Consider the following 57,859-nt stretch of genomic DNA (forward strand, 5'->3'; position numbering starts at 1 on the left):
AGGGGTCATGCAAACTTGTATCAACCTTTCTGCGTGCCACTACAGTAGTGCAGTGTTCAAATCACATAACATCCGATTTGTTCGTTTTCAGGATTTTCCCTCAAAATAGCAAAAGGGGATATGGAGAGAACGTAACTTTTACTACATGTTTTGACCAATAAAGTACAGGTAAATTAAACGATATAAAAATGTGTAATTTAGACATCCGACCATGCATCATCTCAACCTCAATGTTTTTTTAATCAATTAGAAAACAACACAGACCTCGAAACATTGTTTCTTAAATCATCTCACAGTGGAGTTTTTGTCATTGTTAGGTATGTTATCGTTCATATCTGATTGACCATGTACCTGGAGACTCACCTGTCAAGATGTTAGCTATTGGTCAGATTTTTATTAACACACTCACTGATGTCCCCATCTCAGAATCCGGAGGAAGAAGTTTGACTTTCTGGTCACACCATTGTGTTTTAATTGAAAACTCCACCCACAAAATGTATCTTTTTGTAGTTGTTTCATTAGTCCATTGATAATGTAGTCACAAAATATGTCAGCAATGAAGTTTTCAAGATGTACATAAATAATACAGCCAGTATGAACCATTTTGCATCATACCGGCTGTATTTATGTATTTGGATATTTATACATCTTAACTTGATTGCTGACATGCAAAATGTTTTGGGACTACATCAATAATGAAACAAATACCAAAATGGAGACATTTAGTAAAAGGTCATTAACTCATTACGATTGTGAGGGGCTGCAAAAAATACGGGGAAACTACCGTGAGATTGAATTACCCAACAATGCCTTGCTCAAGTGCATTTTCTGTACAATATTGATATTTATTTTCAACGATATTATTGGCTCAACATTCTGAGTTATGACTTGAAATGTCATATTTGACATATGACCGCCTCACCCTGAGTGTAGAATGTGTGATTTGAGGCTAAATGCTTATGTGACTAAAGATGCCTATAAGTCTCACTGTGGGACAGTTTAACAGGCACAGATTCAGCCTAAACCTGTACTTAAAAGCATTTTCAATTGAGATTCTCCATTGAGTTTGTTTTATAGTCCAGCATTAGGCTTGATTTGTGTCTGAGAAACCACCCGTGTGTGTTTTATTAAGTACTGAGATGCATGGACAGACAGATACAAATAAAAACTTGTATATACAGTACTTGCTACATTAGGCCAAAGAAATTTGAATGAAAAGTGTGGCTGAATGATTGACTTATAGTCACCTAAAAGCATTTCTTACCAACTGAAATGTTGATACACCTATAGCTTCTCGGCATTATAGTGAATTAACATTAACGGGTGACTTTTCAAAACGACCTGTATTTGGAGAACTTTCAGAGGTGGCCTTGATATAATGACATGATAACTGTTTGTTTTTGAATGAGGCTGGAGTTGTGTTTGGTCAATCAGAGTTTATCCTCTACAGAACCTCACTTTCTACTGTTCTGTTAACTGTTCGGAACGGTTCAATTAACATTTAACTGTTCAGTTCTGTTAGCTAACTGTTTGTGGGACTTTTCTTAACAAGTCACAGTGAATATCTGGGTGTGTGTTATTGAATGGGGAAAATGCAGCCAATTTTTGAGAATCACTGATGTTAAATTGAATAACATGTTATTGTTCTCTTGGTCAGGGAAATGTGTATATATGCAGTTAGATTTGGACATATGGATGTCTACTTATGAGTGTTCTGAGTGCACTTTGTTGAGTTGGCCCACTATTTACCAGTCTGTACACAACACTCCTACCAAACTGTTGTTTTGGTCAACAACAAAAAAACAAGTTACCAATTTCCTCAATTATTAATAAAACGTTTAAAGTTAGGGTTGGTTGTTAGTATGTCTTCATCTACACTTTGGTGTGTGTGTGTTGTGGGGGTGTGTGTGTGTTGTGGGGGTGTGTGTGTGTTGTGGGGGTGTGTGTGGATGAATGATGAGACTTTCCAGAAACATTTCTGCCATCAAAATGTGTCGAGGCGTTGTTAGCTTTTTTCCTTCTGGTCATATACAGAGAGATGATATGTATCCTACTGTAGTAGGCCCAGAGCAGACTGGTGTCTGAGTGTTGTAGATAGACACAACAGGCTATAAGTACAGCCGATGTGGGTGTTATCAGAGACGCAGCAGAGAGAACGAGACGGGCAGCCTCACAGCTTAACTTGACTTCCTCCTTAATCACTCAACTGTGGTTGGGGTCCATGTACACTACCAGTCAAAAGTTTGGACACACCTACTCATTCAAGGGTTTTTCTTCATTTTTTTACTATTTTCTACATTGTAGAATAATAGTGGAGACATCAAAACTATGAAATAACACATATGGAATCATGTAACCAAAAAAAAGTGTTAAACAAATCAAAATATATTTTATGTTTGAGATTCTTAAAAGGAGCCACCCTTTGCCTTGACAGCTTTGCACACTCTTGGCATTCTCTCAACCAGCTTCACCTGGAATGCTTTTCCACCAGTTTTGAAAGAGTTCCCACATATGGTGAGCACTTGTTGGCTGCTTTTCCTTCACTCTGCGGTCCGACTCATCCCGAACCATCTCAATTGGATTGAGATCGGGTGATTGTGGAGGCCAGGTCATCTGATGCAGCGCCATCACTCTCCTTCTTGGACAAATACCCCTTACACAGCTTGGAGGTGTGTTAGGTCACACAAATGATAGTCCCACTAAGGCCAAACTCACAAAGACACAGCAGTTGAACCAAAAATCGCAAATTTGGACTCATCAGACCAAAGAACAGATTTCCACCGGTCTAATGTCCATTGCTCGTTTCTTGGCCCAAGAAAGTCTCTTCTTCTTATTGGTGTCCTTTAGTATGTGTTTTATATTTTATAAATTTGCAAACATTTCTAAAAACCTGTTTTTGTTTTGTCATCGGGTATTGTGTATAGCTTGATGAGGGAAAAAACGATTTAATCAATTTTAGAATAAGGCTGTAAAGTAACAAAATATTGAAAAAGTCAAGGGGTCTGAATACTTCCCGAAGGCACTGTATACACACACTGTATGCTTCCCTTTCCTCTATCACTCAAGTGTGGTTGGGGTCCTATACAGTGGTGGAGAAAGTGCTCAATTGTCATACTTGAGTAAAGGTTAAGATACCTTAATTGAAATGACTCGAGTGACATTAATTTACTCCAATTAGGGAAGGAGTGGTTAGGGGAAAATAATGAAGGGGAAAAATAAAATTCTACTTGAGTAAAAGTAGAAATGTATCTGGTTTTAAATGTACTTAAGTACAGTGGCAGAAAAAAATACAAAATTGTCATACTTGAGTGAAAGTAAATACTATACATCAAATTCCTTGTATTAAGCAAACCAGACAGTTCCCACATAAACTGAGCACTTGTTGGCTGCTTTTCCTTCACTCGGCGGTCCGACTCATCCCAAACCATCTCAATTGGGTTGAGGTCGGTGATTGTGGAGGCCAGATCATCTGATGCAGCACTCCATTACTCTCCTTCTTGGTCAAATAGCCCTTAAACAGCCTGGAGGTGTGTTGGGTCATTGTCCTGTGGAAAAACAAATGATAGTCTCACTAAGCCCAAACCAGATGGGATGGCGTATTCCTGCAGAATGCTGTGGTAGCCATGCTGGTTAAGTGTTCTAAATAAATAAATCACTGACAGTGTCACCAGCAAAGCAACCCCACACCATAACACCTCCTCCTCCATGCTTCACTATGGGAAATATACATGCGGAGATTATCCGTTCACCCACACTGCTTCTCACAAAGACACAGCGGTTAGAACCAAAAATCTCCAATTTGGACTCCAGACCAAAGGACAGATTTCCACCGGTCTAATGTCCATTGCTCGTGTTTCTTGGCCCAAGCAAGTCTCTTCTTATTATTGGTGTCCTTTAGTAGTGGTTTCTTTGCAGCAATTCGACCAATTCGACCTGACTCACGCAGTCTCCTCTGAACAGTTGATGTTGAGATGTGTCTGTTACTTGAACTCTGTGAAGCATTTATTTGGGCAGCAATATGAGGTACTGTTAACTCTAATGAACGTATCCTCTGCAGCAGAGGTAACTCTGGGTCTTCCTTTCCTGTGGCGGTCCTCATAAGAGCTAGTTTCATCATAGCGCTTCATGGTTTTTGCGACTGCACTTGAAGAAACTTTCAAAGTTCTTGAAATTTTACGTATTGACTGACCTTCATGTCTTAAAGTAATGATGGACTGTCGTTTCTCTTTGCTTATTTGAGCTGTTCTTGCCATAATATGGACTTGGTCTTTTACCAAATAGGGCTATCTTCTGTATACCCCCCACCTTGTCATAACACAACCGATTGGCTCAAATGTATTAAGAAGGAAATAAATTCCACAAATTCAATTTTAAGAAGGCACACCTAATAATTGAAATGCTTTTCAGGTGACTACCTCATGAAGCTGGTTGAGAGAATGCCAAGAGTGTGCAAAGCTGTCATCAAGGCAAAGGATGGCTATTTAAAGAATCTCAAATATAACATATATTATTTATTTGTTTAACACTTTTTTGGTTACTACATGATTCCACATGTGTCATTTCATAGTTCTGATGTCTTCACTATTATTCTACAATGTGGAAAATAGTAAAAAAATAAAGAAAAACCCTTGAATGAGTAGGTGTTCTAAAACTTTTGACCAGTAGTGTGTATATATATATATATCTCCCATTCCTCCTTGATCACTCAACTGTGGTTGGGGTACCATATATATATATCCGATTCCTCCTTCCTTTGCAAACTGTTGGAGTGAAGGCGCTGTGCACACTCTACAGCCAAACAATAACTTCTCTGAAAGAGGTTTAAAACTTTTATAAAGTAAGAAATGATTACAATTTATTAAAGAGACTGTACAAAACTAGTTATATCCATTTAGGGGACCGTTTAGGCTTGAGAGCATCCCCAGAGTCAAATGCGCTGTACATATCATACTTGATCAAGCATCATACTTGTTCAGCACATCAACATTCAATCGTACTGTGTTAAATACAAATGAAATGAAAGTCAAAAAGATATTACAGGGTACATGCTGTGACCTGGTGGTTTGGGTGTCACCCTGACAGCAGTGACATCAGATTCCCTCTGCAGTATAAAACCCTGGTGAGGAGGCAGTGTCATGTCAGACGCCCTTGTGTGTTAGCAGTCTTTAGCTCGCTCATCATGCGTGAAATTGTACATCTACAGATTGGACAGTGTGGAAATCAGATAGGCTCTAAGGTAAATGTACTGTTTACTATTCAAATTAGTTAAAAGTATTTTTTTATTCACTGAAGGGTTGATAAATTAACAGTTTTATATTCAAAGGGGTTAAATGTATTTTTTATTCAGCGAAGGTTTGATAAATTAAATGTTGTATATTCAAAGGGGTTAAATGTGTTTTTTACTCACTGAAGGGTTGATAAATGAACTGTTTTATATTCAGATGGATTAAATGTGTTTTTTAAACACTATACATGCTTTAGCTCTATGCTTATCTTGATTCCAATCACAGTATATATACTTCTACTGCAAATACAATATATATATATATATACTTCCACTGCAAATGCAGTATATATAATTCCACTAGAAATAAAATATATATACTTCCACTGCAAATACAGTATATATACTTCCACTAGAAATAAAATATATATACTTCCACTGCAAATACAATATATATATATACTTTATTTACATGCAATGAGACTTGGAAACTGGTACAGTAGGGTATGTTACTTGATGATAATGTTGATGCCTTTCATATACTAATCACAGAGTAGTAAAGCACAACATACCTATACATGTCAATCAATTGGCCTTCTCTTGAGTGTAATATATATATTTTTTAATGTTTGAAACAGTGTATATTGAACAAGTTATTGGGTGCTGGCACGTTGCCTGCCGTGGTGGTTGTTGAGTGAGTGACAGGGAGGTCCCCAAGGGGCACTCTGCTCAGAGATAAGGAGGAAGTAGCAGAAGGCAGCACATTGAAGGGTGGGACATTTTTATCATGGCTGCTGCTGAGGACAAGCAAGAGCAACTGTATGATGCGTTAGATTTTAGCTACAGTTCACCACTATGGATGGCTCACACGTCATCATAATGTGTGTATTGGGGCATCTGTTGGGGTCTGGGGGAGTTATCATTAGGGCCTGAGTTTTTCCTGGTTCTGTGTTTTTCTTGGGCAGGTCACGCTCAAAATATACAACGCGGATATATAGCTTTACTGTGTATCAATGTCTTTACAGTTTTGGGAGGTGATCAGCGAGGAGCATGGAATCAGTCCTACAGGAATGTATGAGGGGGATGATCCTCTTCAGCTGGAGAGGCTCAACGTCTACTTCAACGAGGCAAACGGTAAGAGAAATGGATACATTATTGAAAAATGAAGAGAGTTCTTCAGTCCACAAGACTATCAAGATATATTATCTTGGACCAACTGCAAATCATTTATGACATGTTCATTTGTTCTTCCAGGTGGTAAATATGTTCCCCGGGGCCTGCTCCTTGACCTAGAACCAGGGACCATGGACAGTGTCAGGGGTAGCCGCATAGGAGCTCTCTTCAGGCCAGATAACTTTATACACGGTGAGAGTAACTGTACATCTAATCAAAGTTATTGATGACAGAAACGGTAGATCTAATCAAAGTTATTGATGACAGAAACTGTACATCTAATCAAAGTTATTGATGACAGAAACTGTACATCTAATCAAAGTTATTGATGACAGAAACTGTACATCTAATCAAAGTTATTGATGACAGAAACGGTAGATCTAATCAAAGTTATTGATGATGATGGAAACTCAATAATGATACTCTTTTGACACTATTGTAATATGCATACTGTATCTTAAAGGGATATTTCACTTTTTTACGTTTAAAGTGGCACTCCAGTCTCCTTTTCAACTCATTTAACACACGATTTACTTCACAAAAGGCACATCTCAATAGGTGGTCCAGGTCAGTGTAGGTTCCTTTATTGTTCCTCAAGGGGGGAGGCTGATGACATCACGGATTCCTGTCAGACCAAGTCCTTGAATGCACTACACCTTGAAGGTTGCAGTTGTGCATATTTTACTGTATTTATATTTGGGATATCGCAGTAAATGTTCAGAAATCGCTGGAGAACTTCTTATTTACAATGTAAGTTAGTTGCACTAACATGATGGGCACAATTCTCTTTCTGCCGGTTTCTATGGAATAGGAAACTCTGGTGCTGGGAACAACTGGGCCAAGGGTCACTATACAGAGGGAGCAGAGCTTGTGGACACCGTGATTGACAGGGTGCGTCAGGAGAGCGAGGGATGCGACTGCCTTCAGGGCTTCCAGTTCGTCCACTCCCTAGGTGGCGGGACGGGGTCCGGCATGGGCACCCTCATCATCAACAAGATCCGCGAGGAGTACCCCGATCGCATCATGACCAGCTTCAGTGTCCTGCCCTCGCCAAAGGTGTCAGACGTCGTAGTGGAGCCCTACAATGCCACGCTGTCCATCCACCAGCTCCTAGAGAACACGGATGAGACCTTCTGCATTGACAATGAGGCTCTCTATGACATCTGCTTCCGTACGTTGAAGCTCACCAACCCGACCTACGGTGACCTGAACCACCTGGTGTGCATGACCATGAGCGGGGTCACGACCTCCCTGAGGTTCCCAGGCCAGCTCAACGCCGATCTGAGGAAGTTAGCTGTCAACATGGTGCCCTTTCCCCGCCTCCACTTTTTCATGTCGGGCTTTGCACCTCTCACAGCTCGCGGCAGCCAGAAGTACCGCACCCTCTCCGTGCCCGAGCTCACCCAGCAGATGTTTGATGCCCGTAATATGATGACCGCCTGCGATCCCCGAAGAGGGCGCTATCTGACCGTGGCTGGGATGTTCCGTGGCAAGATGTCCACCAAGGAAGTGGACGAACAGATGCTGATGATGCAACAGAGGAACAGCAACTACTTTGTGGACTGGATCCCTCACAACTGTAAAGTATCCGTATGTGACATCCCACCTCGGGGGCTCACAATGGCCTCCACCTTCATTGGCAACAACACGGCCATTCAGGAGATATTCCGTCGTGTAGGAGACCAGTTCTCACTCATGTTCAGGCGCAAGGCCTTCCTGCACTGGTACACTGGCGAGGGCATGGACGAGATGGAGTTCACAGAGGCAGAGAACAATCTGAATGACCTGGTGTCCGAGTACCAGCAGTACCAGGATGCCACGGCTGACGAGGGTTGGGGGCCCGAGGAGGTGGCTGGGGAAAAGTCGGCTTCACCGGCTGCAACGAGAGTTCAGAGTACGGAAGTTACGACGATGGAGACTGTGACAGAGACTATTGAAACCATTGAGACTATAGCTGAGTAGATGTGGCATCATATGTTGTGTGGAAGAATCATGTCGTCACTGTCTTCTCGGTTCTGAGCAGCAAGGCTGTGTCTGGAAGCTTCAACAAGAGTTTTTCCTGATAGTTTATAACAAGGGCCCAGGGTTTTTCCAGGTCAGGTCATGAGGTCAGGAAGAACTTCTGGCCCTACTCTAGTATTTGCGTCATAGTGTCCAAAGGAGATATCAGGATAATTGCCTGTTTAATGAAATGTACAGTGTGGTAATAGAGAGCTGTAATGCAGTGTCAATTGTCTGCATTTGTATACTGATGTAGGCCTATTTCATGTTTTTTTTAATGAAACTGAATAGATCAGGAAAGAATCTCTGACAAATATAGATAACAAATTCTGTCAATGTTGTAATGTAGACTACCAGATTTCCCAAACTTGATTGAGATCATATGCAAATTAAAAAAGCTGTATTTAAAAAGGGGAGTATAATGTTCTATTTGCTAATTATTTTGTGCCTCAGCAATTTTATCAATGTATTCAGTGTGATATTGTGAACCATTTGTATTATATTATTAAAATTCTCCATTATAACAATAGTTCTCTGTGTGCTTATTTTGTGTGGTTCTTCCAAGTTCAAACATTATTGTCAATGAACAATATCCTACGTCTGGTTTTAAAGCCCAGTAACGCTACAACAACATACAGTAGCTAGAACTCAGTCAGTGGGTACATTTGGCACAGAATTCCCTCCCACTCCTCCCATCTGACAGAGAGAGATTACTTGTGACTGTCTCTGTCCAGTTTGATAAGACCATTTGACAAGGCAGCGGAATCCCCCCTTTTGTACAGTCATAATATGCTCAGATCAGGCTGAAAGACCCATGAACTGTGCCACCTGAAGACAGAGACTATTCTATGGACTAAAGGCCATGTAGCCTCAGTGGAGGTTGCTGAGGGGAGGACGGCCCATAATAATGGCTGGAATGGAGCAAATGGAATGGCATCAAACACCTGGAAACCATGGGTTTGATGTATTTGATACCATTCCAACTATTCCGCTCCAGCCATTACCACGAGCCCGTTCTCCCCAATTAAGGTGCCACCAACCAACCTCTTGTGATGGGAATGTAGGTTAGAAGGAAATTATATAATCCATACCAGAGGATAATGACCAAGCATTCAGTCATCTCTGCAGTAGCTCTATACTCAGAGGAAATGTTTAACCAATCAAAAGGTTGGGCAATGACCACATCCAAGACCATGTTTATTCAGGATCAAGGTTGGACCCACACTGAGTGAGGAGTTATGTAACCTCACTGAAGGGGATACATGGAAACATTGTCCAGTTGTTTTTACTATACTGTGATCCTATGTGGAAAGTGGAATAGTCTAGAGGACGTGTCAAACACATCCCACGGTGGGCCGAGTGGCTGCAGTGTTTTCGCTGCGCCCTTGTACTTGATCAATGAATTAAGGTCCCTAATGAGTAAATAACTCCACTCACTGGTTGTCTAGGTCTTAATTGAAAGGTAAAAACAAAAACCTGCAGACACTAGGTCCTCCATGGAAGGAGTTTGACACCCCTGAGCTAGAGGATAGAGATCCTATTTAGGAGAGAAAGCAAATAATCGTTGAAAAACATTACTGTTAATATATGTTTTATTTATTCAATGAATAAAAATGGGTTTAACAGTAAGTCTACCTCATAGGTAGTTATTCAAATTTGGATTTGATATAACGAACATGCACACGCCAACATGCCAAAACTTGTGCCTGCCAGAAGAACGTCCTGTCTAGTAGGCGCGTGCGTTTTTTCCCTCCACTTTGTCTGTGCGTTGTCGACCGCTGTCAATCAACGCCGGGGAATGCGGCGGAAGTGCGCCATCACAAACACATGTCCCATGACTGCGCGTCGTATGTAGGGGGTGGGGGTTTGCGCTGGGTCTTTTCTAAACGTGGGCGGTTTTCCCAACAGTGTGACTGCAATCACCGGCTGATTCACTCCTAAGCTCCCCATCTCACCGACAATGAAGATCTGGACATCGGAACACATTTTCAAGTGAGTAGCCAGATTTCTATCTAGTCATTGATTTGTTCGTGTTGTTTCGTTTAGTATCGCTTTTGTCTTGAATTAACTGACTGAAGAACTCAACTTCACGATTTGTAACTTGTATCCCATGTGGATTTGAGTTAAGTCAGCAAACGCTAGCTAGCTAGTTATTGTTTTTTCTTTTCTTTCAATGACTGTGAGAATCCTGACCCATGCAGTTTGTATTGTTGAACAGCATCTGATATTTTAAATCGACAGCTTCTAGCGGTCAGTGTCAGGTTGCAGTGGAATTGCGTAACCAGTTAGCTCGTCGTAGTAGCAACCGCAACCTTTCGCCTAGTTCTTGACGCGCCTCCGAGATGCGTCACGCCGCAAACACATGGCTTCGGTCTCCATGACAACCTAGATGAAAGAATCAATCCGTGGATACATTTAGGCTATTTTACAAGTCAAATCACCGGTTAAAAAAAAAGGTTGACACTCAGCTACTATGTAGACGGAGCTGAATTAAACCAGTGAGGTTTTAGACTTACATATCTGTTCTCAGAGCATGTTGCCCTGTCCTGCTCACTGCATCGAGGAATAATAATCAACTCGTAGAGGCTGTGGCACATAAATAGATGAATGTTCATAGCTCTAAACGGCACCTGTTTCATCCACACAAGTGTTTAAATAAATATACATATTGTCATGAATTGTACTTGTGATTTCAACTTCAATGTTAAAGAAAGTGTGTGTGTGTGTGTGGTTTTTCCATGGATTTCAGTGTCTGACTGCCATGTGGATATCAGTAAAAACGTGCATAAATTGAATGGTGATAAACTCTTCTCCCCTCTACAGCCATCCTTGGGAGACAGTCACCAAGGCTGCCATGCAGAAGTACCCCAACCCCATGAACCCCAGTGTGTTTGGGGTGGATGTGTTGGACCGTAGTGTGGACACACGGGGACGCCTGCACAGCAACAGACTGCTGAGCGCTGAGTGGGGCCTGCCCTCCATCGTCAAGTCGGTAAGTATTTTTTGTTGTTATTTTTATAGAAATTCAAACACGTAGAGCTATACAGGCTCTAGATAGATCCTGTCTTTCATTCTGATCTATCACAGTAGATTCTACTTTAGCAACATAATAGTAAGCAGGCTGAGTGTCATACTAGCCTTTTCGTTCAGCATTTTCTCTGCAATAGCCCTAGAAATAGAAAATTAAATGTTTATCGCGCAAATACGTCAAGCTCCATAAAATGAAAGTACAGCAAGACGGTATCTTTTGACTGGACAACAAACCTGCTGTTTCAAACCTTTCAACTGCTGCGTGGGGTGTCACAAAAATTGTGGGGTGTCATGGGTTGAGACTCCTCCTGGTAGACTGCTCCTAGTACCCCCAGCCTCAGTGTTACTCGAGGTCATAGCCTAGCTTCACAGCCATATGTGAAGTTACACATTCTCAGTTACACATTCTCACACACACTCTGCGTCAGGCCAGGCAATGCCTCCTCCATTATGCAGTAGTTGACCTTGGCCCCCAATACTCCCAGCCGTAGGGTGCTATTCCTGGACATAGGGGATTGGGGGGGTAAGAGTAGCAGGCTCGCTGCCCACCGCTACCCGTGGCACGAGACTGCATTGCTCTATGTCTGGCACATGCTGTCCTGAACAAGCTGGTGCCATTTCTGTTCCTAGTATCCTGTCCTGGCAGTACAGAGCTACCCCTATAAAACATAATCCTGTCTGCTCAGTACAGAGCTACCCCTATAAAACATAATCCTGTCTGCTCAGTACAGAACTGTCCCTATAAAACATAATCCTGTCTGCTCAGTACAGAGCTACCCCTATAAAACATAATCCTGTCTGCTCAGTACAGAGCTACCCCTATAAAACATAATCCTGTCTGCTCAGTACAGAGCTACCCCTATAAAACATAATCCTGTCTGCTCAGTACAGAGCTACCCCTATAAAACATAATCCTGTCTGCTCAGTACAGAGCTACCCCTATAAAACACAACCCTCTTATCAGTGATGTAACAGGCAGACCTCTACCTATGCTGCCAGGGGCCTGCTGTAACAGGTGGAGGGAGGGGCCTGCTGTAACAGGTGGAGGGAGGGGCCTGCTGTAACAGGTGGTGGGAGGGGCCTACTCAGGGCTGCTTTGAATGGTTTCCAGTCTCATCACCATGTTCTTGTCTGGTGTAGCTATTAAACACTGTCCATAATTAGTTTGCTGTTTGCTGCATATGCAAATTGCCACAAGATTACAGTTATGACTATTATGACTATGAAGGCATTGTAAAAGATTAGGTGATTAATTGAATCTTCATTTATTGACCAGGTAGACTATAACTTCAGTTTTAAAATGACAGTTCATACACATCATATTCTTCAGTTTTTTGGGGGCAAATATTCCTATTATTTTTCCATTGATATGAGGTCATCTCCAGAGCTCTGATCTGACCCATAGTCTAGTACTATGGAAGCATTAACCGCTGTGCTCCTCCCTTGCCTGGTCCTTTAATCTTAGCCCCCAGAAACTGGTGCTGTGACGAGACTACTCAACTCTGGTTTGTATCCTGGGAAGGAAGGTCGGCAGAGTCCTTTGACAGTCTTGCTCCTGCACCGGCCAAATCATTGACAGGACACTGTCTCCTGGGCTTCAATGCAAAAAGCCTCTCATAGTAGGAGTGCTGATCTAGGATCAGGTTCCCCATGTCCATATACATCAAGCAATCAAATGCATTTATAAAGCCCTTCTTACATCAGCTGATGTCACAAAATTCTGTAGAGATACCAGCCTAAAACCCCAAACAGCAAGCAATGCAGGTGTAGAAGCACGGTGGCTAGGAAAAACTCCCTAGAAAGGCCAGAACCTAGGAAGAAACCTAGAGAGGAACCAGGCAATGAGGGGTGACCAGTCCTCTTCTGGTTGTGTCGGGTGGAGATTATAATAGAACATGGCCAAGATGTTAAAATGTTCATAGATGACCAGCAGGGTCAAATAATAATAATCACAGTGGTTGTAGAGGGTGCAACAGGTCAGCACCTCAGGAGTAAATGTCAGTTGGCTTTTCATAGCCGATCATTCAGAGTAGCTCTACTGCTCTTGCTGTCTCTAGAGAGTTGATAACAGCAGGTCTGGGACAGGTAGCACGTCCGGTGAACAGATCAGGGTTCCATAGAACAGTTGAAACTGGAGCAGCAGCACGACCAGGTGGACTGGGGACAGCAAGGAGTCATCAGGCCAGGTAGTCCTGAGGCATGGTCCTAGGGCTCAGGTCCTCCGAGAGAGAGAATTAGAGAGCATACTTAAATTCACACAGGACACAGGATAAGACAGGAGAAATACTCCAGATATAACAGACTGACCCTAGCCCCCCGACACATAAACTACTGCAGCATAAATACTGGAGGCTGAGACAAGAGGGGTCAGGAGACACTGTGGCCCTGTCCGATGATACCCCCGGACAGGGACAAACAGGCAGGACATCTAATTTATTATGATCTGAAAGGTAAAAGTGATCCTAGATCAGCACTACTACCCAGACTTTGTGTAGATTGGGGCACGTGGTCACAAAAGGTCTGGGTAGCAGTGATATTAATAGCAATTGTGTAGATTGGGCCACGTGGTCACAAAATTGCTATTAATATCCCTGTTAAGTCCTTTTAAAAAAAAAAAGTCTAGCACATAAACCGGCCAAAATCACTCACAGGGCATTGACGTCGTCGGGGAATCTCTGAGACTGCTAATTAACTGAGACAGAAAATATGACCGACTTTTAGAAAAGAACAATATTATAAATGAGTGGACTGTTGAGTGGAGGCCAAGTGTACAGTAGATTACTGAGAAACCAGATTAACCAATCTGTTAGATCCAGCATTATCTGACTTGTCCATAGACATGTCCTATATGTCTAGCTAGTGCACAAAGGAAACCGTCTGATACATGTGTTACTACTGGCTAGGCCGTTGAGATCAGTGCAGGATGGAAACTGTGCTCTGTCAGGACATTTGAATGACACTAAACAGGGCCGGGTCTGGTGCTTTGATCATTTGGGTTCTGATCAATTTGTTGTCTCTCTCATTCCAGATCATTGGCAGAACACAGACGTGCACCTACATCCAGGAACATTCTGTAGTGGACCCCGTTGAAAAGACATTCGAGCTTCAATCTTCAAATGTGAGTTCTGAAACTTTTTCTGATTTCAGCATACTGTTGTATATAATACTTGTTGACATAGTGTATGTCTCAGAGTGTAGTAAACATTAGGAACACCTGCTCTTTCCATGACACAGACTGACCAGGTGAAAGCTATGATCCTTTATTGATGTCACTTGTTAAATCCATTTCAATCCGTGTAGATGAAGGGGAGGAGACAGGTTAAATAATGATTTTAAAACCTTGAGACAATTGAGACATGGATTGTGTATGTGTGCCATTCAGATAGTGAATGGGCAAGACAAAATATTTAAGTGTCTTTGAACGGGTATGGTAGTAGGTGCCAGGCGCACCGGTTTGTGTCAAGAACTGCAACGCTGCTGGGTTTTTCACACAACAGTTTCCCATGTGTATCAAGAATAGTCCACCACCCAAAGGACATCCTTTGGGGGGGGGGGTGCAACTCAGTATTACCACGGTGTTTTTAAAGTTTTGTACACTCAGTGTATATCTGTTTCGTAGGTGGCATGTTGTAGACCTATAGCCTGGCTGTTGCATTAGAGTTTGTTACAAGACCAGACCTGTAACCATTTACAAAACATGCTGTGTTGAAGAACCTGAAACTCTGGAAGCTGTCCTGGTCTCATTTCCAATAGCAGATGAGTATGTCTGAAAACTGAGGAACCCTGAATGCAATGAGTCAAATGGTGTAATATTTATGGAAGGTCTACCTTGTTCTATACTGAACAAAAATATAAACGCAACATGCAACAATTTCTATGATTTTACTGAGTTACAGTTCATATAAGGAAATTAGTCAATTGAAATAAATTCATTAGGCCCTAATCTATGGATTTCACATAACTGGGCAGGGGAGGCAGGCCCGCCCACTGGGGAGGCAGGCCCGCCCACTGGGGAGGCAGGCCCAACCAATCAGAAACAGTTCCCCACCAAAGGGCTTTATTACAGACAGAAATGCTGTTCTGACGATCCCGCAGGTGAAGAAGACTGATTCGGAGGTCCTTGGCTGGCGTGGTTACACGTGGTCTGCAGTTCTGAGGCCAGTTGGACGTACTGCCAAATTCTCTAAAACAAGGTTGGAGGCGGTTTATGGTAGAGAAATTAACATTAAATTCTCTGGCAACAGCTCTGGTGGACATTCCTGCAGTCAGCATGACAATTGCATGCTCCCTCAAAATATCTGTGGCATTGTGTTGTATGACAAAACTGCACATTTTAGAGTGGCCTTTTATTAGCACAGGGTGCACCTGTGTAATGATCATGCTGTTTAATCAGCTTCTTGATATGCCACATCTGTCAAGTGGATGGATTATCTTGGCAAAGAAGAAATGCTCTCTAACAGGGAGGTAAACAAATTTGTGCACTAAAATAAGAGCGATAAGGTTTGTGCGTATGGAACATTTCTGAGATATTTTATTTCAGCTCATGAAACATGGGACCAACACTTTACATGTTGCTTTTATAGTTTTTTTTTCAGTATAGTTCACAGTAATTTAGAGTGAATGTGTATATTACATTAAACCCCAAACATGTCTAATGCTGTCTGCCTCTATGATTCTCTCTCTCTCTCTCTCTCTCTCTCTCTCTGCAGATCACATTCACTAACCTGGTGTCAGTGGATGAGAAGCTTACATACAGACCACATCCTGATGACGCAGAGAAGTAAGTACAGTTAAACCAAGTAAGACTTTGTGCCATGCTTACAGTGTATCAGGGGCTACTTGAAATGGGAGACTCCAATGTGACTTCCCTGGTTAAATTAAGGATAAATGCATTACATGAATATATATATATATTTTTTTAGACAAATTCTCCACTCTTGTCTGTGCAGGACGATATTGACTCAAGAAGCTCTCATCTCAGTCAAAGGGGTTAGTCTGAGTAGCTACCTGGAGGGAGTTATGGCTAGCACCATCTCTGCAAACGCAGGCAAGGTACGTGATCTCTGTCTTCACCTCACCTACTCAGGTGACTGGTTAGAGAAACACTTATGTTTTCATGTAGTTTGAAAAAACTCATGTCCATGATAGCTTGGTCTCAGATCTCTTCGTGCTGTATAGCCTACACCTATGCTCATGTTTGGCATGACAACTTCCATCGGAGCTATACAACACAACCAGATCTGGGACCAGGCTATGTCCTTTTGAAATCTGAGATCATTTATATCGTTTAAAAAAATAAATAATTCAACTTCCAATTTGTCTCCTCTTCCTCCATCAGGGTCGTGAGGCGATGGAGTGGGTGATCAGGAAGCTAAATGCAGAGATCGAGGAGCTGGCAGCCGCCGCCCGCGGCACCATAAGGACTCCCATGGCTGCTGCTATGACTTCAGAGAAATGATACCTCTACGTTCCCAGCTTCCAGCCTGGGGACATTGTTCTTCTCCTGCGTCAGAACAGACTCCACCTCCCTTTTAGACTGCTCTGATTCTCATCAACTGGTCTGAAGTCTAAGCCAGCCAGGAATCAGATCTACAAGTTTGATTACAATTCAAGTACTGTATTTATTGTTGTTATTTAAGTACTAACTGAAATGAAGGGAACAACGGTTATCCTAATATATATTTTAAAACATTTTATAGGCGAGGACCATATCAAATGCTGTGTCTGTTGGAGTAGAATCTAAATATGCTCTGTACCCAAGTTTGAGACTAGAGCAGGTCATGTTATCAGCATGCACTAGCACTAAGTAATAGCCTCGGGGACGGTGTCAAATATAGAGGACGGTTCAGCGAGTAACAACTTGGTTCTGTACTGATCTTGTTGGACCGTACTAGCCTGGTGCCAGAGTTGGCAAGAGAGCACAAACAGATCTGGGACCAGGCTAAGACCATATCAGAGGTAATTGAATAAATCCTGGGGATGCAATCACCTGTCCCTTTAACAGACCGAACAAGAACAGTTTCAACATGCTGCATTTGATACCGTTTTCCCTGCGGAAAGCTGCACCTAAATTAAGAATGGTAAGGCGTGGTTGGGGTTTTTCATACTTGACATTGACACATTTATTGAGTGAAATCACTGACAAGGCGGAGTCAAATGTGACTGGAAAGAATGAACAGATAAGAAACGAATGGTTGCATGGGTCCTCACTGAATGTTACTAATGGATTGTTCTTCGATGCCTCAGAAGTCTGACCCTCTGCCAGCACAAAATGTCTGTTCTCGGAGTGTAATGACCCCAACAATGAATGCATTTTGTAACGCACATACTGTACAGAAGAGAGGGGTCGTGCAGAAGAGAGGGGTCGTGCAGAAGAGAGGGGTCGTGCAGAAGAGAGGGGTCGTGCTCCGGGCACTCCAGTAATGTTCTGCATTCTCTCCCAAGAGTCAAACTAAGTATTTAAATAATATAAAATCACTGTTTTGGTTAAATGTTATGTACTGCTATAGCATCCAGTATGTTATGGAAATGTCTGCTATGTTTGACGTATGGAGAGAATATATTATTTATTTTATATATATATATATAAAGAGAGATGAATGTGTTTTTAATTTGGTTGTAAACAATGGTACTTGTTGTCTGTGGTACTTACTGCCTGGGATGTCCAGTATATATATTGTAGATCATAACAACGCTGAGGAGATCAAATGCCTCTGCTACCAACTGTCTAAGGGCCGGTTTCCCGTACACAGATCAAGCTTAGCACTGGACTATTGCTATGGTGTTTAAAATCCAGGACTAGGTGTAATCTGTGCAAACCGGACCTGAATGTTATGTCTTTGGGTCTATGGTGAAAACTTGTGTTGTCGAGGGCGATACGGCAAGGAAAGAAAGATGCTACAGTCAGTAGGTGTGATGTATGCATTCCAAAAACCATGCCGGTTTGCATTCTCAATACAAATGTGTTATGTTGCCAGTCAGTTCTAATATGCTTTAAAGTGGTAATGTCAAATATTCTAGGTTTGTTATTTGTCAATGAATGTTCTGTTCTGACATGACCTGATGTTAGAACAAAGGGACATGTTGATCGTTCTAATCTTCAGACATATTATGTGTAAGGAGTCATTTATGGGTGTTTTTTATTTATTTTACCCATAGTTAGAATAAAATATCTTAACTCTACACCTACACAACAATACAACTTAGTTGGTGCTGAAGTCATAATGGATTAAAATGCTTCTGTAAACTCCCAAGTTCCAAACGGTCAAACAGAAATGTAGACCAGGCATGTTGGTTTACATGAAAAAAATAAAGTCCTCTGAAATATGTGTTTGCTTTTACATTGTTGTTTGAGCTCAGATATGCAATTTAAATGTCTGATTGTAGCTACATACATTTATTGCTCTACTTTGACAAAGATTTGTGGACTAGGGTTTTATGGCAAAGCTGTCTGCACTTTTCCTAGACCTGTGTATTTTGAGCAGCCAATATGCCTGCATTTCCATTTTTATTCTTAGGGGGGAAAAGAGGTTGAGATGGCGGCAGAAGATGCCCTAGGATCAGATTACCCAACGCCCAAATCCTAACCTTGAGTTAATTGATGTACTTTTCCTTTCCAAGGCTGCAAACCGCCAAGTCTAAGGGTAGAGCTCGAAAATTCAAGCCCCTTGGGTGCTGCCATAGTTACATTAGAAGTGCCCATCCAAGAAGGCTCAAGGTCATTGGCCACAGATAAAATGACATCAAATCACGTTATATCTACAGTAGCTTTGATTGGACTGATCATGTCAACATCATACTTTCAAAATCTTAGCTAGCAGTCATGAATCAAGGTGACATTCTACTGGCAAATCCTTTTTAATCCTTGTGATATGAAGAGAAATTATAGATCAAATGTATCGGTGCTCATCGGCCATTGGACATGAACATTACACAAGTTGGAAATCGAAAATTCAACAATGAGTGGTTTGGAAGGAATCCGTGGCTAACTGCAAGCATTGCAAAACAATCATTAGCCTGCTATTCAGTGGAGTGGCTTTGTGGTCTCAAGTCTTTGATTAAGGGTCTCTTCCTAGTTTATAATGATAAACAGTCAACATTGGCCATGCTGTCAATGAAGCATGATTTGTGCCAAGCTCAAAACAACTTAACTCGGAACTGCAAAATCAGACTTTAGTAAGTTCAAGACTGGGAACTTGGGGAAAAACGAGCTATGACTGGGAAAATATGTTTTGAAAGTTCATCCAACTCGGAATTGTAAATCGGGAACACGGGCCTCTTTCTAGAGCTACGACCTGAAGATCACTGATGTCATGATTCAAGCTTTTTTTCCCCGGGTTCCCAGTTGTCTTGAAAGCACCATAAATCCAGAGAATGCCAGACTTTGATGAAAGTTTTATGACAAAATTTGCCCATGAAGGACCGCCGCGCCACCTTCCTGTTCAAGTGAATACAGTACATGATGGTGAGTCCAGAAATGTATTGTATGCTGCTGCATAAATGATGTAATATGCCAGGGAGATATTTATACTGTAGCTAATAAAGTAACACTAAGTGTATGTTGTGTAGTAATCTGTTACCAGCCCATGTGCCTCACCCTAATAATTTGGTCTATTTTCACCTCTTAATTTCGCCTACTGTTCTGACTTGGTGGTGCACATGTGGCCTGTAACCTGTTTTAGAGAAATGTAAAAAACACATTTTGTAAGAGCTTTCATTGTCTTTTTATATGCCCCCTTCATTTATCCTACGGTTCTGACTTGGTGTACAGGGAGAACACTAAGTACAGCCCATGTTCTGAATTCTGTAGCTGTACATTTCAAAAGTGCTGAACAAATAGGTATATTGACTAGATCTGTCCTAGCTCGCTCATTAATGTCTTAATTGAAATTACTGATTGCCTCTTATCCGCTTGTCATCCCCTTATGCCATAGTTAGTACATCTCAATTGTCAGTAGAAACCACATTTGTCAGCCATATGTTTTTTTTAAGGCAGTAAATCAGGCTGAATGAACTGTTTTGCTGCCAGACAAGGCTCCTCTGATAGCCAGGTGTAGCAGGGTTAAGGTGTTGGGACTCTGCTGTTGGGACATATTTATGTAGGCCCTAACAGTTTGTGTGCACCGTTATAGTGCAATTAATGTATTGTTTAGTGTTGTGTTGTGTAGTGGCTATGCTGGCATGCATCCCATATTATTTTTTGCAAAAAAACGGTTTATCAGCTTAGAGTGCGGCGCATCATCCCATGGTATCCGTGAAGGCTACGCACATCAGAAATATCAATGAAATATTATAGTTCCTACACATCACTTTCTATATTCCCAAAAAATAGTCATTTTATAGGCTGTGTTGCTTACCATGTTGTTGTCATGTTGTGTTGCTACCATACTGTGTTGTCGCGTGTTGCTGCCTTGCTATGTTGTTGTATTCGGTCTCTTTTTATGTAATGTAGTGTTGTGTTGTCTCTTGTCGTGATGTGTGTTTTGTCCGGTATTTATGTTATTTATTTTAATCCCAGCCTCCGTCCCCACAGGATGTCTTTTGCGTTTGGTAGGCCGTCATTGTAAATAAGACTTTGTTCTTAACTGACTTGCCTAGTTAAATAAAGGTTAAATAAATTAAAGTAAATAAATAGGCATCAAGCTCATTTCGGTCCTCTAGAACGCAGTCGTAATCTTCCTAGTACGACTCCACAATAATGAGGTGGTGTGTATGTGGGTGCACATCCGTTTCAGCGTGTTTTGGGAGTCGAGCAAGAGTCGACTCGTACGACTCCAACCACAGGAGTCGGAGTCGACTCCAAAAATCCTGGAGTCGTGCACAACTAGTGGTAACAAGTGGAAATCCATCTCGTTATTGCCATTGCCACTGAAATTCCCAGATTGCATTTCGAGTACCACGTTATGACCAAACCTGTGTTAGCCAATGGTTATTTGGAAGAGGGTCGCCCGTCAACCAATCACAGGCCTTAGCGTTTTTAAAGGCATTTAAAAGAGGGATGTTTGAAATTAAACAAGACGCAGTTAGCGAGTCAGTGTGTGATTGACTAGAGTGCAATGTGCATTTTAGTTACACGCTAGTTATCCAGATGAAATATTAATATAGCTACCAAACTCGTGGGCTGATAGCAAATATCGAAATACTATCGAGCTAACGTTTGCGAAACGAGGTTTCTTTCGCTTGGAATCGAAATATCTGGTTTGGCTGACTTGCTAGCTAACGTTAACGAGTTGGCTAACCCGTGCATCAGTTTGCAGAACTGAGAGTCGGCTTGCTAGATTGGGGTTTGGTGTCCAATATTCATCAATACACGACGTAAGAGAAGTCACTGCTGGTTTTTGAACCGTCGTAGCTAAGATTTCGGTAAGTTTAGACCCCATAATCAAGTATGAAATATGGATGTTAACGTTAGGCATACTGAAGCTAGCTAGCTAACGTTAGCTATCAATGTTAGCTAGCTTGCTACTTTTCTTTTGGCTAAATGCGCTAACCACATTTAAATATTTCTACAGAATATGGATGCTGCTAGACTCAAGTTGGCAAAGGACTCGAAGCATCAAAGGCCTGTGTCTGAACACAAGGTCAGTTCTGCATTCTAGTTAACACTGTTCCAACTTTTTGTCATGGAAATACACAGGATGTAACGTTAGCTAGCTATGAAGACAATCCTAACCCCGTTGTTCGTATCACATGATTCAACTAACTAATAATGGTCAGTGTTGGGTAAGCTACCTTTTGAAAATAACTAACTACAATTTACCAAGAAAGTACCAATTAACTAATTCCAGTGAAGTAAGATGCACTAAATTTACCAGTAAGAAAAATCGATGTAACTTAGCTAACGAAAGTTACTTTATACATTATGTAAACATGAATGTGTTAACTGACTTTTCTAGTTGAATAAAATGTAAGTTGCTAGTTCACTATCTGACGTCACATCCAAACTACTTCGTGAGAATTTGTTACAAATATGAAGTGTCATAGACTACAAATTGAAGTAACAGGTCACTTTGGACTCATATTTTAAGTGTAATTTGGCCTATTAAACTAAATGTTTCAAGTGAGAATTAGGCAGGTTTGACGAAATATGAAGGTGATTATTGCCAACTGCACTTTTTTGTTGCCTTGAAGTAGTGTAGATCCAGTAAGCAACACTGCTATATGGCAAAGTATTTAGCGTAGGTACGTGTACCAGTAAAGGGGGTTACATAGTCAATTGTACGACTGAAATGGGTCTTCTGCATTTAACCCAACCTCTCTGAATTGGAGCCAATCAAAGTTTAGACATTTCTGATTTATACAGCCCAAATTTGAAAGAAATAACTTAATCTCATGTGAAGTTACTACTTTACTTACAACCATATGTTTGGTAAAATGAGTACTCAGGGCTGGGCTAAAAGGATACCGACTGTATTGTTAAAGCCTGTGGGTGTTCCAAAAAGCCCATGTCCATAAATACATTTAAATGTCCAAATGTTGTAGACACATTTCTTATCCAAGATTAACTTCTAAAATGATTAAATTACTGTTCGTTGTGTGAAGTTACTAATAACATGGGTGTCTAATTTTATCCATAGACTTGATTAGTTGATTCTGGTGTTACTGCTTGGTTTGTTCGTAACCCTGCACCCTCACTATCCCTCTGTGGCTAAGACACCATGCACAAATTATTTTTGAACGCGGGTTCACACTTGCAGTACTGTTAAATGTGTCTTAAGCCTGCTGTTGTATTGCAAAGGTAGTTGGACCAAAAAACAGAATCACCTGGATGAATGAAGGACAATGTCCTAACCACATGAGTAGTCCAATAGTCAACTTGTCCCTCAATTCCAACTTGTCATCTACTTGTAGGTGTTCTATCCCTGAAATCCTTCAACCGTAATCTTAAAGGCATAACTGCAGCTTGAGTATCTTACTTATATTAAATCTAAAGAAAATGCATGATTACTTAGCTTCATTGCATATTAGTGATGTCAACACATGATCCCAATGTGTTTCAATGCAAACCGGACTTAATGGGAGCATACTGGGCAACAATGGATTTATAGAAGAAAAGGTAAAAATCTGTGGTTATGCCCCTGAGCAAGGCAGTTAACCCACTGTTCCCTGGGTGCTGATGTTGCTTAAGGCAGCCCCCTGCACCTCTTCAGAGGGGTTGTGTTAATGTGGAAGAAACATTTAAAATGTTCACCATATGCCACTGGTTATGGCTCATTAAAAAGATTCTCTGGTACTTTTGTATATTTTGTTGCAACTAGTTCTGAAAGTGGCGCTCACGAGGAGTGACACAATTTCACCTGGTTAATATTGCCTGCTAACCTGGATTTCTTTTAGCTAAATATGCAGGTTTAAAAATATACTAATGTGTATTGATCATAAAGGCCTTGATGTTTATGGTTAGGTACACGTTAGAGCAACGACAGTCCTTTTTCACGAATGCGCACTGCATCGATTATATGCAACGCAGGACACGCTAGATAAACTAGTAATATCATCAACCATGTGTAGTTATAACTAGTGATTATGATTGATTGTTTATTATAATAAGTTTAATGCTAGCTAGCAACTTACCTTGGCTTCTTACTGCATTCGCGTAACAGGCGGGCTCCTCGTGAGGCAGGTGGTTAGAGCGTTGGACTTGTTAAACGTAAGGTTGCAAGATTGAATCCCTGAGCTGACAAGGTAAAAATCTGTCGTTCTACCCCTGAACAAGGCAGTTAACCCACCGTTCCTAGGCGTTCATTGTAAAAAGAATTTGTTCTTAACTTCTCTGGGATATGTGGGATGCTGATGTCCCACTTGGCCAAAAGCCAGTAAAAATGCAGAGCGCCAAATTCAAATATATTACTATAAAAATCGAACTTTCATTAAATCACACATGAAAGATACCAAATTAAAGCTACACATGTCTGATTTCAAAAAGGATTTACCGCGAAAGCACACCAAACGATTGTTAGGTCAGTACTAGAGGTCGACCGATTAATCGGAATGGCCGATTTCAAGTTTTCATAACAATCGTAAATCGGTATTTTTGGGCTTTTTTTTTTTTACACCTTTAATCTTTATTTAACTTGGCAAGTCAGTTAACACATTCTTATTTTCAATGATAGCCTAGGAACGAGGCAGAACGACAGATTTTTAACCTTGTCAGCTCGGGGGATCCAATCTTGCAACCTTACAGTTAACTAGTCCAATGCTCTAACACCTGATTACATTGCACTCCATGAGGAGCCTGCCTGTTAGCGAATGCAGTAATTTGCTAGCTAGCATTAAACTTATCTTATAAAAAAACAATCAATCAATGACTGTCATTGCTCCAATGTGTACTTAACCATAAACATCAATGCCTTTCTTGAAATCAATACACAAGTATATATTTTTAAACCTGCATATTTAGCTAAAAGAAATCCAGGTTAGCAGGCAATATTAACCAGGTGAAATTGTGTCATTTCTCTTGCGTTTATTGCACGCAGAGTCAGGGTATATGCAACAGTTTGGGCCGCCTGGCTCTTTGAGAACTAATTTGTCCGAATTTTACGTAATTATGACAACATTGAAGGTTGTGCAATGTAACAGTAATATTTAGACTCATGGATGCCACCCGTTAGATAAAATACAGAACGGAATAAACGTTTTTGTTTGAGGTGATAGTTTCCGGATTAGTCAAAGGTATATGGTTTAGAGAAATAGTCGACGCGTTATAATTCCTGTAATAACTTGCGGCTGAATTTGAAAGGGGTTCCTTCGTTATTTTACCGTTCATGTCTTCCATAGAGAATGTCTTGATCTACTTCAAATGAGGTCTGTTTCGTGCAGGCTTAAACCGCCTCGACGTTTTGATACCCGTGTAAATCTCACTAGGATAAGGTAACGTTTGTCAACATATCTTCATAAATCCGCTCTACAAAAAAAATGTATCTTCGCTTATATTTAGCGAATATTGATCAGAGTTACCTTGTCCTATGGATATCTACACAGGTGATGTAAACCTACACGAAACACAGACCTTTAAGTGAATCTAAAAATATTTTGTGGGATAAGTGAAGGAACCGCTTTTCAGATTTTGCTAGGTGTCATGGGAATTATGACTCGCACTTTGGTTGTCAATTCTTACCATGCCCATTATTAAAATAGCATTTCCTGCATATAGAAATTAAAGTTTTTGTTTTCAACATTCATCACAGGTAACTTAAACTCTCTTTTTATTCAAACCGTTGAGAGTATTTGTCTCCTAAGCAGACTCTTCAGTATCATTGTCACTTCAGAGCTGTGTGTTAAAATATATATATATATATATATATTTTAAATAAATCGGCCAATTAATCGATCGGCTTTTTTTGTCCTCCAATAATCGGCATCAGCATTGAAAAATCATAATCGGTCGACCTCTAGTCAGTACATAGCCACAGAAACACAGCCATTTTCCCAGTAAAAGATAGTAGTCACAAAAAGCAGAAATTTAGATAAAATTAATCACTAACCTTTTATCTTCAGCAGATGACACTCATAGGACATCAAGTTACACAATACATGTATGTTTAGTTCGATAATGTGCATATTTATATCCAAGAATCTCAGTTTACAATGGCGCCATGTTCAGAAATGCCTCAAAAATATCCGGAGAAATTGCAGAGTGCCACATCAAATAACAGATACTCATCATAAACTTTGAAAGATACATGTTTTACATAGAATTAAAGATACACTTGTTCTTAATGCAACCACTGTCAGATTTCAAAAACTTTACGGAAAAAGCAAACCATGCAATCTGAGACGGCGCTCAGATAGAAACAACATTTCTCCGTCAACAGTCAACAAATACGAAATTACGTCATAAATATTCCCTTACCTTTGATCTTCATCAGAATGCACTCCCAGGAATCCTAATTCCACATTGTTTTGTTCGATAATGTTCATTATTTATGTCCAACTAGCACGTATAGTACACATCCAAATGCTCGCGCAGATCCAGTCGGACAAACTTCAAAATTATATTACAGGTCGAATAAAATTGTCAAACTAAGTAGAGAATCAATCTTTAGGATGTTATCATAAATATTCAATAGCGTTCCAACCGGAGAATTCCTTTGTCTATAGAAGTAATGGAACGCAAGTCGATATCATGTGGAATGTGCGTGACCAGGAACTGGCACTCTGCCAGACCGCTGACTAAACCAGCTTCCATCCGGCCCCACATCACAGTAGAAGCTTCATTCAATGTTCTACAGACTGTTGACATCTAGTGAAAGCCGTATGAAGTGCAAACAGAACCATATCCCACTGGGATTTCAATAGGCGATGGGTTAAATCGACCAGCCTCAGAATTCTCACTTCCTGTTTGGGTTTTCTCCGGTTTTTGCCTGCCAGGAGTTCTGTTATCCAATAGTAATAATAATATGCATATATTAGCATCTGGGAAAGAGTAGGAGGCAGTTCACTTTGGGCACGCTATTCATATAATGTGAAAATGCTGCCCCCTATCCTAGTGAAGTTAACGGACTTGCCTAGTTAAATAAAAAATAAATATGCAACATGTAGTTGAAATGCATTTAGTTCACTACTCAGTTCAACTTGCTACGTGCTGTGGATGGCCTTGTATAAAAGCCTGCATGTCCTGTGGGACTCAATGGCCAGGCTACATTAACACTGCTGTAACTAAAGAAACAGGAAACTGTCATCCTCCTAAATAGGACGAGTCATGGCTTGACCAAAACATTGACTGCAATATCTAGCATGCAACTAACTATTTGGTTGCATAAAGCAGTGTGCTGATATCTTTCTGTGTCTTGCCTTAATAGTACTCGTGACTTCCCTCCCCATATGTTTAGCTTACAAGTGATGGGCCGAAGCGTGTTCCCGTGTCCCAGTCGTCCAGTGGTCACAAACCTGTGGCCTACGCCACACCAGCCCAGCGCGTTCTAGGGCCGTCAAATGGGCCGCAGCGTATCCAGCGATCCATGACCCAGAAGCCGGAGACCACAGTCCCACACACCAAGACCACACAACAGCAAGCTGGTTATCAGAATGTGAATCCTGTTCAACCCCAGCCTAAATCGCAGTCTCAAATACAGAGCCTCAAATCTGTTAAAGGGCAACCTCAAACCCAGACCCCCAAACCTGTCCAGACCCCCAGCCAGTCAAAGGTTCCGACCCTAACCCAGAGCCAGCCAAAGACCCACACCAATGCTTCAACTCCTGCAAGTTCTGAGCCAGCCAGAGCCACTGAACAATCCAAGCAGGAAAAGCCACAAAGTAAGACCCAAAACGTTTTGTAATGGTCAGATTGGATGGTTGGTATTCCTTGGTCCACTCTTACAATTGTTTTGTTTGTTCAGATAAACCTACCAAGAGTGAATCCTCAACTGCTTCTTCAAAGTAAGTGCAGGTGGTTGACTGAACGTTGAATCAGACCAGATGCTGTGATTCTGTTCCAATGTCACTGCCGTAGAATGGTTACAATACACTTCTGCCTCGTTACTGTGACGGTAATGGTTTCTATGGTGTAACTGACTTGGCTGATCTTCCTATTGTAGGAAACGCTGGGCCCTGGAGAACTTTGACATCGGTCGTCCCTTAGGGAAGGGTAAGTTTGGCAACGTGTACCTGGCCAGGGAGCGCCAGACCATGTTCATCCTGGCCCTCAAGGTGCTCTTCAAGAAGCAGCTGGAGAAGGCCGGGGTGGAGCACCAGCTACGGCGGGAAGTGGAGATCCAGTCACACCTCAGGTGGGTGCTGATCATGCCGTCCTAGCTGACATTCAGATGGACTGACTGGTGGTTGTCACGTCTGTTTAGTGCATTGGTCAACTTCTGTTGGGGCATAACAAGGAACAGTCAAATTAATAACCCTCTTCAACAATTGAGTTGTACAGTAATCAGTCCTACATACACAAGGCACTGAGTGGTTGGCTAGTAGGATCAAATATTTTCTGTCTACCAGGCTAGTCCTAGTATCATCCCCTGTGGATGAGTAACACATCAGCCTTAATGTTAAACATGACATTAATGCACCGATTAATTCAGCTTTTCTCTCACAGGCACCCCAATATCCTGCGTCTTTATGGTTACTTTCATGACACGGCTCGTGTTTACCTCATCCTGGAGTTTGCTCCTAAAGGGGAACTGTACAGTGAGCTGCAACGATGCGGAAGCTTTGATGAACAAAGGAGTGCCACGGTAAGAGGAATTTGTATACTTTTAAAAAAGAATTTACTTTGAGAGTAGTTTAACATGGCCCGTGACTATCGTTTGTGGAATTATTTGAAGTGTGGCCTGCGATAGGCATAACGGCAACCACAAACATGGCACCAGTAATGCCATAACTGAACTATGACCTTTGAACGGTTTAGGCTAGACATGGGCAGTTTCCTGCACAATGATTCTGCCGTTAAGATCTGCAGCCACAGCTGGTCTGTTTGTCTGTAGGACACTCGGACTGAGTTGCAGCGTTCTAAATATCAAGATGAACTTAAGTGTCTCTGCTTTCCTGAGCATTCCACTACCGTGACACTTTTTAATCACTTCAAAGCCTACAATCATTTGAATTCAAATTAGTCAGGACTGGATTTGCCAGGTCTTTGTAGTCCTAAATGCCCTTAAAATATTTTTCTGATTATATTATCAAAAATAAGTTATATGAAACATCTTAAATCACGTGCTGAGGCTGCCGTTCCTAAATCTTCCTCATGCGGCTCAGATGTTTGGACACCCTCGGCCTAAATGGAAACCATTCTGTTTCTCCAGTACATCATGGAGCTGGCGGATGCCCTGAACTACTGCCACTCTAAGAAAGTCATCCACCGGGACATCAAGCCTGAGAACCTGCTGCTGGGGGCCAACGGGGAGCTGAAGATAGCAGACTTTGGCTGGTCGGTGCATACGCCCTCCTCAAGGTAACCCCTCCATCCATCACCTTTGTTGGAAGTTTATTCGCAACTTGAGATTGTGCGTCGACATTGATGTGAGGTTAGTTTGCTTTCTGCAGCCGGAAGCATTGTCATGTGGAATAGGGAAGTTGTTACTTTTCCATCTGCTACATTCCTGATGTTTCACCTCACTGAATATACCCTTGATGCTCTTCCACCCTCTGTCCAGGAGGTCGACTCTGTGTGGCACTCTGGACTACCTGCCTCCAGAGATGATTGAGGGCAGAACCCATGATGAGAAGGTGGATCTGTGGAGCCTGGGGGTGCTCTGCTATGAGTTCCTTGTGGGACGCCCTCCATTTGAGACCAAGAACAATGAGGACACTTATCGCAAGATCTCACGGGTCAGAACTGACTAAAGTTATTTTATGTGGAGCTGTTGGTGTTGCTTTACAATTGGGATAGAAAACAATATTTAACGGCAGCAAGACACGTTGATTCAGCTTTGCGCCTATTGGTTTACGTCTAGGTCAAATTGTATTTGTCACATGCTTTGTAAACAACCGGTGTAGACTTATGGTGAAATGCATACTTTAAACCATGCTTAGATAACGTCATCTGGTGCTCAGTTGGTAAGAGCTTAGAGCTTGCTGTGAATTGGTCTCTTATTTAGCTGTTTGGTATTGGTTGACAGGAAAGTCCATTTATTAATGCCTTCACTATCGATTCAACTTGAATAGTTTTATAAAAACGTGGAATGTTCTTTCACCCAGTTTAAAACGCGGTGCTGGTAACACCACGGTAGTGTTTATTTCCTGCACGGATCATGTCGACTATGTATTGGTAGATGTTTAGGATTAAACTGAACAGGTTTATGTTATATACCTGGAACACAACTCTGAATCCACCTCTCCTTCTTGCAGGTGGAGTTCACTTACCCGGTTCACGTTGGCGCCGGCAGCAGAGACCTAATAGACAAACTGCTGAAGCACAACCCTCTCCACAGGCTCCCTATCCAGGGTGTCCTGACCCATCCCTGGGTGGTGGAGAAATCTACCAAGACGCCCACTGCCATGTCTCACAGCCCAGAGCAAAACAAATGAGGACCGTTGCATGGTGTTTCAGAAATCCTGGTTGGAAGTTTCCCACCACCTACACAGTACTGTGGTCACGGTCGTGTTCATTAAGGCGTGTAACAAAAGTCATCATTCTTGGACTGCTTCAGTCGTTAGTTTGCTGTCTAATGAACATGACACATGCTTGACTATACTAAAACTTGACTTCACTGCTATGGATAACTTGGCTTTCTTCTTCTCTATGAATGTATTGTCATCTGGCGTCTTGATGCCCTTCTGTAAGTTCTGCTGCCTTTTCTATGGCATTTTATCTTTGTAAATATTTTACTGTTTTGTTAGTAAAATTATGAGAATTTTGTGGTATTCACTGTCATTACTTGAATAAATATATTGGCTTGACATGTTGTTGCAGTGTTCATGAGGGATAGGAGGTTACAATGCCAAACTTGCAATGGAGCATCATTCAAATCTGTTTTTAATTTTTTACTTTGAGGTAGCCTAATATATCTAATGCACATGTTATATGGAGAACTACAGTACATTTAAGTTTACTTTGTTCAAATCATTCAGGTACAGTAGCCAGAACCCTTTTCACTGGTAATGGCAACGCCCTTGAGTGCCACTAGATGGCGTACCACTCATTCTCATGAAGCAGCCATATATCAACATTTTGACTGATCCGGAGAAATAAAGAATTTGCTCTAAATTTTCTTGTGACTACTTGGTCTGTACGTTACATTCACTTCCAATATCATTTGAATATACTATGTAACGCAACCCTCTGTTTAATCACAAAGGCGTGATTCCATAGTTGGCTATATTCTAATTATAGCTCGATGGTAAGCGACGCAATTAATCATTCCCTGTGCCTCGTCGCTGTACTATACCTCTACGTTCAGGTGTCAGTGTCGTTAAACGCAAGTGCTGAATGAGCAGCCATTTTAACACTCCAGTTGGTTGAGCGTTTGCGTCACGAATTTAGTTTGGCACTGGTCCGATACTCCCATCAGTTATGCCGTTAATGATTTGATTTCCTTGTACCTGGGGACGATCAACCATACCGCCACTGATGTGATTTTGAAAAGGCAACTAAGCGAAGTCTAAATGTAACTAAATTGCTATAGTAATTTCTGTGAATAAAATATCGACTCTCAGCTCAAATACTTTCATATTAGTGTGTACACCCCTTTCAAATGAGTGGAATCAGCAATTTTGGCTACAGCCATCGCTGACAATGTATTTTATTTATTTAACCTTTAACTAGGCATGTCGGTTAAGAATAAATTAATTTCAATGACGGCCTAGGAACAGTGGGTTAACTGCCTTGTTCAGGGGAAGAACAGATTTTTACCTTGTCAGCTCAGGGATTTGATCTTGTAACTTTTCGGTTACTAGTCCAGCTCTCTAACCACTAGGCTACCCTGCCGCCCCAAAGTCAAGCACACAGCCATGCAATCTCCATAGACAAACATTGGCAGTAGAATGGCCTTGCAGAAGAGCTGTGACTTTCAACATGGCACCATCATTGGATGCCACCTTTGCAACAAGTCAGTTGGTCAGATTTCTGCTCAGCTAGCGCTCCCCCGGTCAACTGTAAGTGCTGTTAATGTGAAGTGGAAACCTCTAGACGCAACAAAGGCTCAGCCATGAAGTGGTAGGCCACACTAGCTCACAGAATGGCACCACTGAGTGCTATAGCGTGTAAAAATTGTCTGTCCTCGGTTGCAACACTTGAGTTTCAAACTGCCTCTGGAAGCAACATCACAAGAACTGTTTGTCGGGAGCTTCATAGAATGGGTTTCCATGGCCGAGGAGCCGCACGCACACAAGCCAAAGATCACAATGCCAAGTGTCAGCTGGAGTGGTGTAAAGCTCGCTGCCATTGGACTCTGGAGCAGTAGAAACGCGTCCTGAGTGATGAATCACGCTTCACCATCTGGCAGTCTGATGGACGAATCTGGGTTTGACTGATGCCAGGAGAACTCTACCTGCCTGAATGCATAGTGCCAACAAGTTTGGTGGATGAGGAATAATGGTCTAGGGCTGTGGATCAGGCCCCTTAGTTCCAGTGAAGGGAAATCTTAAGGCTACAGCATACAATGAGAACTAGATGATTCTGTGCTTCCAACTTTGTGGCAACAGTTTGGGGAAGGCCCTTTCCTGTTTCAGCATGCCAATGTCCCCAAGCACTAAGTGAGGTCCATACAGAAATGGTTAGTTGAGATTGGTGTGGAAGAACTTGACTGGCCTGTACATAGCCCTGACCTGAACCCCATCTAATGCCTTTGGGATGAATTAGGACGTCGACTGCGGGCCTAATCGCCCAACATCAGTGCCCGACCTCACTAATGCTCTTGTGGCTGAATGGAAGAAAGTCCCTGCAGCAATGTTCCAACATCTAGCGGAAAGCCTTCCCAGAAGAGTGGAGGCTGTTATAGCAGGAAAGGGAGAATAACTCCATATTAATGCCCATGATATTAGAATGAGATGTTCGATGAGCAGGTGTCCACATACTTTTGGTCGTGTAGTGTAGTCAGACAGCAACGCCTCTTTTCGTCTCATCTTTTCCATGTTCTAATCTCATCCTCTTTAGTAGCCTACTTTCAGCTGTAGAGCGTGCAGATTGGGCTGAGGTAGACAGAGCTACTGTAAACCTCTGTCAATGCCCATGTATGCATTTACATCAACAGATTGTAAACCTTATGGAGATGGACTGTGTACGATGTGCAGGTCCTCCCAAATAGGCCTGCGGTCCAGATGCAATTTTTTTTTTTAACACGCAATCCACATGTTCGATGAACAGGCAGGCCTATCTGCTTGTGCCCCACAGCAAAAATCTGGAAAATAGCATACCGTCTGTTATAACTTCATTCCGCTAAATTTATACAAGCATGATGAACCAAAGTGGACTAGGCCTATAAACTGCACATAACCTTAAACTATTAACCTTTAGGCTACCGTTTTCTTTATTCTATATAGCGTTGTAGATATACAGGGCTAGGCTATTCCAAGCAATAGCAAAAGCTACTGTCATTATAGACAATTACTGGCTAAAATGTACCATTAATCGAAGCAAACCGTAACAATTATGACACGTGACTTGTGCACCTGCATTCACTGTTGGCAGTGCTCACTTGGACCTCTTTCTCTCTCTCGCGCGCGCGCTTAAAAACAACACATATTTAATTAACTGAAACATTACCTTTTTGGTCTTGAATGTAATTACATACTTCCTGTAATTCAGAGTGGCTATTACACAGGAATAACACTCATAAAATGTTAATCATTAAACAAAACCATGCATGTATTTTTTATTATTAATCGTATATATGAAAAAAAATCTCAAAGTATTCTTCAACATTTTTTTTACATATTTTATTCTATTTATAGAGAAAAAAAATACATGTTTCTAACGGTTTTCGTTTTCATCACATAAAACCACACACATGTATACAATATAATTTCACTTATTTCTTTATTCTTTAATATTCATTTTCACGATATATGATAACGATTTATGAGATATAGGCTACATTCCATCTTTTTGAAACCACAATAACACTACACATACGGTTTGATAACATTTCCACATGACCCGTTGGATTGCACAGAATGAAAAATGTCTTTATGCACATGTTCTTCTTTGTATGATGTCTTCATATTTGTATGATTCAGACACTTGATTCCGGACCTCGAATTATTCAAATTAATATCGCATGAATAGTTTACAATTAAAATGCATAATGTGAAACAGGGGATAACTTCAAATTGAGAGTGACATAATTCCATGTGGGTTGGCTGTTCTTACTGACGCGACAGTATTTTCCTCTGTCTAGGGCGAATATGGGTCAAATGACTGGAACTTGTGGTCCTAAAACGCCGTCCTCCGAACGCTAACGACATAGTTTTTTACTTCAAGGGCATTTGCCGTTTTTTTTCTCACAATTTCATGTGCGACAGGTAAGTGTAAGCCTAACGATATGTTGTAGGCTAATGGTTATTCATTCAAATATCCAAAACACGTCTTTCCTTATTCTGGTTATAACCGATTTCTTTTCCACCTTCCAATTCCAGAATGATTTTCTTATCTGTCTCAATATCATACATTCAATGCATAGTTAAAGTAGCTGTGTATGTAATTAGACCACTATAATCATACTGTTTCCATTATAGCGCTTGGAGAGAACAATTACTTCTCAATAAAGATATTTGGGATATTCCTAGTATTCAGTAACACATTATATGGGCATCATCCATGATATGTATAGGTGTAGGCCGTCATTGTAAATAAGAGTTTGTTCTTAACTGGCTTGCCTTGTTAAATAAAGGTTAAATAAATGTAAAAAATGTATTCTATTTATTCTGTCTTGGTGATATACTTTATTGCCATTATATTAGTTGTCATCATGATAGGTCCACATTACAATATTTGAAATATTGCAAATAATTTAGAAGAAGAAAATGGCATCATATCAAAACGCACAACTTCGTTTATACCATTTAGTCACATTATGCCGTTGATTTGTCAAAGTCTACAACCACACGCACTCCTATAATAAAAGCTCCTGGAAAGAACCAACAAGGGTTGGTTGGCACCCCTAAAGGTTCTATATAGCACCCTTTTGTGGGGTTCTTTGATCAGAACCCCCGGGGGTTCTTCTCCACTGAACCAAACGTTTTTCAATATAGAACCCTTGGGTTCCATATAGGGTTCTAGACCAACGTTGGTTCTATATAGAACCTTAAGTTGTGCCATACATGAAGCAAGCATAGAACCCTTTTTGGTTCTCTCCAGAAGCTTTTTTTCTAAGAATGTAAACTTGAATGTCAAATGAAATGGCTCTCCAGGTGGCACGTGACCTCCATAGAGACATGAAAAGACGCATTGCTCATTTAGCAATTTTGTTTAGGTCGATTGAACTATTGTAAACCTTCACTCCACTGAAACATATGGATATTCATTTAGTCATATTTAGGCTATACATTACAAGTTGAATTGTCCATATCGTGTGTCATGTTTTGTGACTTTTGTGTCTCTCACTCTCCGCAAGCGCACGCGTGTGTGTCAATGCAAGGGTGTAATGAGCACGCGCAAATGTGTGCGTGCACTGCATTTTGTGCGCGCATTTATTTCGCATGAATTGTGTAAGCATGGGCTGACTGCGCTCAGTGGTGATTTCAGTTATTCACTTTAAGATGTATGTGCAGTAACATCTATATCCAGCAGACTGTGGCTTGGCTAATCTTCTATGCCATATTTATAAGCTTCTATGAGTCCTTCCATTGAGTGGATGAAACCGGAGATAGCGCATATGCCTCCTATTACAAATATAGCGACATCAAAGAATACGTGGTGCCATAGCAGCTTTCTCCATAGCAGCTTGAGGTGGAAGAGGCTGGGGAGCAGAAAGCACAGCCCTGCGCCCGTCAGGCTGCCGGTAAGACCCATGAGAAGGGCAAAATGCGGTACATAAATGGCCATGAGCAACGTGAACACCACAAGACTGCATCTGAGAGAGAGGCCCCACGCTTTCAGGCGTCCATCGCCCCCGTAGCAATTTGGGAACCACGTGCGTTCTTGTTCATTAAAAAATGATTTCTCCAAAACCTCGACTGCAGCGAAGAATGGCAATGGGTATGACAGTAAGGCTTTGGACACTAAGAATAGGTTTACGACAGCCCGGATGGTTGACGGCAGGTTGTCGGTGATGACCTCCTTGGTGGCATCCGCCCAAGTCAGGTAGGCCACGAGGGCGAACAGGCCTTTGAGGACACACGCGGCGATGTGGGTCCAGTTCATCATGCAGTGGAACTCGCTGGGCTTCTGCATGTTCCCCTCGAGGGACGGAAGGAAAATCTGAGAGGTGTAACTGAACACAATGATTCCAATAGAAATTGGGAACTTCTTTACATCGATGTAGAATTTGACTTTGTCCCAGGCCCAGTCACGCGCCCTGGAGAGGCAGTAGGCAATTACCAGGATGTTGATGACGAAGTGCGCGATAGTGCACAGCAAGCTGAATTTTGAGACGGATTTGAGGTTCTTGAGGAAGGCGCAGGGTAGCAGGGCGACGGTGGCCACTATGGCCCAGGACTTCTGAGAGATAGGAAGCGTGGGAAAGCTGTTGTACATCAGGTTACCGCTCACAACTACGTACAGGATACACGTCATTACCAGCTCAATGATCTGGGCTACATTCACGATATGACCACCTAAAGATGGAAACCTCGGCTGACAACACGCGTTGGCTATGTCCACGTATGTGTCCCTCACACGCACCAGTTGACCGTCTTCGTCCTCCTCATACAGGCAGGCGATGAGGATTTTCCCCGTGTAGCAACATACCACGGCGGCGAAAATAATGAGAAACAGTCCGAGGTAGCCCCCGTGGAGAATGGCGTATGGTAAACCCAGAACGAACATCCCCTGAAAACACAAAAATACACAATATGGAGATGGATTGGCCTATGGGAACAACGCATAACCAGTCCACAATATAGGAAATCCAATACAATAGGCTATATAAAATGTGGGTTTTGCTTGGTAATAACTAATGCGTTGTAATAAAGCCTAAACATATGCTATATATACATGACAGTATAGCTTAAAGCTACGTGTTTGTAGCATTCAATGGTTGACATGGGTATGGACATAATAAACACAAAATGGGTTGGCCAATTCCAGATTATAATATATATTTGTGTAGTATTTGTTGATCATAACGTCATGCATTATAAGTATTATAATATATTCTATGTGTAACATGATTCAATGGTGGATATAATGCATGTGTTCTGGTGGGGATTCCATTTCGCTGTGAGCGTGCCCATTCCAGCTAATTGTGTTAACGTCATTAAGGGGTTCTAAAGGAGACACGTCTTGACGTAACGGTGACTGCCATGATGATGACTATAGCCGGAATAACGTATGATGGGACGGCGCTTGGCTTGGGGACTTTTTTTGCCTCATTTTAGAATTTAATAGGATCAACCATAAGCTCTTTATGGGATCTAAACAGGAACAAAGCAACACATCATACGAAATACACTGTCGAGTAAATGTTAACATTTAAACGGTCACCATATATTAATTACATGGTTGTAGGTGATGGACACGCGTAATGTAATGGTGAAGTGCGTTATAAAATGGCTATAACGTATCGGAAAGACTATCGAGAAAAGCACAGAGCCGCATAGATTAGGCTATATCTTAATGACCTTGATGAGATGGTTATCTAGAAGGTCACCTGTCGATCTGAAGGGGAGATCCTTTTAAATAGTAGAGCTGCTACTTGAATGCACGCCGGATCGAGAGAGCCAAGCTCGTGCGTAAAACCGCATCAATGGATCCAGTACGTCATTTTCTTTTGTCAAATGAAAGTCTATGGGTCTCCTCCATGGAATTAGACTATTTCAGTATATTTCATCATTATTCTCTAGGCTATGTGTATGGCTTCATATAATGAAATACAACAAAACATTACGTTTCACGCCCAGCGGTTATCTTCTTATTCTAACACCCCCGCTCATTATGATCCTATCCAAATCACATAAATGATCGATGTGTTCAAATAGCCCAATTCATCTCTAAATCCTACATCAAAACGAAATATCCTGTCAGATGGGCTCGTTCTTCTTCTTTATTTTTCATAAGGAACCCTTGGTAGTCTAATTGGTTGTCTATATCGACTGCCGTAACCCATCTCCATGTGCCGTTTTCAAGTATTCATTTCATGGTTGCAATCTGTTTGAAGGAAAAGCTATGTATATTTCTTTACTTTTGGCTGTGGCAGGTAACACGACAAAATGAATGAATGAAGGAGTGAATGAGGGGAAGAGGACACTAGCAAAACCTATGAAGTTTCATCTGGTTATCTGAATGCGTGTTTACCTGAATTGCATTGGTGACGTTCCAGCCCGCTTCCCAAGCGGTGATTTTTGGTGATTTTTCTTCTTCGCCCAGACCTGAGGCTTTAGAACCGGAGGGCGGGGGTCCGGTGCCATCTCTCTGGTAGTGGCTGTCCCCGGTCGCCATTCCGTCTTCTCCTACAGCCATCCCACCCTCTCCACTCCCTTCTCCAGCGTCTCCACCACTCATTTCATCCGATTTCATGATGTCCATCTGCAGTCCTTGCCGGTGATCGTAATCCAAATCATCGCATGCGGCGAAGCCCAGTCCCTCCTCGTCTGTGGCGGCCTGGAAGCCCATCCTGGCCATCATCCCGCTCACCTTCGCAGTGGATTTATTCGACATGGAAGTTGCCGCATTTGACAGTTTATTTTGAAACTTGCTTCGAATTAAATGTGCCATTGTGTCTTCCTCTGTCTGGTTTACCTAGTCGGTGACGTTTTTTCCCCTAATTCAAATACAATAAATTGTCAACAACTTTAGTTTGCAGGTATGATTCTGTACATTAATAAAACGAGGCTATGGTACAAACGGTGGTTTTATAAAGCCCTGATGGATGTTCAGTTGCTATCTCCACTTCTTGATCATCCCCAGGTTCATGTCACCTTCAGACGTCGGCGCTCCGTCTCTGCATCTTGTTAACGCACTCTCTTCTTTAGCTCGACGAAAACGTCCGATCGTGATACACAATTTTTCTGAATGAAACCAATTTATTACGCAGAGGATTACTCTAAATTGCGCGTTGCAATTTCTACTATTTAGTTGGTTTATTGATAATAACGGTTGCAGCAGCGCTTCCACAGTTGGTTTTCCTTGGTCGTTACCGATGCCAATGCGGTACGCTTGAGCCTGGGGGTGGTAAAGAGGAGGCACGTGTCATCATCAGCCTGCCAATGCAAGGACTCTGCTTCGTGAAACACGTCTCCAGCCCCCAGCGGGCGCAGCCACCCCATAGAAGAAAACGGGAGCTATTTGCTGCATTTCTAGGGGAGGTGCTTACGGTACCCCGACCCATCCCTACCCCCATATTCTACAAAACTTAATTCTAACGTCCAATGGCATTCTGGGGACTTCGACTAAATAACTTTACGTGTGGCCTATAAAAGGAGCTAGGCGGGAACTGAAGGGAGAAACCATCCACTCTTTGGACCTAGTTATGTAACTTTCAGACTAGAATTTGACCACCTTTTGTTATGACCATTGAGTTTCATTTTGAACGACAAGAGGACGTGCGTGTCATTAGTGGCAAAGATAGTTGGATGTGCCTACTGGAATTAAATGGATCGAATTTCAAATGTTTTTTCGTTTATTCGTGAAGAAAATGCTTATTTTCTTGTTTCGTCAATCAAAATAGGCTGTCGATGGTAAGGTGAACGTTAATTCCATGTAGCCAATAGAGAAAGAAAAACGTTTTTTTGCTGCTGATTTAAAGGCTGCTTTATTTCTAAGGCTTGCATTTTATGCACCAGAACATCTTATTTGTTAGAACACTCTTTTTTAATAACCCGACCTTATATCTAAATAGAAAAATAATATATCCTTGGTTTTGTTTCTAAAACGCAGCCAGTAATACATTTCGAAATGAGGATAAAAATGCTGTATTTTCAGGTTAAATGCACTGGCCATAGCACGTTTTATTGTGTCTGCAACGAACCTTCTCGAGATAATATTTTGGATGAAGCTTTCACCTTAATGTGTTTTTTAATTCAACCATTGATTGAGAGAACTATAGCTTTTAATAGCAAACTATTTTTGGAGATCGATATGAGTTGTGAGTTTAAAACAAGAGGCCCAGATATGGGATCATCTCCAGAAAATGTTTATTGCTATGCGTGGATATGGATTTTCATTTTCACTATAAGTACTAAATACAAATATTTACTCTTGCATGCAGCACGAGTCCAAAACGTTTTGATTGTTTTACTAAAACAATTGAATTCTCAAATAGCCTAACACAACTATTTAATTATAATAAATACCAATAGGAAGGCCTAGTTTGTAATAATAATAACGTATCATTAACTATCAATAAATAATAATTGTTCGAAGTTAATTTAAAAGTTGACAAATAATAATAAGCTCTTCTGCCCGTGCTAACCCATGCAGTGTGCAAAGGACGCAGCAGAAGCCTCAAAATAGGAGCGAGCTAGAAGTTTACATTTTTTACTACAGCAAGTCACCCCAACAGCTTTTTCTTCCTCATGTCACTGATCGTTTGCGTGTGCCGCTTTCCAGTGTTTCGCCAGGCAAAAATAAAGACTTCATGTAAGAGCGCGACACTAATGCCTCGGATGAGTTATATATTTCTAAGCCTAATACTATTATTCATTCAACCTATTTGGTGCTGAATTAAATGTACAATTTGATTCGAAAAAATGCTTTACAATTTAGGTGAATTGTATTTTTCTTTTTGGACAGCTCTTTTAGGCGTTCTGCAGTGGGAACATAGGATGCGGCTATAAGCCTATTTTTTAAATCCTTAGACATGTTTTATTTTCAACCGAGTGACTATTGATATTTTGATGTTTCTAAACTCATATTATTCTGGGCATGGGGAGCGACAAAACAACCCGCCGTCGCTGCTTGGCTTGTTTGAGTGCTGAAGAAAAGCATGGGTTTGATCCTATTTTTGTTGTCGGTCTGTTGGACTAGGCTATATCAAGTGCAATACCAACCACCGAAGGCTTCACGCAGCAGCTTACCATCCATCATATGTTCACATTTAAAATAGGTGATTTGCATTTTAGCCTACAGTCACCACACACGTGTATCTGCCAGGTTCCTAAAACATTAGGGGACACTAAAACATCAAACATCACCAGGAATTAGCTGGAAAAATACCTATGAAAAACACATTTTAAAAATCCCACCAGTGATTGGTAATGATATCTAGTCTATTAAAATGTTTAGCATATATCTCAATTCCCACAATGAAATGTAAAATATAACGTTCCCTAAAATACCAGAGAAAAGGGGGCTTAGCCTACACGTTGCACGACCAAACATAAACGGTATTTTCTGAGAGAGACGACAGAGTCAGAAATACAATAGAAGCGGTCCCCAGAGAGAGTGAAGGGGTTAATCACAGGCGGCGTTATCAGCCTCGTCCAGACCTCCTCTGATCTGTAGGACTGTCTGATTGAATGTGTTGTAGAATGAAAAGAACAGCCATGACACCAGAAGAGAGGGGGTTACAGTGCTGAATCTAAGGTAGATTCCCTCCGCAAGACTTGCTTACAGATAATCATCCGCATTGTTTATTAGCCAATTGTTTATTAACGGTAGGCATACTTATTATTTTACATTTACGTTTTAGGGAATTAGCACACACTCGTTTTAATTATTTGTTATGAAGAACATACATGAAATGGTCAAAACGAAAATGTTTACACACATGTTTAAATCTGCACTAAAAGAAAAGCACAAAATATTGATTATACAAAAAAATTGCTTATTTGACTGGCTGTCAGTCTTTTCAATCAACCCCATCCCTTTTCCATACGTGATTCATATTTTGTCGAGTGCGCATGATCTTGTGTTCCATGAACACATTAATAACGTGGTATTGACGTTTTGTGTGATGGCAGGCCGTATGCAGGTGCAAAACCTAAAAAAAAACATCAGTTAATGTTGATGGAATTCGCAAATGGAGAGCCAGCGAGTCTGAGAGAGGCCTCGTTCGACTCGTTCCACTGTGCATATAATCTGTCCGATAGATTGTCCTCACTACCGTCCAGTCTTTAGAAATGTCCCTGGTCAGGTATTCCTCACTACGTACAGTCTTTAGAAATGTCCCTGGTCAGGTATTCCTCACTACCGTCCAGTCTTTAGATATGTCTCTGGTCAGGTATTCCTCACTACGTCCAGTCTTTAGAAATGTCCCTGGTCAGGTATTCCTCACTACCGTCCAGTCTTTAGATATGTCCCTGGTCAGGTATTCCTCACTACCGTCCAGTCTTTAGAAATGTCCCTGGTCAGGTATTCCTCACTACCGTCCAGTCTTTAGAAATGTCCCTGGTCAGGTATTCCTCACTACGTCCAGTCTTTAGAAATGTCCCTGGTCAGGTATTCCTCACTACGTCCAGTCTTTAGAAATGTCCCTGGTCAGGTATTCCTCACTACGTCCAGTCTTTAGATATGTCCCTGGTCAGGTATTCCTCGCTACCGTTCAGTCTTTAGATATGTCCCTGGTCAGGTATTCCTCACTACCGTCCAGTCTTTAGATATGTCTCTGGTCAGGTATTCCTCACTACGTCCAGTCTTTAGAAATGTCCCTGGTCAGGTATTCCTCACTACCGTCCAGTCTTTAGATATGTCCCTGGTCAGGTATTCCTCACTACCGTCCAGTCTTTAGAAATGTCCCTGGTCAGGTATTCCTCACTACCGTCCAGTCTTTAGAAATGTCCCTGGTCAGGTATTCCTCACTACCGTTCAGTCTTTAGATATGTCCCTGGTCAGTTATTCCTCACTACCGTCCAGTCTTTAGAAATGTCCCTGGTCAGGTATTCCTCACTACCGTCCAGTCTTTAGAAATGTCCCTGGTCAGTTATTCCTCACTACCGTCCAGTCTTTAGAAATGTCTCTGGTCAGGTATTCCTCACTACGTCCAGTCTTTAGAAATGTCCCTGGTCAGGTATTCCTCACTACGTCCAGTCTTTAGAAATGTCCCTGGTCAGGTATTCCTCACTACGTCCAGTCTTTAGAAATGTCCCTGGTCAGGTATTCCTCACTACCATTCAGTCTTTAGATATGTCCCTGGTCAGTTATTCCTCACTACCGTCCAGTCTTTAGAAATGTCCCTGGTCAGGTATTCCTCATTACCGTCCAGTCTTTAGAAATGTCCCTGGTCAGTTATTCCTCACTACCGTCCAGTCTTTAGAAATGTCTCTGGTCAGGTATTCCTCACTACGTCCAGTCTTTAGAAATGTCCCTGGTCAGGTATTCCTCACTACGTCCAGTCTTTAGAAATGTCCCTGGTCAGGTATTCCTCACTACGTCCAGTCTTTAGAAATGTCCCTGGTCAGGTATTCCTCACTACTGTCCAGTCTTTAGAAATGTCCCTGGTCAGGTATTCCTCACTACTGTCCAGTCTTTAGAAATGTCCCTGGTCAGGTATTCCTCACTACTGTCCAGTCTTTAGAAATGTCCCTGGTCAGGTATTCCTCACTACGTCCAGTCTTTAGAAATGTCCCTGGTCAGGTATTTTGCAACTATAACAACCTCTCAAGTACATACATTCTAGTTTCATCTTGATAAATATAATCAGCAAATCAATGTGATTCCGTGTGTGTGTTTGTGTGTGTGTGTGTGTGTGTGTGTGTGTGTGTGTGTGTGTGTGTGTGTGTGGTTTGCTCACCATTTTATGTTTGATTCGAATACCAGAGCTGTAGCCTATAGTGAACACATTCATGGTCTGGGTGCAATTGAATTGCATGGGGGTAATAGTGATTTTATCTAGTCAATGCTCACTTTATCACCTATCATTGAAGGCAACAAGGGGTCAAGATGTCGGGTCCCAGGAGGATTCTCAACGAATAGTTGTCACCTTGAGAATACAGATTAAGGGAAGATAGCCAATAAACGCTTGTTTTATATCGCATGTAGCCAATTCGGTTTGTGGCTCTATTGTTTTTGAGGCACCCATGTATTGTGTAGGCCTTACAGGGGCAGAGGAAACATATTCACAGGCCGTGTTTAAAAAAAAATATGATGTGGAGTCAATCTAAAAGTCACTCGTCTCTTCTCTCCACTCCTCTCCTCACACCAATTCACCGGTGGGCCTCTAGACCCCTCCCACCTCCGGCTCTGCAGCAGTCTGCTCGCTCATTTTCCCTATTACACACTTGGCTGAGCTGGCACATGTCCCCTCCTCCCCCAACCACAAAATGATTCATTAGCACAATATGAGCCACTGAAGAGAAAATATGTTTGTCAAATATTCTTAGATGTGGTTGAATTTCTACCAAACCAAAACATGTAGGCTATGATAGCAAGCAATGCCACAAATCATTTAGTAAAATAAAATAACAATCGTATAATGCCCATAAATAAGATATTTCAAGTTTATGTGTGTGTGAGAGAGAGAGAGAGAAAGAGAAAGAAAGAGAGAGAGAAAGCGAGAGAGTGAGTGAAAGAGAGATAGATTCTACAAGAAAGAGTGTGTGAAGTGAACCTCCCGTGTCTGTGCGCGCGGGTACGTTAATCAGTGTAGTAGGGAGATGTCTTAAAGAGAGAGAGAATTGAGAACACTCACTGTCACTGTAGCCGTGAGGATGGTAATGGGGGGAGAGATCACTCAGAACACTGCACTGTGCTGTGCGCTTGAGGGAGGCTGAAAGTCATAGCACACAAACTCTGAGCTTTTCGATCATGCGCAGTACAGGCTGGAACATGCGCTCGCTCATGCTTTGCCTAAAACAATTGGTTAAAGGGAACAGGGGACTTGATATTGGTGACAGATGTAAGAAATCACACGAACTTAATAACATAGGCTACTGTTACAGTAGGTCTATGGCTGTGTTTGATGTCAGCTGTGTCCATGTTACATATGTAGGTTACCCCTGTCTCATCACGTTTGTATGATCTGACATCCATAACAATAACACAATTTAGGTTTAACAGCACGATGTAGAAATATGATCCAGTTATTTAATTCAAAGCTAGGCCTATTTTCATATCCTGTAAGAAAAACGTTGCATATAGGCCACTAGACCATAGCCTGTCTATTCCCCTTTCATTTAACCCTTGGCTGGCTGACTGACTGACGTGGTCACGTCGTAGACAGCTCAGCGAGGCAGAAAATAACACATAACACACTTCAATTAATAAGGAAACCTGAAAAGACACTCCGTCTCTCTAGAGACCGCGCACGACGCAGGGGAATTAGCCTATCCAGAGAGCTTTTCTCTGTCCGGAACCCATTAACATTAGCATCACAATCACTGCATTATCGCCCTGATTAGCCTATATTTAGCCAAATTATATTGCCAACTTCAATTAAATGTATATACCACCTCCTAGAACCATGGAATTCGGAATTAAAATACTGGAATGTACATGAACGTTCTTATGACGGGATAAAGGCCAGCTATTTTGGTCGACCAGTACTGGGATAACATTTTGTTTCAATTTGAAGATTATATGCGTTGTGTGTTAGCTAGCTAGCCAGACAGTTTTAAAGGAATTCATTCATAAATGTTTCTTAATTAACTGCCAATATTCCATTCAAACAATGCAGTCAATCCACAGGCATACACTGGATGAAATCAGTTGATGATAGAACTGACAAGATGTAAATTAAACAAGTACTGATATTGTATCATATAACAACACTCACAGCTTTCCTAGAAAACTAAAACGTAGACATTTATGGTGTGTTTACATGTTTTGAGGCTATTTGTACAGAACCCTTGAATTAAACCTGTATTAACTGTATTTATAATTATATAACAATATTTTAGGTTGACAATAATTATGTTAGGCCTACACAAATTATGATTTATCATATGCCTTTTATTTTTCTGCATAAGTAAAAGCAGGACTGGCATCCACTATGTCTCTACTGACATTCATTCCAATTAGATTTGCTTGGATTTCTCCCTGAACATAATGGCTGCCATTTTCGGACCATTCTGGAACGTTTTGTGATTTCCATGCAATAATATAACATGTTAGCTATATAATCTTGACTAAATTAATACCAGACTGAAAAAAGGACAAGGCTACTGATTGAAAAATAGGCCAAATGTTTTAAGGAAAAAAAGTGTACTTTTTCTCATGCTTCTATGTGTCTCTGTAAGGAAAACCAACCCTCTTATTCCTCCTCCCCCGGAGGTGCATCCAGGTGGGGCGGTGATAATCGCTAAGAGCCTTTTCATTATGGTCTTAGTGCGCCTGTTTAATGGCTTATTATGAGTCCCCGAGAGGGCTACCGGGCGCGGTGGTTTATATTAGCCCTGCTGGGTGGGTGTGCTCTTTGCCACCCGAGGAATAGCATTTCTGGTGAAATAAAAAAACACATTTTTGGATAAATTAGCCTACTGTGGTTTTAACCAAATAATATTTTCGAAAAAGAGTATCCAATGTAAATAATTGTAAATGCATTTTCATTGTCATAATTTATATTATTTTAGGCCTGTTCATTTGTTCATTTATCATCCAGTATTTTTCTCATCATCAGTGCATGTGTGGTCGGTGGTGTCTCTTGTCTCGTGGTGCCAGTTGTTTTCCCTCCCGGTTAAGTGGCTTTGTTGTTCCTGGGGTTCCGCGTGCTCCCCAGACGCCATTTGTTGTTAAACTGGAGTGACTCCGCTCACTCCATCACCTTTGACGTTCGTCTTTTCACTCTAGCCAGGTTTTCACCTCCCCGCTGTGACACATTAACATTGTAATTGCCTTTTAGCCCTCGCTTTGAACACAATAAACTCAGCCGGTCCGTTGGGACTAGCTGCTATGGCCCGGGGCTGGCACAATGAGCTATGCCATTGATTTATCACACTAGCTGCCGAGAAAGGACCACCATCATAACGCAACCACCTTCAGTGGGGGACTATACGAAAATGAGGGCGGAACAGGCTCCAATTAATATTGACGGGACTGAAGTGGCATCGACAGGACTGAAGTGCGAGAGTTTCAAGTTCCTTGGTGTCCACATCACCAACAAACTATCATGGTCCAAACACACCAAGACAGTCGTGAAGAGGGCACAACAACACCTTTTCCCCATCAGGAGACTGAAAAGATTTGGCATGGATCCCCAGATCCTCAAAAAGTTAAACAGCTGCACCAACGAGAGCATCCTAACCGGTTGCATCACCGCCTGGTATGGCAACTGCTCAGCATCTGACCATAAGGCGCTACAGAGGGTAGTGTGAACGGCCCAGTACATCACTGTGGCCAAGCTTCCTACCATCCAGGACCTATATACTAGGCATGTCAGTGGAAGACCCCAAAAATTGTCAGAGACAACAGTCATCCAAGTCATGTTCTCTTTTCTACCACACGGTAAGCGGTACCTGAATGCCAAGTCTAGGACCAAAAGGATCCTTAACAGCTTCTACCCCCAAGCCATAAGACTGCTGAACAACTAATCAAATGACCACCAGGACTATTTACATTGACCCCCCCCTTGGTTTTACACTGCTGCTACTTGCTGTTTATTATCACTTTACAAATTACCTCGACTAACCTGTACCCCCACACATTGACTTGGTACCTGTACCCCCTGTATATATCCCCACACATTGACTCGGTACCGGTACGCCCTGTATATAGCCTCCACATTGACTCGGTACCGTAACACCCTGTATATACCCTCCACATTGACTCGGTGCCGGTACGCCCTGTATATACCCTCCACATTGACTCGGTTCCGGTAACCCCTGTATATAGCCTCCACATTGACTCGGTACCTGTAACCCCTGTATATAGCCTCCACATTGACTCGGTACCTGTACCCCCTGTATAGAGCCTCCACATTGACTCGGTACCGGTACCCCCTGTATATAGCCTCCACATTGACTCGGTACCGTAACACCCTGTATATAGCCTCCACATTGACTCGGTACCTGTACCCCCGGTATATAGTCTCCACATTGACTCGGTAACGTAACACCCTGTATAGAGCCTCCACATTGACTCGGTACCGTAACACCCTGTATATAGCCTCCACATTGACTTGGTACCGTAACACCCTGTATATAGCCTCCACGTTGACTCGGTACCAGTACCCCCTGTATATAGCCTCCACATTGACTCTGTACCTATATCCCCTGTATATAGCCTCCACATTGACTCGGTACCGGTACCCCCTGTATATAGCCTCCACATTGACTCGGTACCGTAACACCCTGTATATAGCCTCCACATTGACTCGGTACCTGTACCCCCGGTATATAGTCTCCACATTGACTCGGTAACGTAACACCCTGTATAGAGCCTCCACATTGACTCGGTACCGTAACACCCTGTATATAGCCTCCACATTGACTTGGTACCGTAACACCCTGTATATAGCCTCCACATTGACTCAGTACCTGTATCCCATGTATATAGCCTCCACATTGACTCGGTACCTGTATCCCATGTATAGAGCCTCCACATTGACTCAGTACCGTAACACCCTGTATAGAGCCTCCACATTGACTCGGTACCGTAACACCCTGTATAGAGCCTCCACATTGACTCGGTACCTGTACCCCATGTATATAGCCTCCACATTGACTTGGTACCGTAACACCCTGTATAGAGCCTCGTTATTGTTATGTACATTCCTTGTGTTACTTTTTGATTGATGATATTTTTATTTTATTTTTACTTTAGTTTATTTGGTAAATATTTTATTAACTCTTGTAAGTAAGCATTTCACTATAAGGTCTACACCTATTCTATTTGGCGCATGTGACAAATACAATTTTATTTTATTTATTTTATGTCTTGTAAACAAAGAATCAAATAGCGGAGATGGTCAATTCAGCACCACGGACAGCAGAGATTTATCTCAGTTCTGGGGCACGTTCAGAAGGACACTACGTTTTGAAACGTTCAGATATAAATACGTAATGTAGAACAAACACGCCTCTCCGACATGTAGACCAATGAATGATGTCGGCTCTATTTGTGGCATTTTTATCTGCGACGTTGGACAACGTTTGGCAACTGAACGTGGCCCAGATGTTTCGACCTTCAGCACCACAGAGCAGTGGACAGCGACATACCGTTACTCAGGCGCTACTGAAAACACAGTTACCACTGAGGGAATCCCTGAGGGTAAACTGGGAAGGTCTAGTAGCAGCAATAAGCATTACTGGGTCGGGAAGACTGACTCTCACACAAACTGTTTCATAGACTGTTCACACATATCTGGATTGAAACGTTTGCATTTAGAATTGTAAATAATTGGGAATCAATCTGCAAATGATTGAAATAGACAACATAGTTAGATCTCTATGGAAGTATGGACTTCTCCAGTGATTACATGAACTAAAAGTCAGTCTGTGAACTGTTCATGAAACAATTGATCGTCATGCTAGTGGCAATGGGAAATAATCAATGGATATCACACTTCACTTAATCCAGCACTGGAGCTCTAGAGTCTGGGGCATGTGTCTGGTGTGTGTGTGTCTGGTGTGTGTGTCTGGTGTGTGTGCCTGGTGTGTGTGTCTGGTGTGTGTGCCTGGTGTGTGTGTCTGGTGTGTGTGTCTGGTGTGTGTGTGTCTGGTGTGTGTGTGTCTGGTGTGTGTGTGTCTGGTGTGTGTGTCTGGTGTGTGTGTGTCTGGTGTATGCGTGTCTGGTGTGTGTGTGTCTGGTGTGTGTGTCTGGTGTGTGTGCCTGGTTTGTGTTTTTCCCGGTGTGTGTGTCTGGTGTGTGTGTCTGGTGTGTGTGTCTGGTGTGTGTGCCTGGTGTGTGTGCCTGGTGTGTGTGTCTGGTGTGTGTGTGTCTGGTCTGTGTGTGTCTGGTGTGTGTGTCTGGTGTGTGTGTGTCTGGTGTGTGTGTGTCTGGTGTGTGTGTCTGGTGTGTGTGTCTGGTGTGTGTGTCTGGTGTGTGTGTCTGGTGTGTGTGTCTGGTGTGTGTGTCTGGTGTGTGTGTCTGGTGTGTGTGTCTGGTGTGTGTGTCTGGTGTGTGTGTGTCTGGTGTGTGTGTGTCTGGTGTGTGTGTGTGTGTGTGTGTGTGTGTGTGTGTGTGTGTGTGTGTGTGTGTGTGTGTGTGTGTGTGTGTGTGTGTGTGTGTGTGTGTGTGACTCATGGCTAATGTCTCCTTGTAGTGAGTACAGCAGCGAGTCACAGACACAGTAGATCATGTACAACCGTTTTGTTCTCATTAAATTTGAATGTGTGTGTGAGAAGCGCCGCCATATCAGCTCTCCCTGGGCCCCAAGCACTTCTGCCTTGGGTCATATTCAGTAGAGAGAAAACGTTTTGAAACAGAGTGAAACAAGGAGGTATATCCTGAACCTTGACCACTAAGAACACAGATTTCTGCTATGGTAAGCCCTACTGAACACAACCCCGGCGTGTATAACTAGGAGAGGTGTAGCTGCCTGCCTTATCTATTTAAATCTGTTTCACTGTATATAGACTTTGTTGTTTTCTTTTGTTCTACTGTATTATTGACGGTATGTTTTTGTTTATTCCATTTGTTGTTATTTGTTATTTGTTCTTGTATGTGTCGAATTGCTATGCTTTATCTTGGCCAGGTCGCAGTTGCAAATGAGAACTTGTTCTCAACTAGCCTACCTGGTTAAATAAAGGTGAAATATATATATTTTTAAATGACTGTAATCATTCTGAAGAGGCAAGTCACTCCAAGTCGTGATTCAACGTTTCTGTCAAAGTCATAATCTGACATAGGACAGACATGAAATTATGCAGTGAGTTGATGAGTACATGTTACATGTATTCTTTCCCATCGCAGGCCATTGCTGTCTGTAACCATTTAGCAATTATTTCACTCAAACCTTTTAGCCTAATAGTGGTGTTTCCTCCCCTCCATTAAATACCTTATTTTAGTGCCTAATATTAGCCGCTACATCAGCATTACATCTACCTAGCATAAGCTCTGTTTCTATTAGCATAACACTCACCGTCCTCTCATCACTGCCTGCGTTCCAAATTGCACCCTATTCCCTATATAGTGCACTACATTTGACCAGGACCCATAGGGCTCTGGTCAAATGTAGTGCTGCATTATATAGGGTATAGATACCATTTAGGACACCCTCACTATGAATGATTCATTGAAATGCACCATCTTGTCCCCAAATTGACTACGTTCAGAAACTCTGAAAAGGTTTTTGTTCAGTGCTCAGTCATTGTGATGTTCTCTGGATGGATACAGGCAGGAAATCCTTTGATTTAATTGAAGCTAGCAGCGCTCTGGACTGGAGAGTGCTTGTAGCCCTACCTTAGTAAAGAGTCGATCAGGTTGAATGAGTAAAAAACACTGTTTGACTTTGAAAACGTTTGATTGTGTGTGTGTGTGTGTGCTGTGTGTGTGTTATGTATGGTGTGTGTGTGTGTGTGTCTGTGCTGTGTGTGTGTGTGTGTGTGTGTTATGTATGGTGTGTGTGTGTGTGTGTGCTGTGTGTGCTGTGTGTGTGTTATGTATGGTGTGTGTGTGTGCTGTGTATGTGTTATGTATGGTGTGTGTGTGTGTGTGTGTGTGCTGTGTGTATGTTATGTATGGTGTGTGTGTGTGCTGTGTGTGTGTTATGTATGGTGTGTTTGTGCGAGCGAGCATATATGTGTGCGTGTCTCTCTCTCTCTGTCGGTGTGCGAGTGTGTCGTCCCCCATCCCCCAGCCAGCTAGCCACAGCCACTCCTGGATGTCATTAACGTCTATTGTGGGCTTCACAATCACACTCAGTAAACTCAAGCTCTTATCATCAGACACCAGACACACTGTAATAGCCACAGTCACACATCCCCAGTAGAACAGACACAACTATTGATTCCTGGACTGATGTGTCAGACACACACACACACACACACTCACACTCACACACACACACACACACACACACACACACACACACACACACACACACACACACACACACACACACACACACACACACACACACATATTCAAGGATTGGTTTGTCTCTCCAGGAACAATGTCATGTGCCAGTAACAATATCTGCACCTGTCCTGCTTGTCTTTGGACATATCCTACTGTATGAAGCCTACCAATCCTACTGTATGAAGCCTACCAATCCTACTGTATGAAGCATACCAATCCTACTGTATGAAGCCTACCAATCCTACTGTATGAAGCATACCAATCCTACTGTATGAAGCCTACCAATCCTACTGTATGAAGCCTACCAATCCTACTGTATGAAGCCTACCAATCCTACTGTATGAAGCATACCAATCCTACTGTATGAAGCCTACCAATCCTACTGTATGAAGCTTACCAATCCTACTGTATGAAGCCTACCAATCCTACTGTATGAAGCCTACCAATCCTACTGTATGAAGCCTACCAATCCTACTGTATGAAGCCTACCAATGTATGCCATTTAGCAGACGCTTTTATCCAAAGCGACTTACAGTCACGCGTCATACATTTTACTTATGGGTGGTCCCGGGAATCGAACCCACTATCCTGGCGTTGCAAGCACCATGCTCTCCTCTGAGCTACAACAAAACACTGAATTAGCTTGGTTAATTATAACTATGTAGTTATTTGTATTTGACAGAAATTCTCAATACAGGACTACTACTACTGTTTCTTCATAAATACCAGATGCCCCCCTCCCTCCATCTCTCCCTGCTCACCCCGAGGCCTCCCTGTGTCACCGTAGCTCACCACTGATTGCTTTCTGATCTCACTCCTGTTCTGTTTAAACAGCATGGTCTCTCATGTGGCGGGGCAATGGAACACAAGTACAGCCCCAGGGTGCAATGCAGCCGCTAGCAGCCAGACTTGGGTTCAAATGCTATTTGAAATCATTTCAAATACTTTACCTGCCCTTGATTGAGTTTACCTGTTGCCAAAAGTCTGAAAAGTGCAAACCACAAACCCTGTCCATCTGGCAGCTCAAGGCATGCTAAAACAAACACTAACAAGTATCTGAAACATATCAACTACTATTTGAACCCAGGTCTGGTCTGGCGAGCAGCAGCTGCCTGTGTGTCTGCGGGGCTGCAAACTAGGAAGGTAGGCACAGGGACCTGACCTACTGGTACTTTGGCCTTCTCAGCCTCCGTCTGCCACTCCCGGGTACGGAGGAGAGGCCCCATCTAATGGGAGGCCCCGGGTACAGAGGGGAGGCCCCATGTAAATGGAGGCCACATCTAAAGGTGAGCCCTTTAACACATGTAATGTTAGTTTGGACTGGTTCATGTAATCCAAGAGACACCAGAGGGTCAAGGTGCATTTCAGACTGGTTCAGGTAATCCAAGATACACCAGAGGGTCAAGGTGCATTTCAGACTGGTTCAGGTAATCCAAGAGACACCAGAGGGTCAAGGTGCATTTCAGACTGGTTCAGGTAATCCAAGAGACACCAGAGGGTCAAGGTGCATTTCAGACTGGTTCAGGTAATCCAAGAGACACCAGAGGGTCAAGGTGCATTTCAGACTGGTTCAGGTAATCCAAGAGACACCAGAGGGTCAAGGTGCATTTCAGACTGGTTCAGGTAATCCAAGAGACACCAGAGGGTCAAGGTGCATTTCAGACTGGTTCAGGTAATCCAAGAGACACCAGAGGGTCAAGGTGCATTTCAGACTGGTTCAGGTAATCCAAGAGACACCAGAGGGTCAAGGTGCATTTCAGACTGGTTCAGGTAATCCAAGAGACACCAGAGGGTCAAGGTGCATTTCAGACTGGTTCAGGTAATCCAAGAGACACCAGAGGGTCAAGGTGCATTTCAGACTGGTTCAGGTAATCCAAGAGACACCAGAGGGTCAAGGTGCATTTCAGACTGGTTCAGGTAATCCAAGAGACACCAGAGGGTCAAGGTGCATTTCAGACTGGTTCAGGTAATCCAAGAGACACCAGAGGGTCAAGGTGCATTTCAGACTGGTTCAGGTAATCCAAGAGACACCAGAGGGTCAAGGTGCATTTCAGACTGGTTCAGGTAATCCAAGAGACACCAGAGGGTCAAGGTGCATTTCAGACTGGTTCAGGTAATCCAAGAGACACCAGAGGGTCAAGGTGCATTTCAGACTGGTTCAGGTAATCCAAGAGACACCAGAGGGTCAAGGTGCATTTCAGACTGGTTCAGGTAATCCAAGAGACACCAGAGGGTCAAGGTGCATTTCAGACTGGTTCAGGTAATCCAAGAGACACCAGAGGGTCAAGGAGCAGCAGAAACAGTTTAGCTGCTGATGTGAGGAGAGAATGAGGGGAATGGTAGGCATGTTGCAGTGGATTCTTCTGTTTCTCATTTAGCTGTGAAGTGCAGGTAGACATTTTATACAAATCACTGACTTTATTGTATTTACTGCAGACATATTGTTATACTTTGGCAACATTTCATTTAGGAATATTAGGACGGATTGTATTTTTGGAAATCTGATAAATTATATTTATAACAAACAAAAGATGCACAGTATGTTTGTGTGCAATGATTTCTACTGAGGCTCCTGGGACATAGGTAGAGGAACTAGAGGATATAGGTAGAGGAACTAGAGGATATAGGTAGAGGAACTAGAGGATATAGGTAGAGAAACTAGAGGATATAGGTAGAGGAACTAGAGGATATAGGTAGAGGTCCTAGAGGATATAGGTAGAGGAACTAGAGGATATAGGTAGAGGAACTAAAGGACATAGGTAGAGGAACTAGAGGATATAGGTAGAGGAACTAGAGGATATAGGTAGAGGAACTAGAGGATATAGGTAGAGGAACTAGAGGATATAGGTAGAGGTCCTAGAGGATATAGGTAGAGGAACTAGAGGATATAGGTAGAGGAACTAGAGGATATAGGTAGAGGAACTAGAGGATATAGGTAGAGGTACTAGAGGATATAGGTAGAGGATATAGGTAGAGGTCCTAGAGGATATAGGTAGAGGAACTAGAGGATATAGGTAGAGGATATAGGTAGAGGATATAGGTCGAGGAACTAGAGGATATAGGTAGAGGAACTAGAGGATATAGGTAGAGGAACTAGAGGATATAGGTAGAAGACTAGAGGATATAGGTACAGGAACTAAAGGATATAGGTAGAGGAACTAGAGGATATAGGTAGAGGAACTAGAGGATATAGGTAGAGGACCTAGAGGATATAGGTAGAGGAACTAGAGGATCTAGGTAGAGGAACTAGAGGATATAGGTAGAGGTCCTAGAGGATATAGGTAGAGGACCTAGAGGATATAGGTAGAGGATATAGGTAGAGGAACTAGAGGATATAGGTAGAGGAACTAGAGGATATAGGTAGAGGATATAGGTAGAGGAACTAGATGATATAGGTAGAGGAACTAGAGGATATAGGTAGAGGATATAGGTAGAGGATATAGGTAGAGGATATAGGTAGAGGAACTAGAGGATATAGGTAGAGGAACTAGAGGATATAGGTAGAGGAACTAGAGGATATAGGTAGAGGATATAGGTAGAGTAACTAGAGGATATAGGTAGAGGAACTAGAGGATATAGGTAGAGGAACTAGAGGATATAGGTAGAGGATATAGGTAGAGGAACTAGAGGATATAGGTAGAGTAACTAGAGGATATAGGTAGAGTAACTAGAGGATATAGGTAGAGTAACTAGAGGATATAGGTAGAGGACTAGAGGATATAGGTACAGGAACTAAAGGATATAGGTAGAGGAACTAGAGGATATAGGTAGAGGAACTAGAGGATATAGGTAGAGGAACTAGATGATATAGGTAGAGGAACTAGAGGATATAGGTAGAGGACCTAGAGGATATAGGTAGAGGAACTAGAGGATATAGGTAGAGGAACTAGAGGATATAGGTAGAGGACCTAGAGGATATAGGTAGAGGATATAGGTAGAGGAACTAGAGGATATAGGTAGAGGAACTAGAGGATATAGGTAGAGGATATAGGTAGAGGATATAGGTCGAGGAACTAGAGGATATAGGTAGAGGAACTAGAGGATATAGGTAGAGGAACTAGAGGATATAGGTAGATGATATAGGTAGAGGAACTAGAGGATATAGGTAGAGGAACTAGAGGATATAAGTAGAGGATATAGGTAGAGGAACTAGAGGATATAGGTAGAGGACCTAGAGGATATAGGTACAGGAACTAAAGGATATAGGTAGAGGAACTAGAGGATATAGGTAGAGGAACTAGAGGATATAGGTAGAGGAACTAGAGGATATAGGTAGAGGACCTAGAGGATATAGGTACAGGAACTAAAGGATATAGGTAGAGGAACTAGAGGATATAGGTAGAGGACCTAGAGGATATAGGTAGAGGAACTAAAGGATATAGGTAGAGGAACTAGAGGATATAGGTAGAGGAACTAGAGGATATACAAGAAATTCTTCCTCGTTTTGGAAGGAACAAGCCTGAAAACTTGAACAAACACTGTTGACATCTACTGGAAGCCAAAGGAATTGCAATCTGGGAGCTGGAATGACATAGGACCCATAGCTTTCCATTGAAAGAGCACAGGATCTAAAAACAATTATTCTGGTTGGTTTTTCTTCTTATTTTTGGCTACCATATCAATTGTGTTATAGTCTCATACATTATTTTAACATTTCCACAAACTTCAAAGTATTTTCTATCCAATGATACCAAGAATATGCATATCCTGGCTTTTGGGCCTGAGTAACAGGCAGTTTACTTTGGGCACGTCAGTCAGGCAGAAATTCTGAAAAAAAGGACCCTAGCCTGCATTTGAGCCAATCAATTGTGTTGTGACAAGGTAGAGGTGGTATACAGAAGATAGCCCTATTTGGTAAAAGACCAAGTCCATATTATGGCAAGAACAGCTCAAATAAGCAAAGAGAAACAACAGTCCATCATTACTTTAAGACATGAAGGTCAGTCAATTCGGAAAATTTCAAGAGTTTTGAAAATTTCTTCAAGTGCAGTCGCAAAAACCATCAAGCGCTATGATGAAACTGTCTCTCATGAGGACCGCCACAGGAAAGGAAGACCCAGAGTTATCTCTGCTGAAGAGGATAAGTTCATTAGAGTTACCAGTCTCAGAAATTGCAGCCCAAATAAATGCTTTACCGAGTTCAATTAACAGACACATCTCAACATCAACTGTTCAGAGGAGACTATGTGAATCAGGCCTTCATGGTTGAATTGCTGCAAAGAAACCACTACTAAAGGACACCAATAATAAGAAGATAATTACTTGGGCTAAGAAACACGAGCAATGGACATTAGACCGGTGGAAATCTATCCTTTGGTCTGATGAGTCCAAATTTGAGAATTTTGGTTCCAACCGCCGTGTCTTTGTGAGACGCAGAGAAGGTGAACGGATGATCACTGCATTTGTGGTTTCCACCGTGAAGCATGAAGGAGGAGGTGTTATGGTGTGGGGGTGCTTTGCTGTTGACACTGTCAGTGATTTATTTAGAATTCAAGGCACATGTAACCAGCATGGCTACCACAGCATTCTGCAGCGATATGCCATCCTATCTGGTTTGCCCTTAGTGGTACTATCATTTGTTTTTCAACAGGACAATGACCCAACACACCTCCAGGCTGTGTAAGGGCTATTTGACCAAGAAGGAGAGTGATGGAGTGTTGCATCAGATGACCTGGCCTCCACAATCACCCGACCTCAATCCATTTGAGAAGGTTTGGGATGATTTGGACCGCAGGGTGAAGGAAAAGCAGGCAACAAGTGCTCAGCATATGGAACTCCTTCAAGACTGTTGGAAAAGCATTCCACCTCATGAAGCTGGTTGAGAGAATGCCAAGAGTGTGCAAAGCTGTCATCAAGGCAATTGCTACTTTGAAGAATCTCATATCTAATATATATTTTGATTTGTTTAACACTTTTTTGGTTACTACATGATTCCATATGTGTTATTTCATAGTTTTGATGTCTTCACTATTTTTCTACAATTTAGAAAATAGTTAAACATAAAGAAAACCCCTTGAATGAGTAGGTGTGTCCAAACTTTTGACTGGCACTGTAGGTAGAGGAAC

At 42.0% G+C, this 57,859-nt stretch overlaps 4 protein-coding genes across 4 annotated transcripts; 3 read left to right on the forward strand and 1 right to left on the reverse strand.

Moving 5' to 3' along the window:
• Positions 1 to 5,128: 5,128 nt before the first annotated feature.
• Positions 5,129 to 8,927, forward strand: LOC120057721 (tubulin beta-6 chain-like). The gene is made up of 4 exons (XM_039006206.1): positions 5,129 to 5,236; positions 6,250 to 6,358; positions 6,479 to 6,589; positions 7,209 to 8,927. Exons 1-4 carry the CDS (start codon positions 5,180 to 5,182, stop codon positions 8,357 to 8,359), a joined length of 1,428 nt encoding a protein of 475 aa, XP_038862134.1. The 5' UTR covers positions 5,129 to 5,179; the 3' UTR covers positions 8,360 to 8,927.
• Positions 8,928 to 10,256: 1,329 nt separating this feature from the next.
• LOC120057729 (PRELI domain containing protein 3B-like) lies at positions 10,257 to 18,756 on the forward strand. The gene is made up of 6 exons (XM_039006213.1): positions 10,257 to 10,390; positions 11,222 to 11,390; positions 14,457 to 14,546; positions 16,138 to 16,208; positions 16,378 to 16,480; positions 16,767 to 18,756. Exons 1-6 carry the CDS (start codon positions 10,359 to 10,361, stop codon positions 16,884 to 16,886), a joined length of 585 nt encoding a protein of 194 aa, XP_038862141.1. The 5' UTR covers positions 10,257 to 10,358; the 3' UTR covers positions 16,887 to 18,756.
• Positions 18,757 to 21,457: 2,701 nt separating this feature from the next.
• Positions 21,458 to 31,076, forward strand: aurka (aurora kinase A). The gene is made up of 9 exons (XM_038967968.1): positions 21,458 to 21,790; positions 21,940 to 22,008; positions 27,256 to 27,679; positions 27,763 to 27,802; positions 27,961 to 28,152; positions 28,464 to 28,602; positions 29,170 to 29,318; positions 29,521 to 29,695; positions 30,215 to 31,076. Exons 2-9 carry the CDS (start codon positions 21,943 to 21,945, stop codon positions 30,392 to 30,394), a joined length of 1,365 nt encoding a protein of 454 aa, XP_038823896.1. The 5' UTR covers positions 21,458 to 21,790; positions 21,940 to 21,942; the 3' UTR covers positions 30,395 to 31,076.
• Positions 31,077 to 35,606: 4,530 nt separating this feature from the next.
• slc32a1 (solute carrier family 32 member 1) lies at positions 35,607 to 38,678 on the reverse strand. The gene is made up of 2 exons (XM_038967976.1): positions 38,259 to 38,678; positions 35,607 to 36,794 (listed from the first exon to the last, which is right to left on the reverse strand). The coding sequence occupies exons 1-2, from the start codon at positions 38,676 to 38,678 to the stop codon at positions 35,607 to 35,609; spliced, it is 1,608 nt and encodes a 535-aa protein (XP_038823904.1).
• Positions 38,679 to 57,859: the final 19,181 nt, after the last annotated feature.

Source organism: Salvelinus namaycush, chromosome 2 (assembly GCF_016432855.1).
Source record: "Salvelinus namaycush isolate Seneca chromosome 2, SaNama_1.0, whole genome shotgun sequence".
Classification (NCBI taxonomy): Eukaryota; Metazoa; Chordata; class Actinopteri; order Salmoniformes; family Salmonidae; genus Salvelinus; species Salvelinus namaycush.

Excerpts from the sequence above, each read along its gene's own strand:
- LOC120057721 (XM_039006206.1), top strand. The coding sequence starts at position 5,180 with ATGCGTGAAATTGTACATCTACAGATTGGACAGTGTGGAAATCAGATA. Across the intron at positions 6,359-6,478 it reads CTACTTCAACGAGGCAAACG|GTGGTAAATATGTTCCCCGG; the intron begins GTAAGAGAAATG and ends TTGTTCTTCCAG. Across the intron at positions 6,590-7,208 it reads GCCAGATAACTTTATACACG|GAAACTCTGGTGCTGGGAAC; the intron begins GTGAGAGTAACT and ends TCTATGGAATAG.
- LOC120057729 (XM_039006213.1), top strand. The coding sequence starts at position 10,359 with ATGAAGATCTGGACATCGGAACACATTTTCAA. Across the intron at positions 11,391-14,456 it reads TGCCCTCCATCGTCAAGTCG|ATCATTGGCAGAACACAGAC; the intron begins GTAAGTATTTTT and ends CTCTCATTCCAG. Across the intron at positions 16,481-16,766 it reads TCTCTGCAAACGCAGGCAAG|GGTCGTGAGGCGATGGAGTG; the intron begins GTACGTGATCTC and ends TTCCTCCATCAG.
- aurka (XM_038967968.1), top strand. The coding sequence starts at position 21,943 with ATGGATGCTGCTAGACTCAAGTTGGCAAAGGACTCGAAGCATCAAAGG. Across the intron at positions 27,803-27,960 it reads TCCTCAACTGCTTCTTCAAA|GAAACGCTGGGCCCTGGAGA; the intron begins GTAAGTGCAGGT and ends TTCCTATTGTAG. Across the intron at positions 29,696-30,214 it reads CTTATCGCAAGATCTCACGG|GTGGAGTTCACTTACCCGGT; the intron begins GTCAGAACTGAC and ends TCCTTCTTGCAG.
- slc32a1 (XM_038967976.1), bottom strand. The coding sequence starts at position 38,678 with ATGGCACATTTAATTCGAAGCAAGTTTCAAAATAAACTGTCAAATGCG. Across the intron at positions 36,795-38,258 it reads ACGTCACCAATGCAATTCAG|GGGATGTTCGTTCTGGGTTT; the intron begins GTAAACACGCAT and ends TTGTGTTTTCAG.